The sequence below is a fragment of the Scyliorhinus torazame genome, chromosome 18, assembly GCF_047496885.1.
Source record: "Scyliorhinus torazame isolate Kashiwa2021f chromosome 18, sScyTor2.1, whole genome shotgun sequence".
NCBI classification, from domain to species: Eukaryota; Metazoa; Chordata; class Chondrichthyes; order Carcharhiniformes; family Scyliorhinidae; genus Scyliorhinus; species Scyliorhinus torazame.
Window position 1 is genome coordinate 57,606,570 of NC_092724.1, and position 71,158 is coordinate 57,677,727.

The 71,158-nt window shown below is 53.6% G+C and overlaps 1 protein-coding gene and 1 pseudogene across 1 annotated transcript; both read left to right on the forward strand.

Annotated features, from left to right (window-relative positions):
• Window positions 1–25,343: 25,343 nt before the first annotated feature.
• On the forward strand, window positions 25,344–29,611 carry LOC140395227 (immunoglobulin lambda-1 light chain-like). Its single transcript, XM_072482772.1, has 4 exons — window positions 25,344–25,448; window positions 25,554–25,868; window positions 26,247–26,297; window positions 28,902–29,611. The coding sequence occupies exons 1-4, from the start codon at window positions 25,400–25,402 to the stop codon at window positions 29,222–29,224; spliced, it is 738 nt and encodes a 245-aa protein (XP_072338873.1). The 5' UTR covers window positions 25,344–25,399; the 3' UTR covers window positions 29,225–29,611.
• Window positions 29,612–70,956: 41,345 nt separating this feature from the next.
• The window catches only part of LOC140395228 (immunoglobulin lambda-1 light chain-like), a 6,011-nt pseudogene continuing 5,809 nt past the window's right edge, over window positions 70,957–71,158 (forward strand).

Sequence of the window (71,158 nt, forward strand, 5' to 3'; positions counted from 1 at the left end):
GTGCAGCAGCGGATCGTGCAGCAGCGGATCGTGCAGCAGCAGATCGTGCAGCAGCGGATCGTGCAGCAGCGGATCGTGCAGCAGCGTATCATGCAGCAGCGGATCGTGCAGCAGGGGATCATGCAGCAGCGGATCGTGCAGCAGCGGATCGTGCAGCAGCGGAGCGTGCAGCAGCGGATCGTGCAGCAGCGGATCGTGCAGCAGGGGATCATGCAGCAGCGGATCGTGCAGCAGCGGATCGTGCAGTAGCGGATCGTGCAGTAGCGGATCGTGCAGTAGCGGATCGTGCAGCAGGGGATCATGCAGCAGCGGATCGTGCAGCAGCGGATCGTGCAGCAGCGGATCGTGCAACAGGGGATCGTGCAGCAGCGGATCGTGCAGTAGCGGATCGTGCAGTAGCGGATCGTGCAGCAGCGGATTGTGCAGCAGCGGATCGTGCAGCAGCGGATCGTGCAGCAGCGGATCGTGCAACAGGGGATCGTGCAGCAGCGGATCGTGCAGCAGCGGATCGTGGAGCAGCGGATCGTGCAGCAGCCGATCGTGCAGCAGCGGATCGTGCAGCAGCGGATCGTGCAGCAGCGGATCGTGCAGCAGCGGATCGTGCAGCAGCGGATCGTGCAGCAGCGGATCGTGCAGCAGGGGATCTTGCAGCAGCAGATCGTGCAGTAGCGGATCGTGCAGCAGCGGATCGTGCAGCAGGGGATCGTGCAGCAGCGGATCGTGCACCAGCGGATCGTGCACCAGCGGATCGTGCAGTAGCGGATCGTGCAGCAGGGTATCGTGCAGCAGCGGATCGTGCACCAGCGGATCGTGCAGCAGCGGAGCGTGCAGCAGCGGATCGTGCAGCAGCGGATCATGCAGCAGCAGATCGTGCAGCAGCGGATCATGCAGCAGCGGATCGTGCAGCAGCGGATCGTGCAGCAGCGGATCGTGCAGCAGCGGATCGTGCAGCAGCGGATCGTGCAGCAGCGGATCGTGCAGCAGCGGATCGTGCAGCAGCGGATCGTGCAACAGGGGATCGTGCAGCAGCGGATCGTGCAGCAGCGGATCGTGCAACAGGGGATCGTGCAGCAGCGGATCGTGCAGCAGCGGATCGTGCAGCAGCGGATCGTGCAGCAGCGGATCGTGCAGCAGCGGATCGTGCAGCAGCAGATCGTGCAGCAGCGGATCGTGCAGCAGCGGATCGTGCAGCAGCGGATCGTGCAGCAGCGGATCGTGCAGCAGCAGATCGTGCAGCAGCGGATCGTGCAGCAGCGGATCGTGCAGCAGCGGATCATGCAGCAGCGGATCGAGCAGCAGGGGATCATGCAGCAGCGGATCGTGCAGCAGGGGATCGTGCAGCAGCGGATCGTGCAGCAGCGGATCGTGCAGCAGCGGATCGTGCAGCAGGGGATCATGCAGCAGCGGATCGTGCAGCAGCGGATCGTGCAGCAGCGGATCGTGCAGCAGCGGATCGTGCAGCAGCGGATCGTGGAGCAGCAGATCGTGCAGCAGCGGATCGTGCAGCAGCAGATCGTGCAGCAGCGGAGCGTGCAGCAGCGGATCGTGCAGCAGCGGATCGTGCAGCAGCGGATTGTGCAGCAGCGGATCGTGGAGCAGCGGAGCGTGCAGCAGCGGAGCGTGCAGCAGCGGATTGTGCAGCAGCGGATCGTGCAGCAGCGGATCGTGCAGCAGTAGATCGTGCAGCAGCGGATCGTGCAGCAGCGGATCGTGCAGCAGCGGATCGTGCAGCAGCGGATCGTGCAGCAGCGGATCGTGCAGCAGCGGATCGTGCAGCAGCGGATCGTGCAGCAGCGGATCGTGCAGCAGTGGATCGTGCAGCAGGGGATCATGCAGCAGCGGATCGTGCAGCAGCGGATCGTGCAGCAGCGGAGCGTGCAGCAGCGGATCGTGCAGCAGCAGATCGTGCAGCAGCGGATCGTGCAGCAGCGGATCGTGCAGCAGCGGATCGTGCAGCAGTGGATCGTGCAGCAGCGGATCGTGCAGCAGGGGATCATGCAGCAGCGGATCGTGCAGCAGCGGATCGTGCAGCAGCGGATCGTGCAGCAGCGGATCGTGCAGCAGCAGATCGTGCAGCAGCGGATCGTGCAGCAGCGGATCGTGCAGCAGCGGAGCGTGCAGCAGCGGATCGTGCAGCAGCGGATCATGCAGCAGCGGATCGTGCAGCAGCGGATCGTGCAGCAGAGGATCGTGCAGCAGAGGATCGTGCAGCAGCGGATCGTGCAGCAGCGGATCGTGCAGCAGCGGATCGTGCAGCAGCGGATCGTGCAGCAGCGGAGCGTGCAGCAGCGGATCGTGCAGCAGCGGATCGTGCAGCAGCGGAGCGTGCAGCAGCGGAGCGTGCAGCAGCGGATCGTGCAGCAGCGGATCGTGCAGCAGCGGATCGTGCAGCAGCGGATCGTGCAGCAGCGGATCGTGCAGCAGCGAATCGTGCAGCAGCGGATCGTGCAGCAGCGGATCGTGTAGCAGCGGATCGTGCAGCAGCGGATCGTGCAGCAGCGGATCGTGCAGCAGCGGATCGTGCAGCAGCGGATCGTGCAGCAGCGGATCGTGCAGCAGCGGATCGTGCAGCAGCGGATCGTGCAGCAGCGGATCGTGCAACAGGGGATCGTGCAGCAGCGGATCGTGCAGCAGCGGATCGTGCAGCAGCGGATCGTGCAGCAGCGGATCGTGCAGCAGCGGATCGTGCAGCAGCGGAGCGTGCAGCAGCGGAGCGTGCAGTAGCGGATCGTGCAGCAGCGGATCGTGCAGCAGCAGATCGTGCAGCAGCGGATCGTGCAGCAGCGGATCGTGCAGCAGCAGATCGTGCAGCAGCAGATCGTGCAGCAGCAGATCGTGCAGCAGCGGATCGTGCAGCAGCGGATCGTGCAGCAGGGGATCATGCAGCAGCGGATCGTGCAGTAGCGGATCGTGCAGTAGCGGATCGTGCAGTAGCGGATCGTGCAGCAGGGGATCATGCAGCAGCGGATCGTGCAGCAGCGGATCGTGCAGCAGCGGATCGTGCAACAGTGGATCGTGCAGCAGCGGATCGTGCAGTAGCGGATCGTGCAGTAGCGGATCGTGCAGCAGCGGATTGTGCAGCAGCGGATCGTGCAGCAGCGGATCGTGCAGCAGCGGATCGTGCAACAGGGGATCGTGCAGCAGTGGATCGTGCAGCAGCGGATCGTGGAGCAGCGGATCGTGCAGCAGCGGATCGTGCAGCAGCGGATCGTGCAGCAGCGGATCGTGCAGCAGCGGATCGTGCAGCAGCGGATCGTGCAGCAGCGGATCGTGCAGCAGCGGATCGTGCAGCAGCGGATCGTGCAGCAGGGGATCTTGCAGCAGCAGATCGTGCAGTAGCGGATCGTGCAGCAGCGGATCGTGCAGCAGGGGATCGTGCAGCAGCGGATCGTGCACCAGCGGATCGTGCACCAGCGGATCGTGCAGCAGCGGATCGTGCAGCAGGGGATCGTGCAGCAGCGGATCGTGCACCAGCGGATCGTGCAGCAGCGGAGCGTGCAGCAGCGGATCGTGCAGCAGCGGATCATGCAGCAGCAGATCGTGCAGCAGCGGATCGTGCAGCAGCGGATCGTGCAGCAGCGGATCGTGCAGCAGCGGATCGTGCAGCAGCGGATCGTGCAGCAGCGGATCGTGCAGCAGCGGATCGTGCAGCAGCGGATCGTGCAACAGGGGATCGTGCAGCAGCGGATCGTGCAGCAGCGGATCGTGCAGCAGCGGATCGTGCAGCAGCGGATCGTGCAGCAGCGGATCGTGCAGCAGGGGATCGTGCAGCAGCGGATCGTGCAGCAGGGGATCGTGCAGCAGCGGATCGTGCAGCAGCGGATCGTGCAGCAGCGGATCGTGCAGCAGGGGATCATGCAGCAGCGGATCGTGCAGCAGCGGATCGTGCAGCAGCGGATCGTGGAGCAGCAGATCGTGCAGCAGCGGATCGTGCAGCAGCAGATCGTGCAGCAGCGGAGCGTGCAGCAGCGGATCGTGCAGCAGCGGATCGTGCAGCAGCAGATCGTGCAGCAGCGGATCGTGGAGCAGCGGAGCGTGCAGCAGCGGAGCGTGCAGCAGCGGATTGTGCAGCAGCGGATCGTGCAGCAGCGGATCGTGCAGCAGCAGATCGTGCAGCAGCGGATCGTGCAGCAGCGGATCGTGCAGCAGCGGATCGTGCAGCAGCGGATCGTGCAGCAGCGGATCGTGCAGCAGGGGATCTTGCAGCAGCGGATCGTGCAGCAGCGGATCGTGCAGCAGCGGAGCGTGCAGCAGCGGATCGTGCAGCAGCAGATCGTGCAGCAGCGGATCGTGCAGCAGCGAATCGTGCAGCAGCGGATCGTGCAGCAGTGGATCGTGCAGCAGCGGATCGTGCAGCAGGGGATCGTGCAGCAGCGGATCGTGCAGCAGCGGATCGTGCAGCAGCGGATCGTGCAGCAGCGGATCGTGCAGCAGCGGATCGTGCAGCAGCGGATCGTGCAGCAGCGGATCGTGCAGCAGCGGATCGTGCAGCAGCGGAGCGTGCAGCAGCGGATCGTGCAGCAGCGGATCGTGCAGCAGCGGATCGTGCAGCAGCGGATCGTGCAGCAGCGGATCGTGCAGCAGCGGATCGTGCAGCAGCGGATCGTGCAGCAGCGGATCGTGCAGCAGCGGATCGTGCAGCAGCGGATCGTGCAGCAGCGGATCGTGCAGCAGCGGATCGTGCAGCAGCGGATCGTGCAGCAGCGGATCGTGCAGCAGCGGATCGTGCAACAGGGGATCGTGCAGCAGCGGATCGTGCAGCAGCGGATCGTGCAGCAGCGGATCGTGCAGCAGCGGATCGTGCAGCAGCGGATCGTGCAGCAGCAGATCGTGCAGCAGCGGATCGTGCAGCAGCGGATCGTGCAGCAGCGGATCGTGCAGCAGCGGATCGTGCAGCAGCGGATCGTGCAGCAGCGGATCGTGCAGCAGCGGATCGTGCAGCAGCGGATCATGCAGCAGCGGATCGTGCAGCAGGGGATCATGCAGCAGCGGATCGTGCAGCAGGGGATCGTGCAGCAGCGGATCGTGCAGCAGCGGATCATGCAGCAGCGGATCGTGCAGCAGGGGATCATGCAGCAGCGGATCGTGCAGCAGCGGATCGTGCAGCAGCGGATCGTGGAGCAGCAGATCGTGCAGCAGCGGATCGTGCAGCAGCAGATCGTGCAGCAGCGGAGCGTGCAGCAGCGGATCGTGCAGCAGCGGATCGTGCAGCAGCAGATCGTGCAGCAGCGGATCGTGGAGCAGCAGAGCGTGCAGCAGCGGAGCGTGCAGCAGCGGATTGTGCAGCAGCGGATCGTGCAGCAGCGGATCGTGCAGCAGCAGATCGTGCAGCAGCGGATCGTGCAGCAGCGGATCATGCAGCAGCAGATCGTGCAGCAGCGGATCGTGCAGCAGCGGATCGTGCAGCAGCGGATCGTGCAGCAGCGGATCGTGCAGCAGCGGATCGTGCAGCAGCGGATCGTGCAGCAGCGGATCGTGCAGCAGCGGATCGTGCAACAGGGGATCGTGCAGCAGCGGATCGTGCAGCAGCGGATCGTGCAGCAGCGGATCGTGCAGCAGCGGATCGTGCAGCAGCGGATCGTGCAGCAGCAGATCGTGCAGCAGCGGATCGTGCAGCAGCGGATCGTGCAGCAGCGGATCGTGCAGCAGCGGATCGTGCAGCAGCGGAGCGTGCAGCAGCGGAGCGTGCAGTAGCGGATCGTGCAGCAGCGGATCGTGCAGCAGCGGATCGTGCAGCAGCGGATCGTGCAGCAGCGGATCGTGCAGCAGCGGATCGTGCAGCAGCGGATCGTGCAGCAGCGGATCGTGCAGCAGCGGATCGTGCAACAGGGGATCGTGCAGCAGCGGATCGTGCAGCAGCGGATCGTGCAGCAGCGGATCGTGCAGCAGCGGATCGTGCAGCAGCGGATCGTGCAGCAGCGGAGCGTGCAGCAGCGGAGCGTGCAGTAGCGGATCGTGCAGCAGCGGATCGTGCAGCAGCAGATCGTGCAGCAGCGGATCGTGCAGCAGCGGATCGTGCAGCAGCAGATCGTGCAGCAGCAGATCGTGCAGCAGCAGATCGTGCAGCAGCGGATCGTGCAGCAGCGGATCGTGCAGCAGGGGATCATGCAGCAGCGGATCGTGCAGTAGCGGATCGTGCAGTAGCGGATCGTGCAGTAGCGGATCGTGCAGCAGGGGATCATGCAGCAGCGGATCGTGCAGCAGCGGATCGTGCAGCAGCGGATCGTGCAACAGTGGATCGTGCAGCAGCGGATCGTGCAGTAGCGGATCGTGCAGTAGCGGATCGTGCAGCAGCGGATTGTGCAGCAGCGGATCGTGCAGCAGCGGATCTTGCAGCAGCGGATCGTGCAACAGGGGATCGTGCAGCAGTGGATCGTGCAGCAGCGGATCGTGGAGCAGCGGATCGTGCAGCAGCGGATCGTGCAGCAGCGGATCGTGCAGCAGCGGATCGTGCAGCAGCGGATCGTGCAGCAGCGGATCGTGCAGCAGCGGATCGTGCAGCAGCGGATCGTGCAGCAGGGGATCTTGCAGCAGCAGATCGTGCAGTAGCGGATCGTGCAGCAGCGGATCGTGCAGCAGGGGATCGTGCAGCAGCGGATCGTGCACCAGCGGATCGTGCACCAGCGGATCGTGCAGCAGCGGATCGTGCAGCAGGGGATCGTGCAGCAGCGGATCGTGCACCAGCGGATCGTGCAGCAGCGGAGCGTGCAGCAGCGGATCGTGCAGCAGCGGATCATGCAGCAGCAGATCGTGCAGCAGCGGATCGTGCAGCAGCGGATCGTGCAGCAGCGGATCGTGCAGCAGCGGATCGTGCAGCAGCGGATCGTGCAGCAGCGGATCGTGCAGCAGCGGATCGTGCAGCAGCGGATCGTGCAACAGGGGATCGTGCAGCAGCGGATCGTGCAGCAGCGGATCGTGCAGCAGCGGATCGTGCAGCAGCGGATCGTGCAGCAGCGGATCGTGCAGCAGGGGATCATGCAGCAGCGGATCGTGCAGCAGGGGATCGTGCAGCAGCGGATCGTGCAGCAGCGGATCGTGCAGCAGCGGATCGTGCAGCAGGGGATCATGCAGCAGCGGATCGTGCAGCAGCGGATCGTGCAGCAGCGGATCGTGGAGCAGCAGATCGTGCAGCAGCGGATCGTGCAGCAGCAGATCGTGCAGCAGCGGAGCGTGCAGCAGCGGATCGTGCAGCAGCGGATCGTGCAGCAGCAGATCGTGCAGCAGCGGATCGTGGAGCAGCGGAGCGTGCAGCAGCGGAGCGTGCAGCAGCGGATTGTGCAGCAGCGGATCGTGCAGCAGCGGATCGTGCAGCAGCAGATCGTGCAGCAGCGGATCGTGCAGCAGCGGATCGTGCAGCAGCGGATCGTGCAGCAGCGGATCGTGCAGCAGCGGATCGTGCAGCAGGGGATCTTGCAGCAGCGGATCGTGCAGCAGCGGATCGTGCAGCAGCGGATCGTGCAGCAGCGGAGCGTGCAGCAGCGGATCGTGCAGCAGCAGATTGTGCAGCAGCGGATCGTGCAGCAGCGGATCGTGCAGCAGCGGATCGTGCAGCAGTGGATCGTGCAGCAGCGGATCGTGCAGCAGGGGATCGTGCAGCAGCGGATCGTGCAGCAGCGGATCGTGCAGCAGCGGATCGTGCAGCAGCGGATCGTGCAGCAGCGGATCGTGCAGCAGCGGATCGTGCAGCAGCGGATCGTGCAGCAGCGGATCGTGCAGCAGCGGAGCGTGCAGCAGCGGATCGTGCAGCAGCGGATCGTGCAGCAGCGGATCGTGCAGCAGCGGATCGTGCAGCAGCGGATCGTGCAGCAGCGGATCGTGCAGCAGCGGATCGTGCAGCAGCGGATCGTGCAGCAGCGGATCGTGCAGCAGCGGATCGTGCAGCAGCGGATCGTGCAGCAGCGGATCGTGCAGCAGCGGATCGTGCAGCAGCGGATCGTGCAACAGGGGATCGTGCAGCAGCGGATCGTGCAGCAGCGGATCGTGCAGCAGCGGATCGTGCAGCAGCGGATCGTGCAGCAGCGGATCGTGCAGCAGCGGATCGTGCAGCAGCGGATCGTGCAGCAGCGGATCGTGCAGCAGCGGATCGTGCAGCAGCGGATCGTGCAGCAGCGGATCGTGCAGCAGCGGATCGTGCAGCAGCGGATCATGCAGCAGCGGATCGTGCAGCAGGGGATCATGCAGCAGCGGATCGTGCAGCAGGGGATCGTGCAGCAGCGGATCGTGCAGCAGCGGATCATGCAGCAGCGGATCGTGCAGCAGGGGATCATGCAGCAGCGGATCGTGCAGCAGCGGATCGTGCAGCAGCGGATCGTGGAGCAGCAGATCGTGCAGCAGCGGATCGTGCAGCAGCAGATCGTGCAGCAGCGGAGCGTGCAGCAGCGGATCGTGCAGCAGCGGATCGTGCAGCAGCAGATCGTGCAGCAGCGGATCGTGGAGCAGCAGAGCGTGCAGCAGCGGAGCGTGCAGCAGCGGATTGTGCAGCAGCGGATCGTGCAGCAGCGGATCGTGCAGCAGCAGATCGTGCAGCAGCGGATCGTGCAGCAGCGGATCGTGCAGCAGCGGATCGTGCAGCAGCGGATCGTGCAGCAGCGGATCGTGCAGCAGGGGATCGTGCAGCAGCGGATCGTGCAGCAGCGGATCGTGCAGCAGCGGAGCGTGCAGCAGCGGATCGTGCAGCAGCAGATCGTGCAGCAGCGGATCGTGCAGCAGCGGATCGTGCAGCAGCGGATCGTGAAGCAGTGGATCGTGCAGCAGCGGATCGTGCAGCAGGGGATCATGCAGCAGCGGATCGTGCAGCAGCGGATCGTGCAGCAGCGGATCATGCAGCAGCGGATCGTGCAGCAGCGGATCGTGCAGCAGCGGATCGTGCAGCAGCGGATTGTGCAGCAGCGGATCGTGCAGCAGCGGATCGTGCAGCAGCGGATCGTGCAGCAGCGGATCGTGCAGCAGCGGATCGTGCAGCAGCGGATCGTGCAGCAGCGGATCGTGCAGCAGCGGATCGTGCAGCAGCGGATCGTGCAGCAGCGGAGCGTGCAGCAGCGGATCGTGCAGCAGCGGAGCGTGCAGCAGCGGAGCGTGCAGCAGCGGATCGTGCAGCAGCGGATCGTGCAGCAGCGGATCGTGCAGCAGCGGATCGTGCAGCAGCGGATCGTGCAGCAGCGGATCGTGCAGCAGTGGAGTAAGCCTCAGAGGAACAGGAGGCAGCTGCTCAGGATGGAGAGCAGGGCTCCTGACAGGCCGAGGAGGAGGAGGTGCAAAGGAGATGCCACATGAGGCCTCGCGAGTACCGGCAGCACCTATCATTCGAGTACCTGCCAGACCAGGCATTCCGTTGAAGACTCCAGCTGAGCAGGGAGACAGTGCGACATACTTGGCACCGCGGGGGTCAAGGTGATGGTTGCCCTGAATATTTACGCCACGGAGTCCATCCAGGCGCCGAGTGAGGATCTGTCTGGGTTCTCACACACCTCAGTGCAGAGATGCATCTGTGCTGTTCTGGAGGCGCAATATGCCCCAGGCAGCTCTATTTCAACGTGGGCTGAGCCCACCAGGACGCCCGGGCAGCAGGGTTCGCCGCCATCGTCGACATGCCCCGGGTCGAGGGGGTAATCGCCGGGATCTATGTCGCCCAAGGAGCACCAGCAGATGACAGGCCACCCTACACAAACCAAAAGGGGTTCCACTCGATGAACATGCAGCAGATATGTGGCCATGAGCTGCACGTCATGCACGTCTGCGCCCGATACCCGGGCAGTGTGCACACTGGCATACTTGACGATTCCTGACATGTTCGAGATGCCCCCCCCCCCCCCCCCCCGGCTGGGGTGGTTCCTGGGTGACAGGGTCTAACCACTGCGGTCATGGCTGTTGACGCCCACCCGGAGGCCACAGATCGATACGGAAACATGCTAAAACCACACCCATGCAGCGACCAGGAGCCTGATCGAGTGATGGTTCAGCCTGCTGAAGTTGCAGTTCAAGTGCCTGGACTGCTCTTGAGTGCTTCAGTATGATGCTGAGAGGGTTGCCCGCATCGTGGTGGCCTGCTACATCCTCCACCACATCGCACAGCAGAGAGGCGATGTGCTGGAGAGAAGGATGAATGCTCGGCCTTTTCTGATGAGGAGGGTGCGGGGGACGGCAAGGATGAGATAGGCATGGGGCCCAGGCAGGCATGGGAGGCCGCACGACATATGCACTAGGGCCAATGTGCACGGGGTGCTCTGATCGCCTCCAGGGTCACCGCCACAGGCCAGGGGCACAGACACCACATCCCAACCTCCCGCCCCTCTCCCCCCCCCGCCCACCTGCACACCCTCCATCATACATACCTGCAGCACTACAGGGTGGGGGCTCTGGTTTGGTAGTAACAGCAGGTCTGGTCCATGAGATGGAGGATGATGACCATTCGCTCTGCGATGAACACTGCTGCTCTGTATCGTTTGACAACGCCTGACTCGTGACCATGGTAGCACTTTCCACCGTCCACCTGGGTGATCCCTGCATGGGAGCTAGCCATTCCATCACATGGTGCCATTGAATCCTTGGGGTGGCATTGGTGGGGACGGTCGGTGAGGGGGAGGGTATGAAGCCCAGGCCACCCACAACAGCTGCCCCATTTCACCCCCCCCCCCCCCCCCCCCCCCCCCCGGCACATCCTCCCTGGTCAACCCAGACCAGCACACCCTTCACACCCATCTGACAGAGCACCGAGGAAGGTTGTAACAGTGTGATCGGGCGTTTAATGTGACAATGGATGTACAGATTTGTACCCTAGCCCCGATAACTAAACTGTGCCCTGCCAACCTAACTGGTGTCTAACCTTCTGGCCTTACGGGCCCGAATGCTATGTCTAGGTTGATCCCCAGGCGGGGTCAGGAGTGCAGGCGGCCTGCTGTGACTGGGCCACGCTCAGGAGCACCACTGCAATTTCCAGATGGCTCTGGGACATGGCGCCTGCGAGGCAGCAAATCTCTCCTGGGCCTCGGCTCTGGGACATGGCGCCTGCGAGGTAGCAAATCTCTCCTGGGCCTCGGCTCTGGGACATGGCGCCTGCGCTGAATGCCCCAGGACTTGGACATGCTGATCCGTAGCTGTAACCTTTGCCCTCAATACCTCCACCGTGGACACCACCCGTACGGTGCTTGCCTGGGTGGCACGCATGGTCAGCACCTCCTCCTGCTCCTGCACCTGTAGTGCTGGATGCTCGCTGGTAACCCCTCATGTAGTCCCTGGCTCTGCGACTGCATCCCCACAATCGATGGGACCGTCCATTCCTTAAGTCCGAAACCCGTTTGGATGGCAGCTAGTTCCTGGGTGTGGTGAATGTATAATTACTGATAATTCACCAGTGTGCTGTTTTATGTTATTAACCCCGTGGGCTTCACCTATGGGCCATTGTGTGGCTTCACCCACAGGGAGATATGTTAGGGCATGTACGGTCTCCGCCCAAGGCTCCACCCCTTTAGAGGAAGTATAAGAGCAGCTGACCTGCGGGGCCGCCTTCAGTATTGTATCGGTTGCAGGCAGGCACAGTTCTAAGCTGATTAAAACCACGGTTTACTTCTCCACGTGTCTATGTGCGAATTGATGGTCGCATCACTGGGGTCAGTCTGCCCTCTGACTGTCCACTCCCTCAGGTGTTTGTACCTTCACCGGATGTACCAGATTAGCTGTGGGGTGCGCACCAGATAGTGTCCCAGGAGCCTCTTCACTAAAATGTCCAACCGAGGTGAGTGTCTCTGGGATGGAGGGTGTTGGAGACAGCTGTGACAGGAAATAAGTGTCATCCTCAGACTCGAGCTCCGGGGTGGCCTGAGTCTCGGATCAAGGGCTGGTATCCGTGCTGCTTTCGTCGTCAGTGCTCGGCTCATGGGGGGGCCCTGGCTGTCGCACTGGCTGGGGGCAGGGACACCAGATGGACCCACCCCATCACCAGCAGGTCCTGCAAGACACAAGACAAGATGCATGATTAGACCGCGGGCTGGGGGGAAGGTCAGTGTAAGGGTGCGGGATTGGTGAGGGTCAGGGTGGTGTCGGGTGAGGGTGGGGTGAGGGTTGTATGATGGTGCGGGGGTGTTGAGGGTGAGTGTGGTGTAGGGTGAGGATAGGGGTGAGGATTGGGGTGCAGGGGTGGTGAGGGTGGGTGTCAGGGTAATGTGGTGATGCAGGGTTGGTGAGGGTGGGGGAGGGGGAGGGTGGGAGTGAGGGTGGTGTGGGGGTGAGGGTCGGTGTAGGGGTGAGGGTGGGGGTCAGGGTAATGTGGTGGAGCAGGGTTGGTGAGGGTGGGGGAAGAGGAGGGTGGGGGTGAGGGTGGTGTTGGGGTGAGGTAGGGGTGCGGGGTTGGTGAGGGTGTGGGTTGTATGGTGGTGCGGGGGTGGTGAGGGTGGTGTAGGTGAGGGTAGGGGTGAGGGTAAGGCTGTGGGGGTGAGGGTGAGGGGGGTCTGGGGGTGAGGGTGAGTGTGGGGGTGAGGTAGGGGTGCGGGGTTGGTGAGGGTGTGGGTTGTATTGTGGTGCGGGGGTGGTGAGGGTGGTGTAGGTGAGGGTAGGGCTGTGGGGGTGGTGAGGGTTACGGTGGGAGTGAGGGTGGTGTGGGGGTGAGGGTGGTGGTGAGGGTGAGGGTGGGAGTGAGGGTGGTGTGGGGGTGAGGGTGGGAGTGAGGGTGAGGGTGGGGGTGAGGGTGGTGATGAAGGTGAGGGTGGGAGTGAGGGTGGTGTGGGGTTGATGAGGGTGAGGGTTGTATGGTGGTGCGGGGTTGGTGAGGGTGAGGTGGTGTAGGGTGAGGGTAGGGGTGAGGGAGGGGTGTGGGGTGGTGAACGTGAGGGTGAGGGTGGGAGTGAGGGTAGTGGTGCGGGGGTGGTGAGGGTGAGGGTGAGGGAGGGAGTAAGGGTGGTGTGGGGGTGAGGGTGGGAATGAGGGTGGTGTAGGGGTGAGGGTGGGAGTGAGGGTGGTGTGGGTTTGGTGAGGGTTGTATGGTAGTGCGGAGGTGGTGAGGGTAGGGGTGAGGGGAGGGGTGCGGGGGCGGTGAGGGTGAGGGTGGGAATGAGGGTGGTGTAGGGGTGAGGGTGGGAATGAGGGTGGTGTAGGGGTGAGGGTGGGAGTGAGGGTGGTGTGGGTTTGGTGAGGGTTGTATGGTAGTGCGGAGGTGGTGAGGGTAGGGGTGAGGGGAGGGGTGCGGGGGCGGTGAGGGTGAGGGTGGGAGTGAGGATGGTGTGGGGGTGAAGTAGGGGTGTGGGGTTGGTGAGGGTGAGGGTTGTATGGTAGTGCGGGGGTGGTGAGGGTGAGGGTGGTGTAGGGTGAGGGTAGGGGTACGGGGGTGGTGAGGGTGAGGGTGGTGTGGCGGTGAGGGTGGGAGTGAGAGTGGTGTGGGGGTGAGGGTGGTGTGGGGGTGAGGGTGGGAGTGAGAGTGGTGTGGGGGTGAGGGTGGTGTGGGGGTAAGGGTGGGAGTGAGGGTGGTGGTGAGGGTGAGGGTGGGAGTGAGGGTGGTGTGGGGGTGAGGTAGGGGGGTAGGGTTGGTGAGGGTGAGGGTTGTATGGTGGTGCAGGGGTGGTGAGGGTGAGGGTGGTGTAGGGTGAGGGTAGGGGTGAGGGTAGGGGTGCGGGGGTGGTGAGGGTGAGGGTGGGAGTGAGGGTGGTGTGGGAGTGAGGGTGGGGTTGGGGGGGGGTGGTTGACACACGTGTCACGGGGAACCGGAACTCACTTGCTTGCCCACAGCCGACTCCTACCCCGCCAACCTCCCTTTCCTCTCGGTCGCCGACCACGTCCAGGGCCCTCTGCTCTGCCACAGTGAGGGGCCACAGGTCCGGCAGTCCACCTCCGTTTTCTCCCACTCACAGCGGTTATGGGCGACCTTCTCCTGGAGGTGGTGGGGGAGTGCGGCAAACGGAAAATGACACTGTTCGACAGTCCGACCAACGAATGCAGCCCATGTGGTGGGTAGCTGGTGGCTCAGTGGCCCGGGCACCCGGCCATGGCAGCCAGTATGGGTACCCACATGTGGTGCAGGGTGGGTGTTTGACCACCCTCTGGGCTGTGGGGGGAGGGGGGAGGTTTCTGGGTGTTTGGAATGGGGTTAGTGCCAGGGGCACTGCCTCCTCACCCTGGCCGCCCTGAGGAGGTCGTGCAGTTTTTCCGGCACTGCTGGCCGGTCCACATAGTGTTATTGGTGTCGCTGACCGCCTCTGCCATATGCACCCAGGCATGGCGAATGGCGACGCCTGGAATCCGCCTTCCTGGGCCAGGGTACAGGGTAACCTGCCTCTCCTCCACCGCGTCCAGGAGGGTCTTGTGCCAGTGAAGCGTGGTGCCGAGGGTCTTGCTGCCATTTTGTTGACTGGTGTGTGTGGAGACTGGAGTGTATATATGCGGCAGCAGCTTGTCAGCCTTCTGAGTGTCAATCGTGAAACCAGCAAATCCCACACAGTTTCTCATTGGCATCGGTTGTGTTCCACATGGAGTCAGTGCTAGCGAACAGTAGCTGAATCGGTCCAGGTGCAGCGCCAGTTTTGCTGTCGTGGAACGCCACAAATCCTGCGCTGGGGTCAACACTTTCGGAAATGGAGAATCCAGCCCTTAGATCCTAAGTGGCAGCTACCAAAAAAAAAAGGAACAAAAATCGAACCAAAGAAAGAATAAAATCATGCATTTGAGTCTTTTTACCTTTGGGTGAAGATATAAAATGGATGACATTGAAGTGAAGATCATTGTACACCTTGATGAATTTTCCTGCCATACCTTTGATGGAAAGGAAATAAAACGTAGACAGTATAATGACAGGCGAATTGAATTTCAATAGCAGCCCAGTTAAACTGAATACAGTGATGCATGATCAATTGGACAAAGACGAGAGTTGAATACAACTGAGGCTATATTGCGCTAAAATGTGTGTCCTCCCACAGCAGCTGGCGAAATGGCTGCTGCACGGAAGACACACATATATATACCCCACCTACTGGGCGGAGCCAGCAGGCAGGGACTAACGCCATACCTGTAGTACAGGTCCTACAGGACATCACCTCATATAGGTGCAACAGTGGTTTACCACACACAGGGTGTTCAGTGGATGAAGTTGCCAGGTAGAAATCAAGAAACTTAAAAAATAAATGGATTGCTTTCTCAAAGTTAGAAAGCCAATGCTCAGAGTGGACAGGGCAATCCCTTAAACCATCTCCCTGCTGGCTTCAAAATACAATTCAAATTTGTGGCCCACACAAAAGAGATTCACTGGCTGGGATTCTCCTATCCCGTGCTATTCTCCTATCCCGTGCCAAGTTCTGACGCCGACGTGAAAAGCCGCGCAAACCACTGTACCGGAGACGATATCCCTTTAAACAATTAGTGTCTGACAGATGCAGAAACCAAGATATTTGTGTAATGCTGGTATCAGAAACCGATCTGGAGGGTTTGACTCTTCTGGACAGTCCCTCTCCTTAAAATAACATTGCACAGTTCCTGCTGGAACACCAGGTGTTTGCTAGTTTCACCCATTGGGGGAAGCTGGTTTGAGCTGCATAAAGTCATATTTAATCTGACTGGGTGAAGCTGCCATCTTAATGAAGTTTTGTTTCAGCCCAATTCCCTTCAATATTTAAGTGAGTTGTAATTACATACTTACACAGGTTACATGCATGTAGATTCACAGGGCGGGATTCTCCGACCCCCCCCACCGGGTCGGAGAATCGCCGGGGGGGGCGCGGCGTGAATCCCGCCCCACCGCCGGCTGCAGAATTCTTTGGCGCCGTTTTTTTTTGCGGGGCTGGAATCGCGCCGGTCGGGGGCCGTTAGCAGCGCCCCCCCCCCCCCCCCCTCCCCCCCGGCGATGGGCCGAGCGGCCGCCCGTTTTCGGGCAGTCCCGCCGGTGTATATTACACCAGGTCCGTACTGGCGGGACCTGGCTATGCAGGTGGTCTGCGGAGTCCTTGGGGTGGCGCGGGGGGGATCCGGCCCCGGGGGGACCCCCACGGTGGCCTGGCCCGCGATCGGGGCCCACCGATCTGTGCGCGGGCCTGTACCATGGGGGCACTCTTTCCCTCCACGCCGGCCACTGTAAAGCTCCGCCATGGCCGGCGCGGAGAAGAAACCCCCTGTGCATGCGCAGGAAATACGCTAGCGGTTCTGCGCATGCGCCAGAACACACTGGCGCTCCTGCACATGCGGCGACTCGCGCCGGCCGGCGGAGGACCTTGGGCGACGGTTGGCGCGGCGCCAACCCCTCCAGTTCCGGCCTAGCCCCTGAAGGTGCGGAGGATTCCGCACCTTCCAGGTGCTCCGACGCCGGATTGGTTCACGCCACTCCTTGCCGCCGGTACGGCCCGCCCCGCCGGTTAGTGGAGAATCCCGGCCACACTCTCTCAGAGTTGAATTTCAATGATATGCTGAGCGCAGCAATATGAATGTGGAACTCGATATGACTATGTTTGATTCTTCACTTCATTTACTTCATCTAACAAGAGCCAACATGTCCCAGAACAATTCAATATCGGGTATGGATTGAAAACAGCCACAAATACACACCTTGAATCCAGGCCATGTCCCCAGCATGGCAGAGAAACAGGCCATTCAGCCCAACCAGTCTGTGCTGGTATTTATGGTCCATTGAAGTCTCCTCCCACATTTCCTCATCTAAATCTCCCATCATAACCACCCATTCCCTTCCCACTCTCAAATGCCTGCCTAACTTCCCCTTGAATGTTCCTATACTATTTGCTTCACCTGCTCCCTATGTTAGTGAGTTCCACCTTCTTAGGGCCAGTAAGTTTCACTCTGAGTGCTCTGATTCAATGAAAAAACAGACTCAGATAATAGAATGTATTTTTTAATGAAGAGTTTTTCATATTATACAGAGCAAAGATGAGCGTGAACAGACACTGAAAAAATCCACATTGGTTGTCTTCCATTGTTTACATCGGTTTCATTTCTTGTTTTTCGTTTCCCAGTAGGCGTTTAGTTTTAGTTGGAGACCTCTCCTCCCTTTCTTCCTGACCCCCCTTCTCTTCTAGTCGTCTGGTGTGCCGTCTTCCGTCGTCTGGTCTTTATCCTGTTCCTGTTGGGGTGGCATGACGTATGTATTTTGTTATGTGTTGGGCCTGATTTGGCTCCATGACTCTTTATTCCCTCCCACTCCTCCTCCTCCCCTCCCCCCCCCTTCTCGTTTGTGTGGGTTGTTTTACCGTGGCTTCCCCCTCCCTCCCTCTGGCTAATTGGTTGCAAACAGGTCTTGATGGCTCCCATGTTTTGTGGCAGCCCACTTCCGACCCCCGGATGGTGAATTTAATTTTTTCCATCTGGAGAAATCCCGACAGGTCGGACAGCCAATCTGCAGCTTTGGGTGGTGCCGCTGATCGCCACTCAAGCAGGATTCTTCGGCGGGCGATCAGGAAGGCAAAGGCAAGGGCGTCGGCCCTCCTCCCCGTGAATAGAGTGGCTGTTCTGATACCCCGAAGACTGCCACTCTTGGGCATGGTTCCTCCCTCACCCCTACCACCTTGTACATCGCCTCAAAGAAGCTATCTAGTATCCGACTAGTCTGGAGCAAGACCAGAACATGTGGGCATGGCTGGCCGGGTCTCCTTGGCACCATTCGTATTTGTCCTCCACCTCCAGGAAGAACCTGCTCATTCAGGTTCTGGTTAAGTGGGCTCTGTGTACCACTTTAGGCTTAGCCTTGTGCATGTGGACGTTGAGTTGACCCTGTACAGTGCTTTGCTCCAGAGTCCCCATCCTATTTCAAACCCCAGGCCTTCCTGGCCAGGGCCGGAGGGAGGTCCCCGTGTAGGAGCCCTCCTCCATTCTCACCCATTCAGCATCTGGCTCCTTTTTCCACCCCTTTCCGCTTTCCGCTGTTGCTGCCCAGTGGGAATATTGCAGGTTTGGGGGGGGCTAAGCCCTCATGTTTCTCATTCTCTGCAGGACTTTTTTGGGATCCGAGGATTACCCCCCCCCCCCCCCCTTATACAAACGCCATGATCAATTTTTCCACTGAGTTGAAAAAGGCCTTGGGGATGCAGATCGGTATGAATCTGAACAGAAAGAGGAACCTGGGCAGTACGTTCATCTTGATGGTCTGCATTCTACCTGTCAGGGAGAGTGGATGTGTCTCCCACCTCTGCAGATCCTTTTTACTTCCTCCACCGGGCTGGTCAGGTTTAATTTGTGGTTCCATGTCCAGTCATAGGCGATTTGGATCCCCACGTAGTGGAATTTGTGTCGGGCCTGTTGAAATGGCAGCCTCTCCAGCTCTGCCCATCCCCCTTGAGGGTTAATCGGGAAGATCTCAGCAGGGATTCTCCGAGCCCGCGCCGGGTTGGAGAATCGCCGGGGGCGCTAGAAATTCCCGCCACACTGCTCCAACGCTGGGCCGCCGATTCTCTGGTGACCGGAGAATCGGTGCCAATCGCGCCCGCGTGGTCGACGCGTCGTTGGTCCAGGGCCGCCAAAATAGGCCCCCGCGGCGATTCTCTGCGGGCGACCGGCCGAACTCCCACTGGCGTTGTTTACATCTGTTACCACCCGGCGGGAGCTGGGGCCCACGGCCGCGAAGGCGGTCCTGGTGGGGGGGCGGGGGAAACTGACTCGGGGGGGGGGGCCTCAGCGGTGGCCAGGCCCACGATCAGGTGCAACCGATCGACGGGCCATTGCGATCTGGGAGGACCTAACTTACTCCACGCGGGCCCGCTGTGTGGCTCCACCATGTCGGCGGCGCCCGCGCCCAGGTGGGCCGCTGCGAGCATGCGCGGACCTGCTTGCGGCCACCGTGCGCATGCGCGGCCAGGACAGAAGGGTCCCGCCGGCAGCCAGAGCTGCGGGACGCATGCCCGGGCTCTGCTAGCCCCCTGGAAAACGGAGAATCACCCTGGACTTTCGAGGAAAAAGTCCAGAGTGATTCTCGCCCTTTTTCCGGCAGGCGTGGGGACTTGGTCCCCAAAAGGGAGAATCCCGGCCCTCATTTTTGCTCAGGTTGAGTTTGTAGTCGGAGAAGGTTCCAAACTCTTTCAAGAGCGCCATCAACCCCTCCATGTTGCTTTGCGGGTCCAAGATGTAGAGGATCAGGTCATCCGCGTCGAGTGAGACTCTGTGCTCTCTGTCTCCTCTCCGGATCCCCTTCCAATTCTTTGCTCCCCTGAGCACGATCGCTAGTGGTTCGATCGCTAGGGCAAACAGCAGTGGGGTCAGAGGGCATCCCTGTCTAGTGCTTCTGTGCAGCTGGAAATACTTACAGCTAGTGGTCTTCATGGGCCGCACGTTGTGGGGGCTGGACAAGATGGCGGCACCCATGGGCCGCACGTGAACTGAGGGGGGATGAGCTCGCGGCCCCGGGAGGTGAAGATGGCGGCGCACACTGGCCGCGCGTGGTCCGGGACGAAGATGGCAGGTGTAACAGTGGTTTACCACAGCCACCCTCTCTTCCCTATCCCAATGTGCTTTGTAAGCAATAATTTCACAGCTGATCACAGCCTTCAGTGCCCCCCAGAAAGTAGGGGGTGAGACCTTGGTTGGTGGGTTAGGTTTCGTGCATGGCCGCCGCCACATTGTACGGCACGACTGGTGCAGGTCGTCAGCCGTGCGCACGCGCGTCCTGGAACCCCATATTCGGCGCAATCCGCGGGAGTTTCACTCGGTGCCGGTGCTAGCCCCTAACCAGTACTGGAATCTGTGAGGGGTCGGTGCCGATTTTCTTGCCATGAAGCACCATGCGTCCCACACTGGCGTCAGCACGTAGCCGCAGGAACGGAGAAACCCACCCTTTGTGTACCTGGGAGAAGGGTCCACTGCCCCCGTCTGCTCCATGAATATGCTGAGTTCTTTCGCCCTGTTGGAGGTCTTTCCCATTTTGGGGTTCGACCTAACTGTCCGTGTGTCCTGTACACAGTTAAAGACGGTGGTGTCGATGTCGGAGAATTCCGCCATGGTCTTTTTTATAAACTCCGTGTCGTCCCAGTTGGGAGCGCACACGTTCACCAGGACTACCGGTGCCCCATCCAGGACACCGCTGACCATGACGTACCGACCCCTAGGTCCGTAAACATCCTCGTGGCAGTGAACCTTGTCCACTTCTTTAACCATGATGTGGAGATGCCGGCGTTGGACTGGGGTGAGCACAGTACGAAGTCTTACAACACCAGGTTAAAGTCCAACAGGTTTGTTTCGATGTCACTAGCTTTCGGAGCGCTGCTCCTTCCTCAGGTGAATGCCTCGGCACCTGAGGAAGGAGCAGCGCTCCGAAAGCTAGTGACATCGAAACAAACCTGTTGGACTTTAACCTGGTGTTGTAAGACTTCGTACTGCACTTCTTTAACAGTATGGCTATCCCCCTGGCTCTCGTTTCATACCAGGAATGGTAGGTCTGTCCCACCCAGCCCTTCCTTACCCGCAGTTGCTCCTTTTCCCTCAGGTCCATCTCTTGGGGGAAGACTACATCAGCTTTCATACTTTTCAGATGGGCGAAGACTCTGAATCTTTTCACTGGCCCGTTAAGTCCCCTGATGTTCCAGGTGACTATACCGATGGGGGGTTTCTATGGCCTGCTCCTGCGGGATCAACCATTCTTACCTGATGGATGCACCCCTGCACTCCGGGATTTCCCTTTGTCCAGGGGCCACCCAACATGGCTGCGTACTGTGTGTACACCATGTGGGTGATACCTGCACCCTGGAGTTTCCCTTTGTTCAGGGACCCTCCAAAGTGGTTGCTTGCGGTGCCTTTGTGTTCCAAGTCGTCACGTGTGGCCTGTTGTAGCTAGCCTAATGGCCTTACCACCCTTGTTCCTATGTTCTCCCTATGGCTCCTTCTCCCTACACCCCCCCCGTCCTCTTCCCCCCCTTTCCTGTTGCTGTTTCTCCCCCCGTGTTCCCCTCCCCCCGTTTCTTTCACTAGTTGTCCCCCTGTTAGTGCTAGCTACCCCCCACCCCCCCACCCCACCCCGCCGTTGCCAGCCGTTCTCTCCTTTTCAGGAAACGCACGACGGCCCCTCTCTCTCTTGTGCTTCCTGGTGCTAGCTTTCCCGCTAATGTGGTGGCCCCCCCTTCCCGGGGTCGGCTATATACCTACCCTACGCCCACTATCTGTTCTCCCTTCCTGCCATTCCCTTCACCCTTTCCTGCGCTCTGCTGCCCTCATCCTTTCCTTCCAATGCTGTAACTCCTTTCCTCAAAATGAGGCATGGTAGTCCCGCATAAAGTGTCCTTCGAGTTGGTTAAGTAAATCAATGAAGTCTCTCTGGGTGCTCTTCTCACCGCTGTTTCTGCTGCTATTTTTCCAGCCCGTTCTCGAGGATAAATTTGTCCATGTTGGCAGGAGCCGCAAAGAAGTGCTCACTACCCTGGCATGTGACCCAGAGTTTGGCCGTGGAACAGCATACCAAATTTTACTGTTGTATTGTGTATACTGCATACGAGGGTATTACAGTAAGGCCCCTGTACTACAGGTTTGGGGGTAGATCCCTGCCTGCTGGCTCTGCCCAGTAGGCGGAGTATAAATGTGCGTGCTCACCGAGCTGCAGCCATTTCGGCAGCAGCTACGGGAGGCTACACATCTCTGTGTAATAAAGCCTCGATTACTCTCTACTCTCGTCTGGTCGTAATTGATAGTGCATCAATTTATTACGCAGAGATTTTACTACAATGGATCTCCGCATCAAGCTGGATCGCCTGCAGCTGCACCCTCAAGCGGACAATGCCAAGTCGGCCTTCAACCACTGGCTAGCTTGCTTTGAAGCATACATTGGATCTGCGACAGAACCACCCTCAGAGGCACAGAAGCTCCAGATTCTTGACACACGGCTGAGCTCCGATATCTTTCCCCTCATCCGGGATGCACCGACCTACGCTGAGGCCATGGCGCTACTGAAGGAGAACTACACTCAGCAGACCAGCAAAATCTACGCCAGGCACCTCCTGTCCGCACAGCATCAACTCCCCGGTGAGTCTGTGGAAGATTTCTGGCGTGCCCTGCTCGCCCTAGTGAGAGACTGTGATTGCCAGGCCGTTTCGGCCGTTGAACATTCTGACCTGCTAGTTAGAGACGCGTTCGTTACGGGCATAGGGTCGGCCTACATCCGCCAGCGCCTCTTAGAAGGGGCTACCCTCGACCTCGCACCGACCAAGAAACTAGCGATCTCGCTCACAGTGCCCTCACGCAATGTACAGGCGTAAGCCCCTGACCGCACGGCCCACCCCTCCTGGGCATCGTGGACCCCACCAGCAAACACCCCATTGTGAACCCCATCACGACCGCCCCCAGCCAACCCCGGGCCTGCGCCGCACAGCAGTCAACCAACCCCGGGGGACCCAAGTGCTACTTATGCGGACAGATAAAACACCCCCGGCAGAGCTGCCCGGCGCGGAGCGCACTCTGCAAGGCCTGCGGGAATAAAGGACATTTCGCTGCTATGTGCCAGGCCCGCTCGATCGCCGCTATTGTCCTTGCACCTCCACGTGCGACCCATGGGCACCGCCATCTTCCTCGCCTCAGACCACGTGCGGCCCATGGGCGCCGCCACCTTGCTCGCCTCACAACACGTGCGGCCCGTGGGTAGTTGTGAAAACTGGAGAGAAAAACAGGACGGTCGTTGACTACAGTCAGACCATCAATCGGTAAACGCAGCTCAACGTGTACCCCCTCCCACGCATATCTGATATGGTCAATCAGATTGCACAGTACCGGGTCTTCTCAACAGTGGATCTGAAATCTGCCTACCACCAGCTCCCCATTCGTAAGGCGGACCGCCCGTACACCACGTTTGAAGCGGACGACCGCCTTTACCACTTCCTTAGGGTTCACTTTGGTGTCCTAACGGGGTCTCTGTCTTCCAACGGGAGATGGACCGAATGGTTGACCGGTACGGACTGCGGGCCACCTTCCTGTACCTGGATAACGTCACCATCTGTGGTCACAACCAGCAGGACCACGACACTAACCTTTCCAAATTCCTCCACACCGCTAAACTCCTCAACCTAACCCACAACAAGGAGAAGTGCGTGTTCAGCACGAACCGATTAGCCATCCTCGGCTATGTGGTCCAGAATGGAGTGCTAGGGCCCGACCCCGATCGCATGCGCCCCCTCATGAAACTCCCCCTCCCCCACTGCCCCAAGGCCCTCAAACGATGCCTGGGCTTCTTCTCGTACTGCGCCGAGTGGGTCCCTAACTATGCGGACAAGGCCCGCTCACTCATTCACTCCACCGTTTTCCCCCTGATGGCCGAGGCTCACCAGGCCTTCGACCGTATCAAGACTGACATCGCCACGGTCGCGATGCACGCGGTCGACGCGCGCTCCCCTTCCAAGTCGAGAGCGATGCATCAGACGTCGCTCTAGCCGCCACCCTCAACCATGCAGGCAGGCCCATGGCATTCTTTTCCCGTACCCGCCATGCCTCCAAAATTCAGCACTCCTCCATCGAAAAGGAGGCCCAAGCTATCATTGAAGCTGTGCGGCATTGGAGGCATTACCTCCCTCAGGGACCTGGCACCAGCTGGGTCCCCACAGTCCCCCCCCCTCTGCCCCGGTGCCACCCTCCCTCCCCCCAGCGCACCCCACCACAGCTCCCGCTCCAGGACGATGCGTCCTCCCCTTGGTCCCACCCGGGGATGAAGATGAGGTCGACATGCTCCCGGAGTCACCGACGCCGAAACCGCCACCAGAACTGCGGCGCTCACAACGGCGCTCACAACGACGGATCACACCAGGGGCGCTCGCAACAACGGATCAAGGCGCCCGATCGTCTGAATTTGTAAACTTTTCCTTAAAATGTTAAACACCTGAATGTAAATAGTTTTCCACCACCCCCGCTGGACTCTTTTTTAACAGGGGGTGAATGTGGTAGTCACCACTGTTGTATTGTATATACCGCATACGAGGGGTATTACGGTAAGGCCCCTGTACTACAGGTACGGGCGTAGATCCCTGCCTGCTGGCTCCGCCCAGTAGGCGGAGTATAAATGTGTGTGCTCTCCGAACGGCAGCCATTTCGGTAGCAGCTGCGGGAGGCCACACATCTCTGCGTAATAAAGCCTTGATTACTCTCTCCTCTTGTCTCGTCGTAATTGATCGTGCATCAGCAGGGACACTTTTTCCCCTCTATTATTGGGCTCTTTTGAGTAAAAGAGTCTATTTTCGTGTTCGCAGGAAGAGAACCACCTGATGTGCGACTACTCAGCACAACCTGTCACCAGAAGTCACTAATATAATGTATTTAACAGTTAGTAGAATATATTGTGTCATAACCCGCATGAGAGGCGACTTTCCACTGATGTAAGTCAGCTGCTGGGAGAGGAGAGAGCGGCGGGTTGATCTGCATGCTGGTAACTTCAGTGCACTGTTGCCTATTTACAGATTAATGTCACTGTTAAGTAGTTTGTTTTTCTTCTTTTCCATAAAGTTATTGCTGACCGTTTAATAAACAAAATATATTCAACTCTCAAAATAAAGCCTTCACGAGACCTACAGGGATGACCCAACTGATCTCCTCATAGGGCTCGTGGAATACAACCTCCCCTGCTGAGGGGTGGAGGCCTACCAGCTGGGACTCGTGAAACAAGTATTTTAAAACCGGCCTGCATTGGGACCGGCATGATCGGTGGCCCTGACTGGGACTGATGTACTGTATGCCATATTGCGGTCTTTACTTTTGTTTGCCTAAATAAACTTTTGTGGTTTAACCTTCTTGGAACTCCTGAAGATATTATAATTTGACAGTCTATTGGTGACTGATAGCAGGCTAGAATATGATAGTCAGGTGACAGGTAAGTCAGCACACTGGTAACTAATTCTACTCCAGCCCCTTTCCTGTTGAGCATGTTCATTCACTGCTGAAGCAGTGTCAATATCCACATGCCCAGATTATCTGAACATTAATTGAAGGGTTCATTCACCCTTGTGTCAGTGCAGGGGTCACACAGTAAGTATGAGATGATGAAGAGTTAGTCATGTAGAGAATGTTTCAGATTGTTTCGCTGGTAAGAAGCTGCCTGTAACGTCAGCCATACCAACGTGTGATGTAGAAGTGTTATAGAAATCCAATTTAAAAGATGTGAGCACTATTGAAAGAACCTCAACACAAGAGAGATGCCCCAGAATGTGGTATAGCAGAGTTCTTGTTTTAATTTAAACTCAATGCCGAACAGAATAAACAAGCATCTGAAAGAGCGGAAAGTGGGAAATGTCAGAGGATTCAGTTTCTTGGCTTTGAAATGTAAATTAGCGACGTTCCTGTCTCAATTTGTGTTTGTATCGCTGATTGGCGGGGGTCATGTCCTTCCTCTGATTGGTGAGTGTGAATTCTCTAATTTGCATGGGGTTCCTTCCTGGTCTGAATGGCTCTATAACTGGGTTCAATGGGCAGCTGCTGCCACAGTCTGGCACAGATACACTCGCTGAAGGAGGCAGTCAGCTCACGGGCAGAAATGATGCGGATGTTGTGTTTTTTCTGCTCTCTGGCGCTGTGGCTGGGCTGTAAGTACAAACACTGAACTCTGCTCCTCCCGCAGCAGCAGGTGGAGGTCTTGGAATCACTTTTAAACAGTCAATTTATAATGTTTAATTTCTGCTCTTTTACAGATGGACAGTCTCAGACTCTGACTCAGCCTCCAGACCTGACTGTGACACCGGGAAACACGGCCACACTGGACTGTAACATTGGAGCGGGTGATAACCAGTATGTTAATTGGTACAAGCAGACACCAGGATCAGCTCCTCAATGGGTCCTCTCCTATCATCATTCTAGCAGTGCCCCTAGCTATGGTTCCGGGTTTAGTAGCGACCGTTTCACATCGAAGGCCAACAGCGGCCACAACATTTACCAGTTAATCATAAAGAACGTGGAGGTGAATGATGCTGCCGTCTATTACTGTGAAAAGTGGGTTTCCTCGAGCAGTGCTTATGTGTCACAGTGACAGAAGGTAAAACAATAACTGAAATCAGCAAATATAATAAAATTAATAACTTTTGTGTTTGGTAACACATTCTAATATTTTACATTACATAAAATCACTTGAATGTTGTCCTTAATACAATATTTTATAATTACTATCATTCAATTTTTGATAAAATTCTGAATCTCACTGCCCGGTATTGAGTGTTGATGATATTTTACTGTCAGTGTGTGAATGTTGCTGTGAGTTTATTCCTTATTATTCCTCACCAACAGGAACTCTGGGAATACAGGAAGTCTGAATAATGCTGGACTGGAGAATCTGAGCGTGTTTTCAGTCTGATTCCAGGATCCGGGTAACTGTATGGACTGAACCCTAGACCATCACACTGTGTGGGTGTTTGGCCAAGGGACCAAACTCTTTGTTGCAGGTAAGTGGCTGGATTATCCCTCTTGAATAAACTTGCTGCGTGGATTTTGAAAATTAGAAATTAGTTAATTATTTAAAATCAGTTATTTGTTAGCTTGTTAAATGTCAATTTTAATAATTAAATCTTTAGTCTCCAGCTCCAGTTCTGTTAACTAGAAACACCGGTATAATGATTAGTTCTGCATCCTGAGCTTGTGTTGCGTTTGATCCTAACTGTTTATTAATATTTGTTTTCTACATTAGTTTTGTTTCTGATCATAGTGCTCTGATTTTGCAAATTCATTTCTAAAATCATCTGAAATTGGTTGTTATATTTTAAAAATACAGTTGATGCAGGTAGAATTTTGATCATTAGATGGTGCAGTTTAAATCGAAGGAAAGATATTTAATTGTATAATGCCTTTCATGTCCTGAAATATTTCTCTTTCTCTTACCCTTTGAAAGGGTGATTATTGTCTGTGCAGCAAAACAGAACAGGCAATAAACACAGAGCAAGATGCTGCACACAATGTGACCAATCATCAATTATTATTTTTAATGGAATTAATTGAAAGAATATTGACCAGGACACTGGGATAATAATGTCATGGGACCTATTGCATCCACCTGTATGGGTTTATATTTACACAAGTCATTGATGTTGTCAGGGCAGATTGAAGAAGTGGTTATACAGGTACATGGGATCCTGGGCTTTAGAAATATTGGCATAGAGAACAAAGGAAAGGAAATTCTGATGGTCTTTTATAAAACACTGGTTTGGCCACAACTTGAACATTGTGTCCAATTCTGGGTAACACTCTTTGGGAAGGATGTGATGGCATTAGAAATGTTTATGAAATCATAGAATTCCTACAGTGCAGGAGGAGGCCATTCAACCCATCAAGTCTGCGCTGACCCTCTGAAAGAGCACTCTACCTAGGCCCACTCCTCCATTCTATCCCTGTAACCTAACCTGCACATCTCTGGACGCTAAGCAGCAATTTAGCATGGCTAATCCACCTAGCCTGTACATCTTTGGAGTGTGTGAGGAAACCGGAGCACCCGGAGGAAACCCACACAGACATTGGAGAATGAACAAACTCCACACAGGCAGAACCCAGGTCCCTGGCACTGAGACAGCAGTGCAAATCACTGTGCCACAGAGCCACCTGCTTTTAAAACATTTATGAAAACAGTTCCAGGGAAGAGAGATTTCAGTTTCATGGATAGGTGGAGGTGATCTCCTTGAGGAGATTTGATGGAGGTGCTAAAATCCATGAGGGGTCTGGATAGAGTAAAAAGTGTTCCCATTGGCTGATGGGTTCAGAATAAGAATACACTGATATAAACTGAATTACAAATGAACCAAAGGCCACATGAGGAAAATCTTTATTTTACAGACGGCAAGTGTTGATGATCTGGAATGCAGTCTGAGATTGAATAGTGGCTTTAACGTGGAATTGGATAATTATCCAAATGGAAAACCCTTGCAGGGTGATGGGGGGTTGGGTGGAAGCTGGGACACTGGGACTAGCTGAATTGTCCTTATATGGACACGGCAAACCGAATAGCTTCCGCCTCTGCTGTAAACATTTTCTGATTGTTCAATCAGCACGTGTGGAATTTTTAACCACTTTGCAACTTTCTATTTCCAGTCACATATTTGGATATTGTCTCCCTCATTCCCTCAGGCTTGTTTCAGTTGGAGCCTTGACACTTACTGTCTATGGACCTCTAGACCACACACCTGGTGACCTCATATGTTGTCAAGAGTTTGAGATGCTTCTTCTACCCTTCCTGTGGCAGTGGGTGGCCATTAATGGAGGGGTATTAATGATGGCTGGCTTGTAAAGGGGAAATGAAAGAGGTGCAGCTGGGAGGAGAGTGTGGGTCTATTCCCTGGGTCTGGTGCCACCCTACACTGACAGTTTGTGTCTCACACGTCCATTAATGGCACAGTGTCAGAATAAATCCCTGTAGATTTTCAGAGGCAGTGATCACTTGGGTTTTGGTGAGCACTGGAATCTGGAATCTCTTCTCTTCCCAAACAGGGGCACGGGGGTCAAATGAAGCATTTCTGGTGATTCACCTGATATCATCCAACTCAACACAGACTGGGGATAGAACCTGGGAGCTGGAGGAGAAAAACCCATAGTGAGTGATGTTCTAAACCATAGGGTAGTTTAACGCAGTTGGTTGTATGACTGATTCATGATGTTGTGCGGTGCCAGCAGAGTGGGTTCAATTCTCATAATGGCTGAGGTTATTCGTGAAGGCTCACCTTCTCAACCTTGCCCCTCGCCTGAGGTGTGGTGGCCCACAGGTTAAATCACCACCAGTCAGCTCTCAACAGGTGAAAGCAGACTATGGTCCTCAGGGGCTGTGGCGATTTTCATTTCAATCCAGAGTCACCAGGAGGATCCCAAAACAATAAATTTTACATCAAACTTAGTACTTCCTGTTCTCAAAGCTTTGACAATCAAAATAAAATCTTCTCACTTGATGAATTTCAGGACCCATTACAGGAAGCTATAACCTTTCACTGCAGTTTCTTTTAAACTTGGAAATGATGCCAATGTTTCTCTGACGTTTTATACAAATATGTCTTCTCTGGTTCTGATTGCAGCTCGGCAACTCCCTGACCCTTCAGTAAAACTGCTCGGACCTTCAGCCGATGAGATATCCACTAAAGGAGCCGGCACGTTAGTTTGCCTGGTCAGCAAACTGTCCATGGGCTTTGCTGCGGTCAGCTGGACAGTCGATGGGAGCCCGACGAGCAGTGATGTCCAAACCAGCGTGGCATCGCGGAACCCGGACAACAGCTTCAGTCTCAGCAGCTACCTGGCAGTCCCTGGCAGAGATTGGAGCAGTGGGAAGGTGTACTCCTGTACAGTTCAACAAGGAGCAGCTTCAAAAACAACTGCAACAGCCTCACAATCTGGCTGTTAAATAGATGGAAATGTGTTGTGCCTGCATAGTGAGAACATGTTAATTTGTCACCATTCTCTCTGCCACCATTGTCCGCACTCTATCCTTTGTACTGCTGCATTTTTTGTTTCTGTTTTGCCCTGTAGGATTCTGTTGTATCTTTTGAAGTTTTTTGTAGCAGTGCAAAGTTTTGCTCAGTCTTTCCCATTGCAAGAGGCTACACAAGGGTTGAAGTGACCAATTACTTGACTGCAATCATGAATTTCAGTTCAAATGGGTGGTCTGCTCAACACCAGTGCTGCGTTTAATTAAAATTATGAATGAAAACTGTTGATCAGCTAACAGTATCAGACTGGTAATGACTGTCACCGATTTTAACTTCCCAATAAATAGAATCTGTGCAGTAAATATTTCCGCCTGTGTGTGTGTGTGTTCGGTCATCTTGGGTGGAATTTAATGCCCCTCTGGAAGTGCTTTCAGAGACGCGAGGTGCATGAGTTCGGGGTGGTGGATGTGGGTCCAGAGCTGAATGTACTGCCAGCAGCCTTGCCATCCACAGGCCAACTGAAGCTTTAAGGAGCTCCTTAAGGTCTCACCCTGCTGCTGTTGCGTAATCAACCTGTGATGGGCAGCGGACACCCCATCTGGCGAGATGCCACAGCTAACCTTGTCGATGTTGTCTTCTAGAGGAGGTCCCTTGTACTCTGTGTCTGTTTGAGGCTCCTGGCTTCGTCAAGGGAGCAGCCCACAAGAAAGTCATCCTCGAAGTTGCCCTTCTTTCCTCACTGTCGACATTCATCCCCTTCGTACTCTCCTCTGTTTGGGGATCCAAGGCCAATCCTTCCTACAGGCTTCAGTACAATACTGGTGGTGACCACCACCCCTGCTGGCCCTGTTGTGTAGCTGCCGATTGATTGCCTGGCCGTTCTCCAGGGTGGGATGTACATCCCAAAGTATAAAGTGTAGCAATTAAATGGCCCTGGCAGAGCTGGTAGACCTGGTGGCATATGTCCACTGTCAATTAGGAACTTTAGGAGTTGGCACCACATTTATTGGGGATGTTTAGTGAGGAGCTGGAGAAGGGGGAGCTGCCGGAGACACTGACATAGGCATCAATCACACTAATTCCAAAGAAGGGGAAGGACCCGCTAGAGTGTGGGTCATACAGGTCGACATCATTGTTAAATACGGATACGTTGGATACCTTAGTGGCGGGGAGGATGGAAGGATGCATTCCGGGGTGGTTGAAGAGGACCAAACGGGCTTCGTGAAGGATAGGCAACTTTCCAATAACATTAGGCACTTATTAATTATGACCATGACCCGTCGAGGGGATGGGTACCAGAGGTAGTGGTCTCTATGGACACGGAGAAGGCTTTCGATGGGTGGAGTGGGTTTACCTGTTTGAAGTTCTGGGAAGGTTTGGTTTTGGGTGTGTTGTGGTGTGGGTACGCCCGTTGTACGTGGCCCCCGGTGGCGAGTGTACGGACAAACGAGATGCTTTCATAGAGCTTCGGGTTACACAGGGGAATGAGCCAGGGGTGTCCGCTGTCGCCGTTTTGTTTGCCCTGGTGATAGAGCCCTTGACGATGGCCCTTAGGGGGTCAGCACAGTGGCAAGGGATTACAAAGGGGAGAATTATGGACATACTAGAGAGATTCAGGGCCTTCTCAGGCTATAAGCTGAAAGTTGGAAAAAGTGAGGTGCTGCCGGTCAATGAGGTGGGTCAGGAAACCAATCTGTGGGTGTTGACATTTAGGGTTGCCAGGGATAGGTTTAGGTATTTGGGGGTCTATGTGATGGGGGAGTGGGTGACGATACACAAATGGAACCTAACAAAGTTGGTGGAGGAGGTTAGGGAGCACTTTAAGACTGGGATACATTACATCTGACACTGGGGAAGGTCCAGGTGATAAAAATGAACATCCTACCAAAGTTCCTTTTTGTAATCCAGACCCTCCCGATCTTCATTCCAAAGGCCTTTTTCCGGAAACTGGATGCAACGATTTCAGAGTTTATATGGGCGAGGAAGGTACCGAGGGTGAAGATAGCCCTGTTACAGACGCAGAGGCAGAAAGCGGGGGTTGACGTTACCAAATCTGCTGCACTATTACAAGGCGGCGAATGTAGAGAAGGTGAGGTAGTGATGGGAAGGAGAGGGATCAGAAATCCTGTAGAGGGTCCAGCCTGAGGGCCATGGTGACGGCGGCGCTACCGCTGGCATTGAGCAGGTATACTGAGAGCCCGGTCATACAATCCGCGATTAGGTGGGTGGGGAGGGGGTGGCGGGGGCGGGTGCCCAGGGAGATTGGCAAACTGTAAACTGTGAGATGTTTTTGTACTTCTGAATATGTCTGGAATAAGATACATTTTTTAAAAAAGTGGCTCAGTAGTACCAGCACAGACCGAGCTGGCTGGGTCATAAGGGACATGCCTGCTAGATTGGGTCAAGTCATGAGGGAACCAACTAGAATGAGAAATATGCTCATCTTCACCTGCCTGCTGCAGATGCACCTGTCCATGTCAGGATCGGTATGAGCGATCACCTCACGGTCCTTGTGCAGAAAGGGCCCTGCCTTCACTTCGAGGATACTCTCCATCGTGTTGTGTGGCACTACTATTAGAACCCCTTTGGGAGCCATGGACTGTGCTCCATTTGTTTTCCCCCTTACGCAGCTGAGTATGAACTCCCCTGGTAATTGGGAGCAGGGTTTCCCCTTAATGAGGAAAAAAAACAGTCTAAAAATGCTGACCTGGGTGCAGGTCAGGGAGGGTTGCCCTTCGGGGAGAGGAATTATAGGGCGCGATTCTCCAGCCTCGTTACACTCGCGTTCAAGCGTAACAAGGCCAATGAATAATGGAAGGGGCCAAAAACGAGATCTGCGCCGGGCGCCAAACAGTTTGCGATGCAACTGGCCCGCACCCTGAGACAAAATCGGGATTTCGCCGTAGCATGGTGAAAAACCAATTATCACCACTTAAGCCCCATTTCCACACAATTAATGGGAGCCATGGCCATATCCAACAGCCTTTCGTCATTCAGCAGCCTCCCCAGAAAGTGCTCACGCTGGCGCTGATTAGTAATCCTTTTAAAAAACGTGGACCTGGCAGAAGGGGATCTGTGGGGAGCCAAGGAGGTGAGTAGCCATCTTTGCTCACAGGCAAAGAGCCCGGGGGGCTGGGCTTGCCACCACAGTGGCCGGCGGGGGGTGGGGGACACTCCGCAAGGGTTGGCCGCCATGGGAGGGTGGGGGGGAGGTATTGAAAAGGGCAATCGCTCATGGCACCACCAGGCCAACCCCTGCATCCCAACCCCATTCCAACCCTTGTCCCTGCCTGTCTGCCCCACTGATCACCCATAACCCCCACCGACTGCTGAGGACTCTGGCTTCGCAGCTGAAGGCTATTACTAATAGGGAATTGGCAATCGTGGGTAAATGGGCACTTGACACATGCCAAGTGGATTTCCGTGGGTGGGTGGGCCATGCAGCATGTAGGAGTCATTGCCCAGCATTCCATTGCACCTTGATGCCTGGACACTGTGCCTGAACACTGCGGGAGGCAACACCACCCACGTAGCAGTCAATGCCCCAGCACCCAGGGGATGGGACACAGCTCTGGGGACAAGTCCATGGCCGGAAGCTCGGTGAGCGCCAGGAGGATGGGGGGGGGGGGGTGGGGGGGGGAGCGCATTGCGGAAGGAAGTGACAAAGGCATCATAATGGTTGTGCAAAAGGTTGTTTGATGTGCTGTACCATACCTGTTAGCAGGAGAGAATCTCAAAGAAATCACTCAATGCTCAGGGCCGGTCCTTGCATCAAACGTTCATTTCACTGGCGGGGTGATGGCGTCTGTTAAAGTCTCAGACCGTCTCTCCACCGAAGTAAAACATCCATTCTTATACATTTTTCTAAACAGCTACACAGCCCATTTCGAGTGGACTTTGTCCAATGATACTGATTATAGATTACATACATCAGTTATGAGGCACGATCAATTTGACTTAAAGGCGAAAGTTGAATCCAAACTGAGACTTTATTGGCCTCCCACAGCAGCTGGTGAAATGGCTGCGAGTTGGAGGACATGTATATTTATACCCCGCCTCCTGGGCGGAGCCAGCAGGCAGGGGCCACAGGCGAACCTGTAGTGCAGGTTCGACCGTACAACCTCTAATATAAGTACAACAGTGGTTTACCACATTCACCCCTGTTAAAATTGAGTCTGGCGGGGGTGGTGGCTAACTATATACAATCATGATTTTAATATTTACAGAGCAAAACAAAGGTCTCTTGGCGTCCGGTGGACCGGTCAGAGGTTCAGCCGGTCCGGGGCCTTGATGGTCCTTTGAGAGCGACAAAGTGGTGATGGCAATGTTGGTGCTGACCTGGTCGAGCATGCCGAAATCATCTTCATCGACGGGCGTGGACAGGGGGGGACTCACGGTCCTGGGGTGGTGGTGTTGCGAGCAACCGGGGGGGGGTGGCGCCGGGGGCGACGGGGGGGGGGCGGAGATGGGGGGGGGTGGACCCTGCTGGTGCCAGGTCCCTGAGGGAGACAGTATGACAGTATCCTGGCGGCCGTCGGGGAATGCCACGTAGGCGTACTGGGGGTTTGCGTGGAGCAAGCACGGAGAAGCACGGTTCCCGGAGCTGTGAGCCAAGTCGGGAGTGCCACCCCGGATGTAGACTTCCTGGGTAAGGCAAAAAGACGTTCATACGGTGTATTGTTAGTGGCAGTGCAGAGTAACGAGCGAATGGAATGTAGTGCATCAGGGAGGAACCTCTTGCCAGCGGGAGGCCGGGAGAGTCTGGACCATAGGGCCAGCTGGACGGCCCTCCATACCGTCCCATTCTCCCTTTCTACCTGTCCATTTCCCTGTGGGTTGTAGCTTGTCGTTCTGCTGGAGGCGATACCCCTGCTGAGCAGGAACTGACGCAGCTCATCGCTCATGAATGAGGATCCCCTGTCACTGTAGATGTAGGCGGGGAAACCGAACAGAGTGAAGATCGAATTGAGGGCTTTAATGACTGTTGCAGACATCATGTCGGGGCAAGGGATGGCGAAGGGGAACCGGGAGTATTCATCGATCAAACTGAGGAAATATGTGTGACGATCGGTGGATGGGAGGCGGCCTTTGAAGTCCATGCTGAGGAGTTCAAAGGGGCGGGAGGCCTTCACCAGACGCGCGCGGTCCGGCCGGTAGAAGTGCGGCTTGCACTCTGCACAGACCTGGCAGTCCCTGGTGATTGTCCTTACTTCCTCGTCGGAGTAGGGTAAATTTTGTGCCTGAATGAAGTGGTACAACCGTGTGACCACTGAGTGACAAAGGCTGTCGTGCAGTGTCCGGAGTTGGACTACCTGTGCGCTGGCACACGTGATGCACGATCAATAACCACTAAAGCGAGGTTGTAGTCCAACTGAAGGCTTTAATAAGCTAGATGTTTTCCCCAGCAGCTCAGGTACAGGATGAAGGCTGCTGGGGCGGCACGGGCTCTTATACCCTGCCTGGCAGGGCGGAGCTACCATACAGCTTGACCAATAGGAAGCATACAATTTCTACCAATGGTGTTCCAGCATTACCAGGTACCGTAATACCTCTACTACCACAACATGTACCTTGGGATAGGGCGTCTGGGAGCTCGTTATGTTTGCCAGGGCGATACCTAATCTCGTAATTATAGGTGGCGAGCTCGATTCTCCACCACAAGATTTTGTCATTTTTGATCTTGTCCCGCTGTGTGTTGTTGAACATAAAGGTTACCGACCATTGGTCAGTGAGGAGGGTGAATCTCCTACCGGCCAGGTAATGCCTCCAATGCCGCACAGCTTCAACGATAACTTAGGCCTCTTTTTCGACGGATGAGTGCCGGATTTCAGAGGCATGAACAGTGCGGGAAAAGAATGCCACGGGCCTGCCTGCCTGATTGAGGGTGGCGACAAGGGCGACGCCTGATGCGTCGCTTTCTACTTGGAAGGGCAGTGTCTCATCTACAGCGTGCATTGTGGCCTTGGCAATATCAGCTCTGATCCGGGCGAAGGCCTGTTGGGCCTCGGCCGTCAGGGAAAACTGGGTGGACTGTATGAGTGGGCGGGCCTTGTCCGCATAGTTTGGGACCCACTGCGCGTAATATGAAAAAAACCCAGGCAGCGTTTGAGGGCCATGCCCCAGAACTCCGTTCTGGACCACATAGCCGAGGATGGCGAAGCGGTTCATGCTGAACACACACTTCTCCTTGTTGTAAGTGAGGTTTAGGAGAGAAGTGAGGTTTAGGAGAGTAGCGGTGCAGAGACATTTAGCAAGTTTGGCGTCGTGGTACTGCTGATACTGGCAGCAGATGGTGACATTGTCTAGGTTGGGAAACGTGGCCCGCAAACCTTACCGGTCAACCATTCGGTCCATCTCCCTTTGGAAGACCGAGACCCCGTTAGTGACGCCGAAGGGGACCCTAAGGAAGTGATTTAGGCGGCCGTCTGCCTCGAAGGCGGTGTATGGGCGGTCCGATTTACGGATGGGGAGCTGGTGGTAGGTGGATTTCAGGTCCACTGTTGAGAAGGCCCGGTACTGTGCAATCTGGTTAACCATGTCAGATATGCGTGGGAGGGGGTACGCGTCGAGCTGCATGTACCTGTTGATGGTCTGGCTGTAGTCCACGACCATTCGGTGTTTCTCCCCAGATTTAACCACGACCACTTGGGCTCTCCAGGGGCTGTTGCTGGCCTCGATGATGCCTTCCCGAAGCAGCCGCTGGACTTCGGACCTGATGAAGGTCTTATCCTGGGTGCTGTACCATCTGCTCCTGGTGGCGACAGGTTTGCAATCTGGAGTTAGATTAGCAAAGAGGGAAGGTGGGTCGACCTTTAGGGTCGCGAGGCCGCACACAGTAAAGGGTGGTAAGGGTCTGCCGAATTTAAGGGTTAGGCTCTGGAGGTTGCACTGGAAATCCAGGCCGAGGGTAAGTGCAGTGCAGAGGTTAGGGAGAACGTAGAGGCGGAAGCCGTGGAATTCTACGCCCTGGACCGTGAGCGTGACCGTACAGTACCCCCGGATCGCTACGCAATGGGATCTGGAGGCCAGGGAGATTTTTTGATTGGCGGTGTGTATCGTGAGGGAGCAGCGCCTTACTGTATCCGTGTGTATAAAGTTCTCGGTGCTCCCGGAGTCCAACAGGCAAGAGGTCACATGGCCGTCGACTTTCACGCTGGTGGATGCGTTGGTCAGGTTATGCGGGCGAGACTGGTCGACTGACATGGAGGCAAGCCTTGATTAGTCATCGGGTAATGGGGCGGCCATTGAGTTCCGATCTTGGAATGCTGGTGGTGCCCATGTGCTGAGGGGTAGACAAGATGGCAGCGCCCGGAGATTTTGGGGGTTACAAAATGGCGGCGCCCATGGAACGCACGTTGCGGGGGTGGAGCAAGATGGCGGCGCCCATGAAATGCACGTGTTGCGCGGAGGGGAAGATGGCGGCGCCCACTGATTGCACATGGTCTGGGGAGGAGGAGAAGATGGTGACGCCTATTGTCCGTGACTGGGGGGATGGGATGGGGGCGATCGCGGCCACTGAGCGGGCCTGGCACACCGCGGCGAAGTGGCCTTCTTCCCGCAGGCTTTACAAAGGGCAGCGCGAGCCGGGCAGCGTTGGCGGGGCTGCTTTTGCTGGCCGCAAAAGTAGCATCATGACCACCCGGGGCTTGCTGGCTGGCATGTAGCGCAGGCATATTGGGTGGGCAGTGCCCCCGCTGGGGCGGCTGCCTGTGAGGTCCATGAAGCATAGGAGGGGTGGGCCGTGCGGCTGGGGTTCGTAGGACTGGACATTGCGCAGGGCGACCGTCATGGAGAGCGCTGGTGTTTTAGTCTCTGCGAGGTCGGGCGTGGCCCCTTCTAGGAGCCGCTGACATATGATGTCTGACCCAATTCCGGTCACAAAGGTGTCCCTCATAAGGAGGTCTGAGTGTTCCTTAGCTGTAACGTCCTGGCAGTCACAGTCCCGGACTAGTGGGATTAGGGCCCTCCAGTAGTCTTCTATGGACTCACCCGGTAGTGGAGAACGAGTTGCGAGCACCTGCCTGGCGAAGAGCGTGTTTGTCTTTGTGGTATTATAGTTATTACGGTACCTGATAGGCTGGAGCACCATTGATGGAAACTGTATGCTTTCTATTGGTTAGGATGTATGGTAGCTCCGCCCTGCTAGGTGGGCTTTAAGAGCCCGTGCCGCCCCAGCAGCCTTCATTCTGTACCTGAGCTGCTGGGGGAAACATCTAGCTTATTAAAGCCTTCAGTTGGACTACAACCTCGCTTTAGTGGTCATTGATCGTGCATCAATTTAATAAGCTAGTTTTTTTAAGAATGGAGCTCCGAATCAAGCTGGAGTGTCTGCAACTCAGCCCCCACGCGGTGAACTCAGCGGCGATCTTCAAGCATTGGCTGGCGTGCTTTAAAGGGTATCTTGGGACAGCCGAAAGCACACACACAGGAGAGCAGAAACTGCAAGTCCTGCACTCAAGGGTGAGCCCGGAGATTTACACCCTCATCGAGGTAGCGGAAGACTTTGATGCAGCAATAGAGCTGCTAAAAGGACACTATATACGCCCGGTAAACCAGGACTACGCCCGGCACCTGCTTGCAACAAGGCGACAAACCCCTGGGGAATCGCTGGAAAAATTCTACCGTGCACTCCTGGTGTTGGGAAGAAGCTGCAGCTGCCCTCAAGTTTTGACGAGTGAACACACTGAACTCTTAGTCCGGGATGCTTTCGTGGCAGGTATACTATCCTCACAAATCCGCTAGCGACTGTTAAAAAAAGACACTCTGGGTCTCAGGAAAGCACGGGCCATTGCAGGCTGCCTGGAAGTGGCCTCCAGGAACGCCCGGGCTTACGTTCCCAACTGCGCGGCTGCCCCCTGGGCAGCGTGGAACCCCTCAGCGGCCAACACCGAGACTTCCCCCATCCTCCCACAGGTCTGCACTGCAAGGCGGCCTGGCAACCCCATGGGGCCCCGCTGCTACTTTTGCGGGCAGGCCAAGCACCCCCGTCAGCGCTGCCCGGCCCGCGCATCCACCTGCAGGGGATGCAGCAAAAAGGGCCATTTCGAGGGGGTATGTCAGGCCCGTGCGGTTGCCGCGGTCTCCAGCGGCGAATGCGGACCACAACCACAAACTTCTCCACAGTCCCCGTGTGGGCAGCGGTCGTCGCCATCTTCCTATTTCAGGGCCATGTGCGGACCCCGGGCGCCGCCATCTTGTTCCACGGACGCCACATTGGAGGGATGGGCGCCGCAATTTTGTGCACCCCAGCCATGTGCAACCAATGGGAGCCGCCATCTTGGATGAACCCTCAGGACCCCAGCTCGGCTGACCACGCACTGCCCGAAGAGAACTCTCAACTGCTGCGATTAGCCTCTGTGACTCTGGATCAGTCCCAGCCTCGAACATTCTCAACTGCTGCAACAACCATATTCATCAACAGGCACGAGACATCCTGCCTAATCGACTCTGGGAGCACGGAGACCTTCATACACCCCGACACGGTAAGGCACTGTTCTCTCCTCATCCACCCCGTTAATCAAAAAATCTCCCTGGCCTCAGGTTCACACTCAGTGGAGATAAAGTGGTTTTGTGTAGCAAACCTCATAGTCCAGGGAAGGGAGTTCAAAAATTTCCGTCTCTACGTCCTTCCCCACCTCTGCGCGGCTGCACTCCTGGGTTTAGACTTCCAGTGTAATCTCCAAAGTCTAACCTTCAAATTCGGTGGCCCTAAACCCCCCCCCCCTCACTGTCTGCGGCCTCGCGACCCTTAAGGTCGACCCGCCTTCCCTGTTTGCGAAACTCACCCCGGATTGCAAACCCGTCGCCACCAGGAGCAGACGGTACAGTGCCCAGGACTGGATCTTTATTAGGTCAGAGGTCCAAAGGCTACTGAGGGAAGGGGTCATTGAGGCCAGTAACAGCCCCTGGAGAGCTCAAGTAGTGGTGCTAAAGACCGGGGAGAAGCATAGGATGGTCATCGTCTACAGTCAGACCATCAACAGGTTTACGCAGCTGGATGCAAACCCTCTCCCCCGCATATCCGACCTGTTAAACAGGATCACACATTATAAGGTCTTCTCCACGGTGGATCTCAAGTCCGCCTACCACCAGCTCCCATCCGCACTAGTGACCGCAAATACACTGCCTTCGAGGCAGATGGGCGGCTCTATCACTTCTTCAGGGTTCCCTTCGGGGTCTTGGTCTTCCAGCGCGAGATGGACCGAATGGTTGACCGGTACGGTTTACGGGCAACATTCCTGTATCTCGATAATATCACCATCTGCGGCCACGACCAGGAGGACCAGGGCACCAACCTCCGAAAATTTATCCAGCCCGCAAAAATCCTTAACCTTACATACAACAAGGATAAATGCATGTTTAGCACCGACCGCCTAGCCATCCTCGGCTACGTAGTGCGAAATGGAGTTCTAGGCCCCGATCCTGAATGCATGCGCCTCCTTATGGAGTTCCTCCTCCCTCACTGTTCCAAGGCCCTGAAGCGTTGCCTAGCGTTTTTCAGCTACTACTCCCAGTGGGCCCCCAACTATACGGACAAGGCACGTCCCCTGATCCAATCCACAGATTTTCCCCTGTCGATAGAGGCGCCCCAGGCCTTCAGCCGCATCAAAGCAGACATTGCGAAGGCCACGATGCATGCCATCGACGAGTCCCTCCCCTTCCAGGTCAAGAGCGATGCGTCCGACATAGCTCTGGCGGCCATGCTCAACCAAGCGGGCAGACCGGTGGTCTTCTTCTCTCATACCCTCCATGCTTCCGAAATCCGCCATTCCTCAGTCGAAAAGGAGGCCCAGGTCATAGTAGAAGCTGTGCTACATTGTAGGCATTACCTGGCCGGCAGGAGATTCACTCTCCTCACGGACCAACGGTCGGTGGCATTCATGTTTGATAATGCACAGCGGGGCAAGATAAAAAACGACAAGATCTTGCAGTGGAGGATCAAAATCTCCACCTACAACTACGAGATCTTGTATCGTCCCGGGAAGCTAAATGAGCCTCCTGATGCCCTGTCCACCGCACAAGTGGACCGCCTCCGAGCCCTCCACGAGGACCTCTGCCACCCGGGGGTCACCCACTTTTCCCATTTTGTCAAGACCCGCAACCTGTCCTACTCCATCGAGGAGGTCTGGACAGCCACCAGGGACTGCCAAATCTGCGCGGAGTGCAAACTGCACTTCTACCTGGCCAGAGAAAGCGCATCTGATAAAGGCTTCCCGTTCCTTTGAACGCCTCAGCATGGACTTCAAAGGCCCCCTCCCCTCCACCGACCGCAACACGTACTTCCTGAACGCAATTGATGAGTACTCCCGGTTCCCATTCGCCATCCCCTGCCCCGACATGACCGCAACCACCGTCATCAAGGCCCTCCATAGCATCTTTGCACTGTTCGGGTTCCCCGCTTACATACATAGTGATAGGGGGTCCTCTTTTATGAGCGACGAGCTGCGCCAATTCCTGCTCAGCAAGGGCATTGCCTCGAGCAGGACGACCAGTTACAACCCCCGGGGAAACGGACAGGTAGAGAGGGAGAACGGAACAATCTGGAAGACCGTCCTACTGGCACTACGGTCCAGGAACTTCCCAATCTCCCGCTGGAAGGAGGTCCTCCCGGATATCCTCCACTCCATCCGGTCACTGCTTTGTACGACCACTAACCAAACACCTCACGAACGTCTCCTTGTCTTCCCCAGGAAGTCCTCCTCTGGGACTTCGCTCCCGACCTGGCTGGCAGCACCCGGACCCATCCTGCTCCGAAAACATGTGCTGGCGCACAAGTCGGATCAGTTGGTCAAGAGGGTCCATCTGCTCCATGCTAATCCCCAGTACGCCTACGTGGCGTATCCCGACGGCCGACAAGATACAGTCTCCCTACAAGACACGCCGCCCACAAGACCCCCACGCACACTCCAGCCACCAGTCCCACCCTCCCCTCCACCGGGGCACCTTACAGGAGGATTGGTCCTTCCGCCGGCCCCGTCTAGGCCCCCCCACCCACCGACGCCTCCCGCAGGCGCTCTCTTCCCAGGTCAACTGTGTTCCCCACCAGCACCGTCTAGGGGTGCCGAAGCTGCCATGGAGATCAAAGCCACGCTCCCGGAGTCACAGACGCCCGAGCCTCCAGCGGAGTCACCACCGAAGCTCCGACGATCACAGAGGACGACCAGGGCCCCCGATCGACTGATTGCTTCAATTTAAATTGTAAACTGTCAACTGTAAATGTAAATCATCAAATGTATATAGGTATCAGAATTGTATATGGTTACAAAACAATGTACGGAGGTATTACGGTACCTCCACAACAAATTCTACCACGTTGCCATGTTTGTAGTATCACGCCACCACCCCCGCCGGACTCTTTTTTAACAGGGGGTGAATGTGGTATTATAGGTATTATGGTACCTGATAGGCTGGAGCACCATTGGTGGAAACTGTATGCTTTCTATTGGTTCGGATGTATGGTAGCTCCGCCCTGCTAGGCGGGGTATAAGAGCCCGTGCTGCCCAGCAGCCTTCATTCTGTACCTAAGCTGCTGGGGGAAACATCTAGCTTATTAAAGCCTTCAGTTGGACTACAACCTCGCTTTAGTGGTCATTGATCGTGCATCAGTCTTCTGTTCGTAATTGTCCTTGAGTCGAGTCATGGCTTCGGCGTAGTTTGGCACATCCTGGATCAGCGGGAAGAGTTTGGAGCTGAGCCTGGAATATAAGATCTGGATCTTCTGAGCCTCTGGAACAGTGGTCGGCGCCACGTTGATATACGCTTCAAAGCAAGCTAGCCAGTGCTGGAAGCCCTTTCTGGCGTCGTTTGAGTGTGGATCCAACTGCAGGCGATCTGGTTTAACACGGAGGTCCATCCTTCGAAACTGATACCAATAAATTGAGGCACCATCAATTTGACTTAAAGACGAAAGTTGAATCCAAACTGAGGCTTTATTGGTATCAGATGTGTGGCCTCCCACAGCAGCTGCCGAAATGTCTGCGAGCTGGAGGACACACTTATTTATAACCGGCCTCCTGGGCGGAGCCAGCAGGCAGGGGCCACAGGCGAACCTGTAGTGCATGTTCTACTGTACAACCTCTAATATAAGTACAACAGTGGTTTACCACAAGTTATATATCCAATTAAATTTGACATTACGTAAAGTGGGTTGGTACTTGTGGTAGTCTGCGTAGAGGTATTACGGTACCTGGTAATGCTGGAACACCATTGGTAGATATTGTACATTTCCTATTGGTCAAGCTGTATGGTAGCTCCTCCCTGCAAGGCGGGTTATAAGAGTCCGTGCCGCCCCAGCAACTTTCTTTCTGTACCTGAGCTTCTGGGGGAAACATCTAGCTTATTAAAGCCTTCAGTTGGACTACAACCTCGCTTTAGTGGTCATTGGTCGTCCATCAATTTATTAAGCTAGATTTAAGGGATGGAGCTCCGAATCAAGCTGGAGTGTCTGCAACTCAGCCCCAACGCGGCGAACTCAGCGGCAATCTTCAAGCACTGGCTGGCGTGTTTTAAAGGATATCTCGGAACGGCCGAAAACACACCCACGGGAGAACAGAAAATGCAAGTCCTGCACTCGAGGGTGAGCCTGGAAATTTATACCCTCATCGAGGACGCGGACGACTTCGATGCAGCAGTGGAGCTGCTGAAAGGACATTATATTCGCCCGGTAAACCAGGTCTAAGCCCAACATCTGCTAGCAACGAGGTGACAAATCCCTGGGGAATCGCTGGAAGAATTCTACCATGCGCTCCTGGTGTTGGGGAGAAACTGCAGCTGCCCGCAAGTTTCGGCGATCGACCACACAGAACTCTTGATCCGGGACGCTTTCGTGGAAGGTATGCTGTCCTCCCAAATCTGCCAGTGATTCCTGGTAAAAGACACCATAGGCTTCAAGGAGGCGTGGGCCCTTGCAGGCTCCCTGGATGTGGCCTCCCGAAACGCCCGCGCTTTTGTTCCCGACTGCGCGGTAGCCCCCTGGGCAGCATGGAACTCCTCCGCAGCCGACGCCGAGACATCCCCCATCCCCCCACAAGCTTATGCTGCAAGGCGGCCTGGCAACCCCGGGGGGGGGGCCCCGCTTCTACTTTTGCGGGCAGGCCAAGCACCCCCGGCAGCGCTGCCCGGCCCGCGCATTCACCTGCAAGGGATGCGGTAAAAAGGGCCACTTTGTGGTGGTATGCCAGGCCCGTGCGGTCGCCGCCCGCGGTCTCTGGTGGCGAATGCGGACCGCCACCACAAACCTCGCCATGGTCCCCGCGCGGTCAGCGGGCGCTGCCACCTTCCTCCTCCAGGGCCAGGTGCGGCCCCCGGGTGCCACCATCTTGTCCTGTGGACGCCACGTTCGATGGATGGGTGCCGCCATTTTGTGCACCCCCAGCCATGTGCGACCAATGGGACCGCCATTTTGGATGGACTCCCAGGACCCCAGCTTGGCTGACCGCAGACCGCCCGAAGAGAACACTCAACTGCTGCGATTAGCCTCGGTGACCCCGGATCAGTCCCGGCCTCGAACACTCTCAACTGCTACAACAGTACTAATCAACGGGCACGAGATGTCCTGCTTAATCGACTCTGGGAGCACGGAGACCTTCATACACCCCGACACGGTAAGGCTCTGTTCTCTCCTCGTCCACCCCGTTAATCAAAAAATCTTCCTGGCCTCCGGTTCCCACTCGGTAAAGATAAAGGGTTTTTGTGTAGCAAACCTCACAGTCCAGGCAAGGGAGTTTAAAAATTACCGGCTCTACGTTCTTCCCCACCTCTGCGCAACCACACTCCTAGGTTTAGACTTCCAGTGTAATCTCCAAAGTCTAAATTTCTAATTCGGCGGCCCTATAACCCCCTCACTGTCTGTGGCCTCGCGACCCTCAAGGTCGATCCGCCTTCCCTGTTTGCGAACCTCACCCCGGATTGCAAACCCGTCGCCACCAGGAGCAGACGCTACAGTGCCCAGGATCGGATCTTTATTAGGTCAGAGGTCCAAAGGCTACTGAGGGAAGGAGTCATTGAAGCTAGCAACAGTCCCTGGAGAGCTCAAGTAGTGGTGGTAAAGACCGGGGAGAAGCATAGGATGGTCATCGTCTACAGTCAGACCATCAACAGGTTCACGCAGCTGGATGCGCACCCTCTCCCCCGCATATCCGACCTGGTAAACAGGATCGCGCATTACAAGGTCTTCTCCACGATGGATCTTAAGTCAGCCTACCACCAGCTCCCCATCCGCACTAGTGACCGCAAATATACTGCCTTCGAGGCAGATGACCGGCTCTATCACTTCTTAAGGGTTCCCTTCGGTGTCATCAACGGGGTCTTGGTCTTCCAGCGCGAGATGGACCGAATGGTTGACCGGTACGATTTACGGGCAACATTCCCGTATCTTGATAATGTCACCATCTGCGGACACGACCAGCAGGACCATGACACCAACCTCCGCAAATTGCTCCAGACCGCAAAGATCCTTAACCTTACGTATAACAAGGATAAATGCGTGTTTAGCACCGACCGCCTAACCATCCTCGGCCAGGTAGTGCGAAATGGAGTTATAGACCCCGAGCCTGAAAGCATGCGCCCCCTTATGGAGTTCCCCCTCCCTTACTGCTCCAAGGCCCTGAAGCGCTGCCTAGGGTTTTTCTCTTACTATGCCCAGTGGGTCCCCAACTATGCAGACAAGGCCCATCCCCTGATCCAATCCACAGCTTTTCCCGTCAATAGAGGCCCGCCAGGCCTTCAGCCGCATCAAAGCAGACATTGCAAAGGCCACGATGCACGCCATCGACGAGCCCCTCCTCTTCCAGGTCGAGAGCATCGCGTCTGACGTAGCTCTGGCGGCCACCCTCAACCAAGCGGGCAGACCTGTGGCCTTCTTCTCACGTACCCTCCATGCTTCCGAAATCCGCCTCTCCTCAGTCGAAAAAGAGGCCCAGGCCATATTAGAAGCTGCGACATTGGAGGCATTACCTGGCTGGCAGGGGATTCACTCCCCTCACTGACCAACGGTCGGTTGCTTTCATGGTCGATAATGCACAGCGGGGCAAGATAAAAAACGATAAGATCTTGCGGTGGAGGATCAAACTCTCCACCTACAACTACGAGATCTTGTATCGTCCCGGGAAGCTAAACGAGCCTCCTGATGCCCTGTCCCGTGGCACATGTGCCAACGCACAAAAGGACCGCCTCCGAGCCCTCCACGAGGACCTCTGCCACCCGGGGGTCACTCGCTTTTTCCACTTTATCAAGATCCACAACCTGCCCCCTACTCCATCGAGGAGGTCAGGACAGCCACCAGGGACTGCCAAATCTGCGCGGAGTGCAAACCACACTTTGACCTGGCCAGAGAAAGCACACCTGATAAAGGCTTCCCGTCCCTTTGAACGCCTCAACATGGACTTCAAAGGCCCCCTCCCCTCCACCGACCGCAACACATACTTCCTGAACGTGATTGACGAGTACTCCCGCTTCCCATTCGCCATCCCCTGCCCCGACATGACCGCAACCACCATCATCAAAGCCCTCCATAGCATCTTTGCACTGTTCGGGTTCCCCGCTTACATACATAGTGATAGGGGGTCCTCCTTTATGAGCGATGAATGTTTGAGGGTAAATCAACATCTGACATGTGGGAGGCTTTAAAGTGTCAGTTGAAAGGAATTCAGGACCGGCATGTTCCTATGAGGAAGAAGGATAAATACGGCAATTTTCAGGAACCTTGGATAACGAGAGAAATTGTAGGCCTCGTCAAAAAGAAAAAGGAGGCATTTGTCAGGGCTAAAAGGCTGGGAACAGACGAAGTCTATGTGGAATATCAGGAAAGTAGGAAGGAACTTAAGCAAGGAGTCAGGAGGGCTAGAAGGGGTCACGAAAAGTCATTGGCAAATAGGGTTAAGGCTTTTTACATGTACATAAAAAGCAAGAAGATAGCCAGGGAAAGGGTGGCCCACTGAAAGATAGGCAAGGGAATCTATGTGTGGAGCCAGAGGAAATGGGCGAGGTACTAAGTGAATACTTTGCATCAGTATTCACCAAAGAGAAGAAATTGGTAGATGTTGAATCTGGAGAAGGGTGTGTAGATAGCCTGGGTCACATTGAGATCCAAAAAGACGAGGTGTTGGGTGTCTTGAAAAATATTAAGGTAGATAAGTCCCCAGGGCCTGATGGGATCTACCCCAGAATACTGAAGGAGGCTAGAGAGGAAATTGCTGAGGCCTTGACAGAAATCTTTGGATCCTCAATGTCTTCAGGTGATATCCCGGAGGACTGGAGAATAGCCAATGCTGTTCCTCTGTTTAAGAAGGATAGCAAGGATAATCCAGGGAACTACAAGAGGGTGAGCCTTACGTCAGTGGTAGGGAAATTACTGGAGAGAATTCTTCGAGACAGGATCTACTCCCATTTGGAAGCAAATGGACGTATTAGTGAGAGGCAGCATGGTTTTGTGAAGGGAGGTCGTGTCTCACTTACTTGATAGAGTTTTTCGAGGAGGTCACAAAGATGATTGATGCAGGTAGGGCAATGGATGTTGTCTATATGGACTTCAGTAAGGCCTTTGACAAGGTCCCTCATGGTAGACTAGTACAAAAGGTGAAGTCACACGGGATCAGGGGTGAGCTGGCAAGGTGGATACAGAACTGGCTAGGTCATAGAAGGCAGAGAGTAGCAATGGGAGGATGCTTTTCTAATTGGAGGGCTGTGACTAGTGGTGTTCCGCAGGGATCAGTGCTGGGACCTTTGCTGTTTGTAGTATATATAAATGATTTGGAGGAAAATGTAACTGGTCTGATTAGTAAGTTTGCAGAAGACACAAAGGTTGGTGGAATTGTGGATAGCGATGAGGACTGTCAGAGGATACAGCAGGATTTAGATTGTTTGGAGACTTGGGCAGAGAGGTGGTAGATGAAGTTTAATCCGGACAAATGTGAGGTAATGCATTTTGGAAGCTCCAATTCATGTAGGGAACATACAGTGAATGGTAGAATCCTCAAGAGTATTGAAAGTCAGAGAGATCTAGGTGTACAGGTCCACAGGTCACTGAAAGGGGCAACACAGATGGAAAAGGTAGTCAAGAAGGCATACGGCATGCTTGCCTTCATTGGCTGGGGCATTGAGTATAAGAATTGGCAAGTCATGTTGCAGCTGTATAGAACCTTAGTTAGGCCACACTTGGAGTATAGTGTTCAATTCTGGTCGCCACACTACCAGAAGGATGTGGAGGCTTTAGAGAGGGTGCAGAAGAGATTTACCAGAATGTTGCCTGGTATGGAGGGCATTAGCTATGAGGAGCGATTGAATAAACTCGGTTTGTTCTCACTGGAACGACGGAGGATAGGGGCGACCTGATAGAGGTCTACAAAATTATGAGGGCATAGACAGAGTGGATAGTCAGAGGCTTTTCCCCAGGGTAGAGGGGTCAATTACTAGGGGGCATCGGTTTAAGGTGCTAGGGGCAAGGTTTAGAGTAGATGTATGAGGCAAGTTTTTTACACAGAGGGTAGTGGGTGCCTCGAACCCGCTACCGGAGGAGGTGGTGGAAGCAGGCACGATAGTGACATTTAAGGGGCATCTTGACAAATACATGAATAGGATGGGAATAGAGGGATACGGACCCAGGAAGTGTAGAAGATTGTAGTTTAGTCGGGTAGCATGGTCGGCACGGGCTTGGAGGGTCGAAGGGCCTGTTCCTGTGCTGTACTTTTCTTTGTTCTTTGTTCTTTGTTTGCGTCAATTCCTGCTCAGCAAGGGCATCGCCTCGAGCAGGACGACCAGTTACAATCTCCGGGGTAACGGACAGGTAGAGAGGGAGAACGGAACGGTCTGGAAGACCGTCCTACTGGCCCTACGGTTCAGGAATCTTCCAGTCTCCCGCTGACAGGAAGTCCTCCCGCATGCCCTCCACTCCATCCAGTCACTGCTTCGTACCACGACCAACCAAACACTCACGAATGTCTCCTTGTCTTCCCCAGGGAGTCCTCCTCTGGGACCTCGCTCCTGACCTGGCTGGCAGCTCCCGGACCCATCCTGCTCTGAAAACACGTGCGGGTACACAAGTTGGACCCATTGGTCGAGAGGGTCCATCTTCTCCACGCTAACCCCTGGTACGCCTACGTGGCGTACTCCGACGGCCGACAAGATACGGTCTCCCTACGAGACCTGGCGCCCGCCGGAGCCCCACGCACACCCCAGCCACCAGTCCCACCCTCCCTCCCACCGGTGCACCCTACAGGAGGATCGGTCCTTCCGCTGGCCCCGTCTAGGCCCCCCCACCCACCGACGCACCCCGCAGATGCTCCCTTCCCAGGTCAACCGTTTTCCCCACCAGCGCCGTCTAGGGGTGTTGAAGCTGCCACAGAGATCGAGGCCACGCTCCCTGAGTCACAGACGCCCGAGCCTCCACCGGCGTCACCATCGAAGCATCGACGATCACAGAGGACGACCAGGGCCCCTGATCGACTGATTGCTTCATTTTAAAGTGTATACAGTTACCAACGCTGTACGGAGGTGTTACGGTACCTCCATAACTATAATTTTTACCACGTTACCATGTTGTAATATCAAGCCACCACCCCCGCCGGACTCTTTTTTAACAGGGGGTGAATGTGGTAGTCTGTGTAGAGGTATTACGGTACCTGGTAATGCTGGAACACCATTGGTAGAGATTGTATGTTTCCTATTGGTCAAGCTGCATGGTAGCTCCACCCTGCAAGGCGGGGTATAAGAGCCCGTGCCGCCCCAGCAGCCTTCTTTCTGTACCTGAGCTGCTGGAGGAAACATCTAGCTTATTAAAGCCTTCAGTTGGACTACAACCTCGCTTTAGTGGTCATTGATTGTGCATCAGTACTTTACCAGCCCCTGACTTCATGAAGAAGTCACTCATACTGACTGTTAAAGTTATCTTTCTTTATCTAACATAAAGTTATCTTCATGTATCCCAGTCTTAAAGTTCTCCTTGTCCTGTGGACGCTGTTTATCACTTCTTTGTGATGCCTCCCGAGAACCTCCCATGCCTGTTTTCCTTGCAATGTCTTAATATCAATCATCCTTGTTTCCCTGACTATCTCTGCTGTCTGTAATTAACTGACGTTATTTATACCAGTTTGCAACTTAATCCAGCTTATTGTTGTTCAGGAATGTGGCTAATTCAGCTAAAAGCCATTTTGTGTCTGTAGTACTGCAAATTCAGTTAACAGCCATTTTGTGTAGCTTCTTTTTAATTGCATGTCTGTACTTTATTTAAAAAAAAATTAATTTTAGAGTGCCCAATCCATTTTTCCAATTAAGGGGCAATTTAGCGTGGCCAATCCACCTACTCTGCACATCTTTGTCTTGTGGGGGTGAAACCCACGCAAACACGGGGAGAATGTGCAAACTCCACACGGACAGTGACCCAGAGCCGATATCGAACCTGGGACCTCGGTGCTGTGAGGCAGCAGTGCTAACCACTGTGCCATCACGCTGCCCCATGTCTGTCCTTTCTGATATTAGTAATTCATAGGTTATAAAATCACATCTATTCTTACAAATTGCCCCTTATACAGGCATCTAAGCCAGGGTACCTTTATCTAAAATCTTCTGTCTAAATCTGACTTCAACAGTACCCCGTTCCCAATAGTGCTCGCAATCCCCCTCTCTACCCCCTCCCACCCCCTACCTAGCCCCCACCCCCTCCCCCCTACCCAGAGCCCTCAGAGATCCTTAACGTGTTTGGCCCTCCTAGCTCTACCACTACATCTTGGTGCTTCCCCAGGATGCATATCAGAGGGTGAGGCAGCCAGCTGCTTACCTCGCCCAGTGGCTCTTGATGCCCTTGGCGGGTATCCTCTGGGGGCTCTGGGGCCAGAGGGCCCTGGCTCAATTGTCGGCGACTCATGCCCAGCTGTGCCGCCCTATCCCGTGTGTTGCCTGGGAGATGCGGCCTCATGAGAGAGGTGGAATTCAGGGAGCTGGTGGCCACCGTCACCACTCCATGGGAAGGGTCTGGGTTGGCATTCAGCGCCTCCTCCTCCCGGTCGCTGCTCATAGGGCCCGTCTCAAGGGCCCTCACCTTGGGACGGAGGGGCGGCTGGTTTGAGCCCTGGCTGCCCCTGCATCATCTGGCTCTGTCAGCCCTAGTGGTTCCACATGATCCCCACCATGGTGTTGACGCCCTCAGCGATGCTCCTCAGTGACTGGGACATTCTCCGCAGTGCCTCAGCCATGTCCACCTGCGACTGGGACAAGCTCCGCAGCGCCTCGGCCATTCCCACCTGAAAGCGGGCCATGTCGCTCGGAACCTCATCAAGAATAGCCTGTTACCCAGTGAGTCGGACATTCTGCCCAGACCCTTAGCCATGTCTGTCGCCGACTGCGCGAGCCCTTGGACACCTTCACTCATGGTGCCGACGTCGTGCCCCAGACTCTCCACTGCAGTTGCCACCCTTGCAGTGTTGGCCTCGGTGCCACTCAATGCCGGCGCCATCTCCTGTGCCCGTAACCTCTAGGACTCCTCCAAGCGACTATGGATCTGCTGGAGTGATGCTGACATCTCCTCCTAATGTCCCGGCCACTCCCTATCATCTCCATCAGCTCCCGGTACCCCTGTTCCACAGGCTCAGCATCAGACCGGGACCCAGCTGGGTCCTGAGATCCAGCAGCCCTCCGACCGCTGTCTCACCTGAGACTTCCTGCATCCACCTGATGTACATCAGCAGCAGTGTGGTGCTCACCAGAATGTGTCTCAGAAACCTGACCACTAACATGTCCCACCAAGATAATAATAATCTTTATTGTCACAAGTCGGCTTACATTAACACTGTAATTAAGTTACTGTGAAAATCCCCTAGTCGCCACATTCCGGTGCTTGTTCGGGTACACTGAGGGAGAATTCAGAATGTCCAATTCACCTAATAACACGTCTTTTGGGACTTGTGGGAGGAAACTGGAGCACCCGGAGGAAACCCATGCAGGCACGAGGAGAACGTGCAGACTCCTCACGGACAGAGAGGAGCCGGGCATGGAGAGTGGGGATGGCAGCTGTGCCGTGACCATTGTGGCATCCTTGGAGCTCTCCTCCGAGGTGTTCTCCTCAGAGTCAGGAGAGTGGGCCACCCAGGATGGGCTGGCGCCGTCGGCTGGAAGACCTGCCGGTGAATGTGGTCAGTGGGAGTGATGGGTCAGTCAGTAAGGCAATCACTACTCACGTTTGACAGGTCACCCGGTGGTTCCACACCTTTGCAGCGTCCGTCAGCTTGCACGTGGCTGACCGCTCTGTCCACAGTCACCTCCAGGGTCTGCTCCTCGAAGGAAGTGAGGATTCTCATGTCTGGCACCCTACCGGCAGTTTTGGCCCTCTCCTGCCGATTGCGGGAGAGCTTTTCCTGAGGAGACACAGAGAGGGCATCGTTAGCCTCACGCGTGGTCCAGTGGTGGGAGAGGGGGTGTGAAGGCAGTGTTGGGGGGGAAGGGGGAGGGAGGGCTGGGGGTCACTTGGAGAGTTGGGAGGTGGATGCTCCCTTGGTGGGGGTGGGGGGGCGGGGGGGAGCATTGGTGTCTACTCGCTCATGCTGCCCGGTGTAGGTCGTTGACCTTCTTCCTGCACTGCTGGCCAGTCCTCTTGGTCATACTGTTGGAACTAACGTCTGCCGCCACCTCACTCCAGGCAGCACTGGCTGCCTTTTGGCTCACCCTCCGGAACTCCCAGAGGAACAGGACATCTCTCCTGGCCTCCACTGTGTCCAGGCACCTCCCCAGGTCAGCGTCCCTGAATCTTGGGGCCGGTCTCCTCGGCGCCATTATTGTGAGCTGGCTGAGGTTGGCTAAGCAAGTGCAGTTTAAGTGCCGCTCGACCTTGTCAGCAGGGGGCTGGCGAGTGCGGTCCCAGCAAATCGGCTGCCGAGGCGTTATTTGCGGCGAGAAGCCCGTCGGGCCTCGTTAAGTAGACCAATTAGCGTTGCCGGTTTCGCTGGGCCGAGCGGTAATTCCCGCTCGCTACAACGCTTGGAAATCTTTCCGGAGAAAATCGCGCCCATAGTCTTTTGTAGTTTTGTGTACACCGTAATAAAACTTGTTAATTCCTACCCTATCGTGTGTTACTGTCGTCTCTCCCGTTCGGGTTCTACAACTACCACTGTGCTAAGTGGAATGGACTTCAAACAGTTCTATCAACACATGACTGGGCATCCATGAGGCATTGTGGGCAGCAGCAGAATTGTACTCAACCACAATTTGCAACCTCATGGCCTGGCGTAACCCCCACTCTCCCATTATCACCAAGCTAGGGGGTCAACCCTGGTTCAATGAAGAGTGCAGGAGGGCATTTCAGGAGCAGCACCAGGCATACCTAAAAATAAGGTGTCAACCTAGTTGGGTCGACACATACTACATGTGTGCCAAATAGCATAAACAGCAAGTAATATTATGATTATTATTATTATTAATAGACTAATTTCACAAACAATGGATCAGATATAAGCACTGCAGCCCTGCCCCATTCAGACATAAATAACGATGGACAATTAAACAACTCACTGGATGAGGAAGTTCCTCAAATATCCTCACCCTTAATGATGGAGGAACCCAGTGCAAGCGATAAGGCTGAAGCATTCACAACAATTTTCAGCCAGAAGTGCCGAGTAGATAATCCATCTTGGCCTCCTCTGGAGAGCCCCAGCATCACAGATATCAGTCTACAGCCAATTCAATTTACTTCATGTGATATCAGGAAACAGCTCAAGGCATTTGATACTGCAAAGACAATGAGCCCTGGCAATATTCCGGCAATAGTATTGAAGAATTGTCTCCAATACTTGGTGCACACCCAGCCAAGTTGTTCAAGTACAGTTACAGCACCGGCATCTACCTGGCAATCTGTAAAATCTCTCAGGTTAGTCCTGTGCACATGGAACAGGATAAATCCACCCTGGCCAATTACCGCCCCATCAGTCTACTCTCAGTCATCAGTAAAGTGATGGAACGAGTCATCAACAGTGCTATCAATCGGCATTTACTCAACAATAACCTGCTCACTGATGTTCAATTTGGGTTCCATCAGGGTCACACTGCTGCTGGTCTCATTACAGCCTTGTTTTAAACATGGGCAAATGAGCTGAATGCCAGAGGTGAGGTGAGAGCGACTGCCCTTGACATCAAGGCAGTGTTGGACCAAAGATGGCATCAAGGAGCCCTGGCAAAAATGACATCAATGGGAAACAACGGAAAACCCCTCCACTGGTTGGAGTCATTTGGCACGAAGGAAGATGGTTGTGGTGGTTGGAGGTTGGTCATCTCAGCTCCAGAATATCAGTGCAGGAGTTCCTCAGGGTAGTGCCCTCGGCCTAATCATCTTCAGCTGCTTCATCAGTGACCTCCCTTCCATCATAAGGTCAGAAATGGGGAAGTTCGCTGATGACTGCACAATGTTCAGCATCATTTGTAACTCCTCACATACTTAAGCAGCCCATGTCTACCTGCAGCAAAATCTGGACAATATCCAGGCTTAGATTGACAAGTAGCAAGTTACATTGATGCCGCACAAGTTCCAAGCAATGACTATCTCCAACAAGTGAGAATCCAAACATTGCCTCCTGGCATCCAATGGCATTATCATCGCTGAATCCTCCATTATCAACATCCTCCTGTGGATTCCCATTGACCAGAAACTGAACTAGCCACACCATAGAAGTACAATTTCTGTAAGAACAGGTCAGAGGCTAGAAATTCAAAGAACAAACAAAGAACAAAGAAATGTACAGCAGAGGAACAGGCCCTTCGGCCCTCCAAGCCCGTGCCGACCATGCTGCCCGACTAAACTACAATCTTCTGCACTTCCTGGGTCCGTATCCCTCTATTCCCATACTATTCATGTATTTGTCAAGATGCACCTTAAATGTCACTATCGTCCCTGCTTCCACCACCTCCTCCGGTAGCGAATTCCAGGCACCCACTACCCTCTGCGTAAAAAAATTGCCTTGTACATCTACTCTAAACTTTGCCCCTCTCACCTTAAACCTATGCCCCCTAGTAATTGACCCCTCTACCCCGGGGAAAAGCCTCTGACTATCCACTCTGTCTATGCCCCTCATAATTTTGTAGACCTCTATCAGGGCGCCCTCAACCTCCTTCGTTCCAGTGAGAACAAACCGAGTTTATTCAACCGCTCCTCATAGCTAATGCCTCCATACCAGGCAACATTCTGGTAAATCTCTTCTGCACCCTCTCTAAAGCCTCCACATCCTTCTGGTAGTGTGGCGACCAGAATTGAACACTATACTCCAAGTGTGGCCTAACTAAGGTTCTATACAGCTGCAACATGACTTGCCAATTCTTATCCTCAATGACCCGGCCAATGAAGGCAAGCATGCCGTATGCCTTCTTGACTACCTTCTCCACCTGCGTTGGGTCACTGTTGGGTGGTGCACAGAAATTCTGTGTCGTCCGATGTGGCTGTGCGGTGGGTGGTTACTGGGTTTATTGGAGCCTGAACTATCTGCTCTATGGGGGGTTGGGGCGCTTTTCTCTTTTGAGGCTTTCCCTGCGCACATGTTCCCTGAACATATCTCTGCGCAGTCTCATTTAACTCTTCCCAATCAGGGCCGTCTTCCTCATCTAACTTTGATCCAAAGGTTTCCTGGAATCCTTTTTGAACTGAAAGCAGAGATTGCAGTTCTGTAATTTGCTTCCGGCACTTTGCGTGGTCTAATGAGTTTTGTCTTTGCTCCGTGGTGGCAGCATGGAGTGCTCTTAACGCTGCCTTCAGGTCACTGCACTGCCTCTGCAATGCCTCTACCTGCTTCCCGGTTTCCTCTCGTACCAGGACTGCGCGTTGCGTGACCTGATAGGCCTTTTCGTACAGGGATTGGAAGCTGCTTATGTGCGCCAGACAAGACTGGTGTGCCCACTTGGCATCATCCACCTCTCCGTCTTTTGCTGCCAACTTCCTCCTTAACTCAACGTTCTCTCTTCCTACCTCACTGACATCGATCTTGCTCATTCGATGTATGCCTTCTATCTCTTTCCGGAGCGTCCTAATGACCTCCTCTGTGTCTCGCAATTGTGCCAAGCAGGACACGATTGCCATCGGCTTGCGAGCTTTTCCTAAGCTCTTCTTGTGAATCTCGCTCAGGTTCTCCCACCAAGTATGTCCTATACTCCCGGGACCTGTTTCCTCATTGTTACAGAATTCGCTCCAAAGGGGCCATCCTTTCCCTTTGAGGTACTTCGTGATTTCCTCTTCCCAAACGGGACACTGTCCTACTCTACTGCTGCTGGTCGCTGCGACCACGGATTCTTCGGGGTTCATGGGACGTTGCATTGCCTGCATTGCCATCTTTCCTCTCTGAATGCTCTTTTAAAATTTGGAACAAGGGTTATTAAGGCGGTGCTGTAATTACGGGTACGGCTTTCGCTATTTTCCGGAATACAAACTCCCGACAGTTTTGTCGCAACTAAAAATCTATCAGTTTACCTTATAGCCCTGTTAGGTACGCATGCATTTAACACACTTCCGAATTATGAGGATTGATCAGAACTGCTTGAACACTTGTAGTTTTCTGTTCCCAATTGGATTTCTAATTCAAATTTTTGGGTTCTCCCGGAGTGGTGAAGCCACTTCTAGATCAGGTCCCGTCAGATGTCGCCAGTCATATTTTGCTCACTTTTGGTTGGTTCAATTTGCTCTGTTTTATAACCTTTGCTCTCGAGTCGCCAGGTATCTTTATGATACCGCCACGAGGTTCAAGTTCAAGTAACAATCAATAACTCAATACACCAATTAGTAAGATTCAAATCAAAGCACATTTATTATACACAGTAAATCGCTACTCATGCATAAATTCTACTTCTAAGCTACTTATACAACTAACAGGCCCATACTTAGCTTCGGACTGGCCCACCAGGTCAGGGGAACAAATGGCCTTTTGTTCTGGTTCAAAATGGTTACTGGGTTGAGTCCGGTTATGTACGCGAAGTACTGTACCACCCAGAAAACTGCTAACAGGTGCCTTTTGCAGGTTGAAAATCCTTGTTCCACCGGATCTAAGACTCGTGAGGTATAGGCTACGGGTCCTAGACGATCGTGCCTTTCCTGCAGGAGTACGGCCGAAAGGGTTTGGTCGGTGGTTGCTACCTCTATCGCGTATGGGGAGTGTGGATCTGGGGCTTGCAAAGCGGGGGCTGTGCTCAGGGCGCATTTCAATGCATCCACGGCGATCCATGTGCTGTGGAAGCCATTTCCATGGGGCCTGTTTCTTTAGTAGCTCGGAAAGTGGGGCTGCTTTTGTGGCGAATCCATCTATGTGGTTTCTACAATATCCAACCAGTCCTAAAAATGACCGGAGTGCTGTAACGTTTTGGGGCAAAGGCAATTTTACAATGTAATCTATGACTTTCTGTTCTATTTCACGCTTCCCATGCGTGATGACCGTACCTAAATATGTGACTTTTTCCTGGAGGATTTGAGCTTTCTTGGGGTTAATTTTGCATCCAATCATTGTGAGCAGTTCTAATAATTCTGAAAGAAGCGAGATGTGCTCTATCTTCCTTTGTGTCCGTATGTAGGAGCAAGTCGTCCACATACTGAACAAGGCATTCAGGGCGGAAAAATTTAGATAATCCGTTTGCCAATTGTCTGTGAAAAATGGAGGGGAGTTGTGGAAGCCTTGTGGAAGGCACGTCCACGTGTACTGCTGTCCCTGGAAAGTGAACGCAAATTTATACTGGCACGCTTTATCCAGTGGAATGGACCAAAAGCCATTGCTGATATCCAATACTGTGAAAAATTTCGACTGGAGTCCCTGTCTCAACATGGTCTCGATTTTCGTGGCAATGGTGGGGGCTGCTAGTGGGGTCACTTTGTTCAACTCTCTGTAGTCGATGGTCAGTCGCCATGAACCATCAGGTTTTCTTACTGGCTTTGTCTGTGGTAATGATTTGTGGATCAATCCAGTACTTTCCTACTGAGCTAATCCTACGGGCATAATCTCCTACTGTGAGCATGGCGGGGGCTCGCGCTGCTCTAGCTATTTTCCTTATGCATCGGTTTACTGGGTCGAATCAAAGGTTGTGTGCACTCATGAAATCTATGCCTAGGATGTGTTCTGCTGCCTGGGGTAAATCTACTAAAATGACCAAGTGTTTTGTTTTAATATTACCGAGCTGTACGTCCACGGGGGCTGTGATGTGTCATTGCTGGAGGTGACCTGTAAAGCCACTAAGGGTAATGGTGTCCGTAGTGGGCCATATTTCTTTCTGGGACATGGTGGAGGAGTTTAATGTGGTTCGGGACCCTCCTGGTCCCAAAGGAACTCTACCGGGTGTCCCCGGACTGTGCCTGCAACGACCGGTCTTCCGGACTTATCCCAAAGGGTATCGCAGATCCGAGTTGGGGAGCCTGTACACCGACAATTGGTGCCATTCATGGCTGAATTATCTGGTCGGGCGCTAACACTGTGGATGAGTCTGGCATTGTTTCTGGGGGCGGCGTTTGGGTGCCGATTCCTTTGCTGCTTCAGGGGGGGGGGCTTGATATTCTTGGGCATAATGTCCTTTCTGTCCACAATTATAACATTCTTGTGACTTGGGGTGCTGCGCGCTCCCTCTGCCTTCATTTACCCATGTGGGGTCTTGGTGTGCCCTTACTGGATTCATTGTGGCGTTAACTCTCTCCTGCTCTGTCTTTCTATGTACAGACTGTTCCCAAGCTCTGGACAAGCGCTTTAGAACCCACACTTCATTGTGTGCTGGGTCTGAGGGGTCGTAACTGGCACATCCCTTCTGTCCTGCTTCAGTGGCATGGGATACAAGCGTACAAGTCCATTTGGCCGTATCGTCTGCTGATAAATGGGCGCAGGCTAACTCACAAAATACAGCAGTAAAATGGATCCAGAGGCATCCAGCAAACGCTGTTGGATGCTCTCCCTTTTTCTGCCTGCATCGGTTGAGACCGTCTACTGGATTTCCTCTGTTATATCCTATGGCGTCTAAAATGGCTGTTTTCATTTCTTGGAGGCTACCTTCTCCTACATTTTGTGGGTCGGGAAGGGCTGAACTAACCGACGGGTCTAGGCTCATCACTATGAGCTTTACCTCTTCCTGCTTGTCTAAACCGTACATGAGTGTCTGTTGTTTCACTAACTCGAAAAAGTGATGTGGGTCTGATGTGGGGTGGAAAGTCTCTATCTTCTCGCGGGCATCTCTTAACTGGGTGATAGTTAATGGGGTGGTGTACACAAAATCGGGTTGGCCTTCCGTGGTAACTCTGCGCTGTGTAGTGATGGGGTTCATTGGGTTGGGCGCTGCCTGTGCAGTCGGTGGTGCGGGTGCTTTTCTCTTCGGGGCCTGGGGGGCTCTATTTTGAGTCTCGGTCTCGCTTATGTACCGTTGGACCGTTTCACTGAGTTCCTGCCAATCGGGGCCGTCTTCCTGATCTAGCTGTGGGCCAAAGGTGTCTCTAAACCCATTTTGAACAGATAACGGGGATTGCAACTTTGCAATTTGCTACCTGCACTTGGCATCACCCACCGAACTCTGCCTCTGTTCCAGGGTGGAACTGTGGAGTGTTCGGAGGGCTGACTTTAAATCATTGCACTGTTTCCTTAACTGTTGTACCTGGTTCTCTGTCTCTTCTCTTACCATTACAGCATGCTGTGTGTCCTGATAGGCCTTATCGTACTGGATTTGGAAGCTGCCGAGGTGGGCGAGACAGGATTGATGTGCCCTCTTGACATCATCCATTTCCTTGTCCTTCGCCACTAACTGCTCCCGGAGCTGTACATTTAACCTCTCGCTTTCACTGATATCTCCCTCTTGACTTCTCTCCTTCTCCTCAAGCTGCTTACGGAGTGTCCTCACGACCTCCTCTGTGCCTCGCAATTGTGCCAGGCAGGACACGATTGTCATCGGCTTACGAACCTTAGTCAAACTCTTTTTATGGATCTCGGTCAGGCTGTCCCACCAAGTCTGTCCTATGCTGCCAGGACCTGTCTCTTCAATTGTGCAAAATTCTGACCACAGGGGCCATCCTTTCCCTTTTAGGTACTTCCTGATCTCTTCTTCCCATACGGGGCACTGTTCTGATCTATTGATCGCTGCAACCTCGGGCTCTTGTGGATGCATAAGGCATTCCATTGCCTTCATGGCCATCCCTACAATTACTTCTGTCTCTACCGGAAATTTGGGACAAGGGGGAATAAAGCGGTGGTGCAAACACGGGTATGGCTTAAGCTATTTTCCAGTTTACGCAACTCCTGAAAGTTTCACGCAACAAAATCTATCAAGTTTACCTTATACACCTTTGTTAGTTCACATGCAAATTACACACTTCCGAATTCTGGAGGTTTGATTGATACTGGTTTCGCTTGTGGTTTCTTTTACTTTGCCAATTTGGATTCTAATTCAAATGCTTTTGTGGGTTCTCTCGGAGTGACACGGTCACTTCTGGGTCGAGTCACGTCAGATGTCGCCAATAACTGTTGTGCTTTCTTTCCTATACTCTTTTCCCTGTCCTTTCTGTGGTTCTGTTCCAATTATGGCAATCAGTGAATTTGCCCTTCTTTCTATATTGTCTGTCCTAATGCTTAGAGTCGCCAGGTATCAAATGATACCACCACAAGTTTCAACCGGCTATCGATCAAATAGCTAAACACCAGTTAGTTAGTTCAAGGTCAAGGGTACTTTATTTACACACAATCAGTCATGCAACATAAACACTACTAGTTAACTACACCTATCGACTAAGACAACCTGTACTTAACTTCGGGCACCCGGCTTAGGTCAGAGAACAGTGGCCGCTGCTTGATTCTGGATCTATCGGGTTCGAAGGAGTAACTGCTGCTCAGCTGGGCTCATCCGTCTGGTAGCGAACGTTGAACTTGGACTTGCTTCTGGTGTTGCTGCACTTGGAGATGGCCGTGACCGGGGTACCAGGACCAAGAGAGAACGAAAATGTGGCGGACTCTTCTTCTTATACTCGGGGGGTTTTCACGCTCTTTTGGGTGGTCCTTCAATTTGGGCCTTACTAATTGGGTGATCCCTGATCACTCCGTTCGATTCCTAACCAATAAGTGGGCGGAGATCTGGATGGCTGGACGTGTCCCAAGTGGTCACTGACCCCGTTGTTTGCGTTTCACTTGAACAGGGAGTGGCGCCGAAATGTCTGGGACTGTCCCGGTTGCTTGAGTACCAGTCCTTTGTTTTGGTGAAGGTGGGCCATCAAATGCTAATTCGCCCCATTAAAATGCTAATTGGATGGATTTTCGATACCGTCTGGATTTCTTGCTTACAAATATGCATTTCAGGCTCTGAGCCTGCCTGAGTCTTGGCTTGTCCATTTTACCCGCTAGGCTTTGCGAGTTTCTCTGTACCTAGTTGGAAGTGGCCATCCCAGATGGCTACAGGCGCATGAAGATTCTCTTGCTCCAACAGCTCCCTTCTTCTCGACCCACTTCTGGTCCATGGTTCCATCCACCAGCCACACCAGTGGAGTAAAACTCTCCTCCAGCCACCCCTACACCTTGTCCCCCAAAACATCCACCCTACAAATGGGGAAAAGGTCCGAAAAAGCAGCCTCGAGCGGGAGCTGCCAAATGTGCAACCACTCACACTATGGCCGCCACCGGATGTAATTGAAACAATGTTGAGCAAATCAGATTTTGCCAATGCAACCAATGTAAAAACTTTAGTTAGGTTCTGTAGAATATTTACTGTCGGAAAGAAAATTAAACCATTGTACCCTGTAAGTTTAAATATTGTACATTGCTAAATTACTGCAATCCAAAACAAAATAAGTTTAAAAATAAAATTTTAAATTAAATAAATAAAATTTAAAATATTAATGCGATCTCTTTTTATTTACCTCTCTCTTGCCACCTCTCCCAATCCCTGACCCTCTGGCCCACTGCCAAACCGACCTTCCCATTCATCGATTCCATCTCCTGAGAGAGGGCTCGGCAGATAAGCAGCGAGATGCAGAAATAACCCATGGAGTGAGAGACACATTGATTACATAGAAACATAGAAAGTAGGAGCAGGAGGAGGCCATTTGGCCCTTCGAGCCTGCACCACCATTCATTATGATTGGGACTGATCATCCAACTCAATAGCCTAATCCCGCTTTCTCCCCATATCCTTTAATTCCCTTCGCCCTAAGTGCTATATCTAACATTATCAGGATCACTGAGGTAAGTCACAAGCTTGGTAGGCAGCAAAAAGGAGAATCACCAGCGGAAGGGTCGGTGAAAATTGGGAGCATGAGAGGCCGCTCCCGGCTCCCGCGCCTAAAACGGCCCGAGAGTGGCCGGGTCCCGGGCTGTGCATGTGCACGGCTGACGACCTGCAGAGGTCGCGACGTACAACATGGCACCGGCCATGCATGGACCCAACCCGCCATCCACGAACCCACAGCCCACCTTGGTCACCTGCTGACCCCCCACCAGTGCCCCCCAGCCCTTGCGGAAGCACCCCAGGCCAGCGGCATGGATTCCGGCCGAGTGTTGTACTGCTGGACACAGTCCGCAGCCGCCACGCCGGGTTCCCACATGGCTGGACCACATGTGACCCATGCTATCGGTAACTCAGCCCATCGGGGAAGAGCATCGCGGGAGGGTCGGCCAATGCCATGCCAACGCCATTACAACGCCGCGCGACACATTGACGAGGGGGCGGAGCATGGCTGACCGGCGTCAAACTGGCTCCAGCCCCGATTTCAGCGTCGGAGCCCATTCTCTGCCCGATCACCAAACACGATTTTGGCGTCAGGTAAGGGAGAATCCCGCCCAGTATATCTCTAAACTCACAGCTACACACAGTACTTGTGCTCTGCTCGGGCTCCTGAGGTAAATGACGTGCTCCCTGCCACATGACCTCTTATGTAGCTGCATCATCACGTTCTCACATGACCACTCAGTCTTGTACACCATTAACAACACCACATTAAATCAAAATGACCTAAATGGCCCAACGTAAAGCGAAGACTTTCTGTATTGATTTGCTGTCCTCTTGATTGAGAAGATGCTCCTAATTCATACCGCTACATTGAGCACATCATTATTATTCATCTCCTAGAGAGAGTGAAGCAAAAAACTGCATAGAATCTAGCAGAACAGGGAGGTTCAACGGCTTAGTCCTGTCTGGGATGCGATAGCTGATCTTCCTTGGCAATGAAATGAGAGCTATGGCTACCTTCAATATTCCTGGGGCTACATTAGCCAGAATTTCCTGATCACTGCCTGTCACCCTGATTGCTGGAAGTGAGATGAGGACAGGAATGGCTTGCAGTGTGGTTACACTTGTCTGTCCATACTCACTGTGTGAGGTCCCACATGAAGAATGGTCACTCGGGCAATGTGACTAACTTCTGCTGACCCTCAACAGTCTGGGTCACAGCTACTGGAAAAAGAGTAAAGTTTGGACCAAAGAAAACATAAAATCGCATATTTGGGCCATTTTACCTTTCATTGGAGTTAGAAAATAGATGAAGGCCAGGGCTTGGCACTTAATAAATTGTGCCTTGGAGAGCCAATGAAGACATGAGGGGCTGAATGGCCTCCTTTCATTCTGAAGTTGTGGATTTTGCTCCGATCAATTTTATGAAAAGGAAATTAAACTCGGGCAGTTTTATGAAGTACAATTCAGTCAATTGTGCCTTTAAACAGTGAGCATGTAGGTGGAGTAGAAACCAAGATATTTGTGTATTGTTGATATAAATAGTTTGATTCTGTTCTGGACAGTCCCTCTCCTTAAAATAACATTGTACAGTTGCTGCTGGGACCCCAGCTGTTTGTCAGTTTGACTCACTGGGGGAAGCTGGGTTTGCCTACACCAAATCACATCCAAATACTGAAAGCTGATTGGGTGAAACTTCCATCTCAATGCAATGCCCTGTAGCTTCAACCAACCTCCTTATTTAAATGAGGTAGAATTACCTCTCAATGTTCTGATTCTATGAACATAGACACAGAAAATAGGAGCAGGAGGAGACCATTCAGCCCTTTAAGCCTGTTCTGCCATTCATTATAATCATGGCTGATTATCCAACTCAAACGCCTAGTCCCGTCTTCCCCTCATATCCTTTGATCCCTTACGCCCCAAATGCTATATCGAACTACTTCTTGAAAACATGCAATGTTTTAGCCTTTTAGTAACTTGAAGAAGCCAGCAGTAAGTTAACATAGGTTTACTTAACTATTTACAATGTTCTGCTTGAGGCAGTATTTTGCTCCCAGTACAGTCCTAGCTGGGAGATCTAACCACTGTAGGCCCTGCTTTGGACCAGTCCCAGCCGGGTAACCTCCACCCCTTTCAGGGAGCTCGTACTCGACGAAGAAATCAACAATACTTTCTCCGTGGCCCTCATGGGAGTTGTAACACCCCACCCCCAAAGTCCGAATGTCCCCCTTCAGCCGCCAATTGTTGGGGCCTTCTGCGTCACTTTGCCCGCGACTGTGCTTCCGCCGGTTTGCCGATCACCATGTCCTGGCTGACCCCCGAAGAGTTATTACTGGGATTTATGTCCTGACACGACGTTGTCCGCTGATACGGACACTTCTGCGTCCATCTCGGACTGCACAAGCTCCTCACAATATGATACCGACTTAAAACCATAGAATTTCTACAGTGCAGAAGGAGGCCATTCGGCCCATCATGCCTGCAATGACCCTCTGAAAGAGCACCCTACCTAGGCCCACTCCCTGTACTAACCCCATAACCCCACCTAACCTCCACTTCTTTGGAAATTAAGGGGCAATTTATCATGGTCAATCCCCCTAAGCTGCACATCTTTGGTCTTCTACACTGAGATCTGCAACTTAAAAGGCAAGAGACTGGAGGGTTTCCGGAAGAACCCACTTTTCCCGCCACTCAGCAGTTTTGCGAAGTTTTGCCAATCCTTGGCCTCGCTGTGTCCATGGAGACACCCGAGTAGCTGTCACCAGCATGTTGTCCATGAAGTTGAGAGTTGCAATCACTTCATCCGCTACTGGTGATGATGGAGCATTCACGGGCAACAGCAGATGGCTTAGGGCCTCGGCATGGGCAATTTGTGTACTCGGGCGGTGCCCAATGCTGGATTCTAACCAATGCCATGAGGGGGATTCCCTTATCCTCTGTGAAAAGGCCGAACAGCGGTTTGTGATCTCTTACAATAAAAAAATGTCCTTCATTTTTTAAAAATTTAGAATACACAATTATTTTTTTTTCCAATGAAGGGGCAATTTAGCAAGGCCAATCCACCTAAACTGCACACCTTTGGGTTGTGGGGATGGCAGATCCAGGGAGAATGGGCAAACTCCACACGGACAGTGACAGGGCTGGGATTCGAACCAGGGTCCTCAGCGCCGTAGTCCCAGTGCTAACCACTACTCCACATGCCAGCCCAAAATAATGTCCTTCATAAACGTACTGATGGAACTTCATATGCCAAACATTACCACCAAGCTCTCTTTCTCTATTTGAGCACGACATCGGTCTACGAACGCAATGGGGCCTTCCATGCCATCGCCCATTCGTGGGCCTGCAGTGCCCCAATGTCAGAGGGGTAGCATTGCATGTCGGGATTAGAGGTTGAGCAAGATCATAATGTATAAGAAACTGCGTAGACGACAGTGACCTCTTAACACCAGCAAATACTTTGTCCCATGATGTGCCCAAGCACCACTCAATGTCCTTCCTCAATAGTACATGGAGCAGAGCGATCAGATTGGCCAGGTTGGCAATGAACTTCCCATAGTAGTTGACCAGGCATAAAAACGACCGGAGCTCAGTGGCTTTCTTTGCAGTCGGGGCCCCTTTTATAGCGCGAACCTTATCTTCCACCAGGTGTAGATCAATCCTGGCCCACCCTGTAACATAAATAGTTCACCATTCTAGTTCAAAATACACACTTGCTCCTCTTTATCGGAGCGCCTACATGGGGAAACCGCCGGAGTACTTGCTGCAGGTTGTCCATGTGCTCCTATTCTGTGGAGCCCGTAATGAGCACGTCGTCCTGGAAGACAGCCACCTTCGGCAAGTCCTGCAAGATATTCTCCATCACCTGCTGAAAAATTGCGGGCCGATGAAACCCCGAATGGGAGGCAGGTGTACTCAAACAACCTTGGATGAGTGTTGATGGTTGCAAACTTCCTGGACTCCGGATCTAGCTCCACCTGCAAATAAGCATGGCTCATATCCAGCTCCGTGAAGGAACATCCGCCAGCTAGTCTGGCATACAAATCCTCCACCCTGGGCATTGGGTAGTGCCCCAGGCGCGAAGCTCTGTTCACGGTGAGCTTGAAATCTCCGCAGAGCTGGACAGTTTTGTCAGGCTTCATTACTGGTACCAAAGGTGCAGCTCATTCTGCAACCTAGCAGGGTGCATGGCCCCCGGATCCTGCAGGTGCCGAAGTTCCGCGTCGACCTTGGCAAGCAATGCGTAAGGTACAGGCCTCATTCTAAAATACTGCAGCTGAGCATCAGGATCCACATAGATATGGGCTTTGGCCTCTTTTATCCTGCCCAGACCCTCCTGGAACACTATGGGGTATTTACCCAGAGATATTGTAGGCCTCGTCAAAAAAAAAAGGAGGCATTTGTCAGGGCTAAAAGGCTGGGAACAGACGAAGCCTGTGTGGAATATAAGGAAAGTAGGAAGGAACTTAAGCAAGGAGTCAGGAGGGCTAGAAGGGGTCACGAAAAGTCATTGGCAAATAGGGTTAAGGAAAATCCCAAGGCTTTTTACACGTACATAAAAAGCAAGAGGGTAGCCAGGGAGAGGGTTGGCCCACTGAAGGATAGGCAAGGGAATCTATGTGTGGAGCCAGAGGAAATGGACGAGGTACTAAATGAATACTTTGCATCAGTATTCACCAAAGAGAAGGAATTGGTAGATGTTGAGCGTGGAGAAGGGTGTGCAGATAGCCTGGGTCACATTGCGATCCAAAAAGACGAGGTGTTGGGCGTCTTGAAAAATATTAAGGTAGATAAGTCCCCAGGGCCTGATGGGATCTACCCCAGAATACAGAAGGAGGCTAGAGAGGAAATTGCTGAGGCCTTGACAGAAATCTTTGGATCCTCACTGTCTTCGGGTGATGTCCCGGAGGACTGGAGAATAGCCAATGTTGTTCCTCTGTTTAAGAAGGGTAGCAAGGATAATCCCGGGAACTACAGGCCGGTGAGCCTTACGTCAGTGGTAGGGAAATTACTGGAGAGAATTCTTCGAGACAGGATCTACTCCCATTTGGAAGCAAATGGACGTATTAGTGAGAGGCAGCATGGTTTTGTGAAGGGAAGGTCGTGTCTCACTAACTTGATAGAGTTTTACGAGGACGTCACAAAGATGATTGATGCAGGTAGGGCAGTGGATGTTGTCTATATGGACTTCAGTAAGGCCGTTGACAAGGTCCCTCATGGTAGACTAGTACAAAAGGTGAAGTCACACGGGATCAGGGGTGAGCTGGCAAGGTGGATACAGAACTGGCTAGGTCATAGAAGGCAGAGAGTAGCAATGGAAGGATGCTTTTCTAATTGGAGGGCTGTGACTAGTGGTGTTCTGCAGGGATCAGTGCTGGGACCTTTGCTGTTTGTAGTATATATAAATGATTTGGAGGAAAATGTAACTGGTCTAATTAGTAAGTTTGCAGACGACGCAAAGGTTGGTGGAATTGCGGATAGCGATGAGGACTGTCAGAGGATACAGCAGGATTTAGATTGTTTGGAGACTTGGGCGGAGAGATGGCAGATGGAGTTTAATCCAGACAAATGTGAGGTAATGCATTTTGGAAGGTCTAATGCACGTAGGGAATATACAGTGAATGGTAGAACCCTCAAGAGTATTGAAAGTCAGAGAGATCTAGGTGTACAGGACCACAGATCACTGAAAGGGGCAACACAGGTGGAGAAGGTAGTCAAGAAGGCATACGGCATGCTTGCCTTCATTGTAACAGCCTCCCGTAACAGCCTCCACAAACAGGCGCCGGAATGTGGCGACTAGGGGCTTTACACAGTAACTTCATTTGAAGCCTACTTGTGACAATAAGCAATTTTCATTTCATTTTCATTTCATTTCATTTCATTTCATTGGCCGGGGCATTGAGTATAAGAATTGGCAAGTCATGTTGCAGCTGTATAGAACCTTAGTTAGGCCACACTTGGAGTATAGTGTTCAATTCTGTTTGCCACACTACCAGAAGGATGTGGAGGCTTTAGAGAGGGTGCAGAAGAGATTTACCAGAATGTTGCCTGGTATGGAGGGCATTAGCTATGAGGAGCGGTTGAATAAACTCGGTTTGTTCTTACTGGAACGACGGAGGTTGAGGACCTGATAGAGGTCTACAAAATTATGAGGGGCATAGACAGAGTGGATAGTCAGAGGCTTTTCCCCAGGGTAGAGGGGTCAATTACTAGGGGGCATCGGTTTAAGGTGCTAGGGGCAAGGTTTAGAGTAGATGTACGAGGCAAGTTTTTTACACAGAGGGTAGTGGGTGCCTGGAACCCGCTACCGGAGAAGGTGGTGGAAGCAGGGACGATAGTGACATTTAAGGGGCATCTTGACAAATACATGAATAGGATGGGAATAGAGAGATACGGACCCAGGAAGTGTAGAAGATTGTAGTTTAGTCGGGCAGCATGGTCGGCACGGGCTTGGAGGGCCGAAGGGCCTGTTCCTGTGCTGTACATTTCTTTGTTCTTTGTTCTTTGTTCTTGTCGTACAGATTTCCGGTTCTCATCCGAAAAACGTGTTGCCAGTCAAAACGGAGGACTCTTAACCAGTTTCATGACAACATGCCTACCCCCAGTCCTGCAACATGACCACAGGAAGGCAGACCGACCCGTGCATTACTGGAGTCACGGTGGCCCCATGATCTTCAAAGGCTCACCAGTGTAGGTTGCTAATCTTGCTTTGGTGTCACGCAATGTCAGCGGCATGATCCCTACACAAAGTTGCTGAAATGTGCAATGGTCCATGATGGAGATGGCAGCGCTAGTATCCATTTCAATTGTCATAGGGTGACCATTTACCTGTAATGTGACCTGGGTCAATACTACCTTTGGAGCTGTGATGCAGTTCAGCTGCATTAAACAGTCCTCCTCATCCAAGTTGCCAATGTGTAAGGCCCTGGTTCGCAGCGATCCTGGTAGGATCTGCACCGAGATAGGCGGCCCACACCATCATGAGTTCTCCGACCACACAGTTGGCAATGTGGCCGGCTCTCCCCTTCATCCTTGGGGGAGGTATACCACTGGTCAGTGGTAGCTCCCAAGATTCTAACCTTGCTGCAGAATTGCCGCTGGGACTGCCTTTTTGAAGGAGGTCTAGGCAGGCTGTCCTATGATGCAGAGGGAATTCAAAATGAAGGGCTGGCCAAACTACAGATGCCATAGTCTATGGACACCTGCAGCTACTTGCCTTTCTCCGCGTGCTCTCTGTATAGTGAAAGCTCAATGGCCCATTTCAAATCCAGGTTGGACTCTGCCAACAGCTTCCTCTGAGTGGCCGTGTTATTGAAATGATACCACTGCATAAAGACTTGGGTTCATAGTGTTCCAAAACTACTGCGACCAGCTCATCAAAGGATTTGGAATCCGGTGCAGTGGGTGAGTCAGACTATTTATGATCTCAAATGTCTGGGCCCTGCATACGGTCAGGATGAGAACTTTCTGACGGTTTTCCCCCAAATCCCGTTTGCCTGGAAGAAATACTTCATACTGGTTCCAGTCTTCCAGGCCTGCATCAAAGGCGTCCAACTTTCCGAATAGCAGCCCTTGAACTGTTACGATGCTACGTCTTGAACAGCAAACCTCTGGCGGCCATGCGGTTCCACGGGCGAGTCCAGAGTTCCCTTTTTCCCTCATCGGCAGTTAAGCAATTTGAGGAAGCAAGCATTAAATGAATAAAGGTTTATTCAACTATTTACAGTGTTCTGCTTGAGATAACATCTCACTCCCAGTACAGTCCTCGATGGGAAAACTACCACCCCAGCCCCTGCTTTGGGCTATCCTTTATATTGGTTCGTAACAGGCCCCAGCCGGGTAGCCTCCGCCCCCCATCTGGGAAGTTCGAGTCCCACGGGGAGATCAACAATACTTTCTCCAAAGCTGCTGCAACATTCTACCAAGAACTGCACACCTCCAAGCCCCACAAGGGAGATTAGAAAATGAAGAAGTTCCTCGACGGACTGGTTCCGGGTCTGGGGGGAAGATAGGAGACGGGGTCTGGAAGCACCATTAGAACGGAGGAAGTCATGGAGAGCATTAACTCCATGCAGACAGGGAAACCGTCGGTGGACTTCTATAAAACATTTGCGTCAGCACTGGCCCCACATTTGCGGAAGATGTTCACAGACTCGCCAGCAAAGGAAACCCTGCCACTAAAGTGGATAATCTTGTATTTATCCAAATTATACTGAATCTGCCATTTATTTCCCCACTCACTCAACTTGTCCATTCACACTGAAGGATCTCTGCATCCACCTCACAGCTCACCCTCCCACCCAACTCTGAGTCATCTGCAAATTTGGAGGTATTAAATTTAGTTCCGTCATTTAAATTGTTAATAGCTGGGGACCCAGCACAGATCCCTGCGGTACCCCACTAGTCACTGCCTGCCATTTGGAAAAAGACCCATTAGCTCCTCCTCTTTGTTTCCTGTCTGCCAACCAGTTTTCTATCCATCTCAATACACAACCCCTAATCCGATGTGCTTTAATTTTACACGCTAATCTCGTATGTGAGACTTTGTCGAAAGCATTCTAAAAGTCCGAATAAATTGGTTCCCCTTCATCAATTCTACTAGTAACATCCTCAAAGAATTCCAGTAGATTTGTCAAGTAAGATTTCCCCATCATAAATCCATGCCGACTCTATCTGATCCTGCCACTGTTTTCTAAGTGCTCTGCTATAGATCGTAGCAGATACTCAGATATAGGATTTATTTTTCAGTTTGTAGAATATATTTAACTGCTGATTGATAGCTAAATATGATAGTCGCTATAAAGTTAGTACATAGGTGACTAATTATACCAAAAGCAAAATGGAAGATAGAAGATGGAAAACTGAAATAAAAACAGAAAATGCTGGAACTATTCAGCAGGTCTGGCAGCATCGAGGGAGAGAGAAACAAAGTTACCGTTTTAGGTTGTAACCTTTCATCATAACCAATTTTACTTCAACCTCTTTCCTCTTGACCATGTTCATTCACTGGAAGCAGTGACAATATGCACACACAGCAAGACTGTCTAAACACTAACTCATAGAGTTCATCAACACATTAGTGTAGGTGTCATACAGTAAGTCAAAAAGTCTTTTGGTGAGGAGTTTGTATGGAGAATGTTTCACGTGCCTTCTGTGGTAAGAAGCTACAGTAACGGGCATTGTTTCGGTACTGTATATAGAAACGTATCACAGAAATCCAGTTGAGAAGGTAGCTATTAATGAGAGAATCACAAGCTGAGAGTGTTGTACCAGAATGCGATAGAGCAGAGGGTTCTTGATTTTGATTGTGAACTGCAGTTTAAACTCCAGCCTTGAACAGAAGAAGCAGGCAAACTTAGAAGGGAAATTAGAAATATCAGACAAGAAAGTATTTTGTTTAAAATGTAATTCAGTCTCTAACTGGACTGAGGTGTCACAACATCAATCTGAATCTCTGACTCTGATTGGGAGGGGTTTCAGACCCTTGCTCTGATTGGTGAATGTGAATTCTCTAATTTGCATGGGGTTCCTTCCTGGTCTGAATGGCTCTATAACTGGGTTCAATGGGCAGCTGCTGCCACAGTCTGGCACAGATACACTCGCTGAAGGAGGCAGCAAGCTTACTGGAAGAAATGATGCGGATGTTGTGTTTTTTCTGCTCTCTGGCGCTGTGGCTGGGCTGTAAGTACAAACACTGAACTCTGCTCCTCCCGCAGCAGCAGATGGAGATCTTGGAATCACTTTTAAACAGTCAATTTATAATGTTTAATCTCTGCTCTTTTACA

What these genes read in the sequence shown, in the direction of transcription:
- LOC140395227 (XM_072482772.1), top strand. Translation starts at nt 25,400, where the DNA reads ATGATGCGGATGTTGTGTTTTTTCTGCTCTCTGGCGCTGTGGCTGGGC. An exon ending in AAAGTGGGTTTCCTCGAGCA is followed by an intron (nt 25,869 to 26,246) that starts GTGCTTATGTGT and finishes ACTGAACCCTAG; the next exon opens with ACCATCACACTGTGTGGGTG. An exon ending in GACCAAACTCTTTGTTGCAG is followed by an intron (nt 26,298 to 28,901) that starts GTAAGTGGCTGG and finishes TTCTGATTGCAG; the next exon opens with CTCGGCAACTCCCTGACCCT.